We start from the raw sequence: 60530 nt of genomic DNA, 5'->3' as shown, positions 1-60530 counted from the left end.
ATCGCTCAGAAGGCGTTGAGATTACCTTTAAGGAAGAAGTTTTATGACATGCAGTTCAATGAGCTGCAGAAGTTGGTAATTGTGGTCACCAAGTATGAGAAGTTGTTGGTGGAGGAACAATAAGTAAATCATTTGTCTAATGTGCCTTATTTCTATAAAAGCAAAGCTATTATTCACCAAGTGGAGTTTGAAGGAGAACCAGAAGAAAATAATGGCCATGAAGGAGAGAGAATGGATGTGTGCGCGACGGAGATGACTGCCTCCTTCAAACCTTTGACTGTAAAAGGGTTAGTCGAGCTAGTGAAGGACCAGAAAGTAGTCATAAACGATGGTGGATTTGTCCCTATGAATCCCCCAAGTACCAGAGTTATTCCTTTGACTTAACCAACTATGAGGAGTTGGTTGGAGCAAGGGTGATCGTGCCCGACAGGGCCAAAAAGCTGCCCAAGCCTGAAGAGCTGAGAGAGAAAAAGTATTGCAAGTTGCATTACACTTTCAATCACTCCATAACCAAATGTGTCCAGTTCAGGGATTGGATACAAGACCTTATAGCAAAGGGAAAGTTGTTATTGGATAAACGGTAGGCCAACATAATGATTGACACTAACCCCTTCCTAGATGTCCCAATAAACATGATCAACCTTACATGGGCTGAGAATGGGAAAAGAAAAGCTACCTGGGATGTGAAAGCAGAACGGAGGCAAGCTGATAGGCCAACTGAATGAGCCATAAAGGTGCCCGAGAAACCCAAAGCGACCATAATCAAAGGAGTGGTATTGTGCAGTAGATGCCAATGTGAGTGTGAGCTGGAAGTCTCAGCGTCAGGAGCCATTATTGATCAGGAGCTGATCAAGAGAAAAGAGAAAGAAAAGCAGGAAGCCCGTAGAAATGTCATGCAGTCAGCTGAGAAAGAGACTTCTAGAAATGTTTTCCAAAGGTTAGGATGAGACTCCTAACCAAAGGATTTTTCTAAAGTGTTCAGAAATTACTAAGCTTCTGAAGAGGTGAAGGACAAAGAGGTCAATGTGCCAAGATGGGTGGATGTGAGGCCACCCCAACCAAGCTATGCTGGTGGAGATGTCAGAGTTAAGGGGAGAATGTTGAATCCAGTCACAATGAAGAAACCTGCCCAACTTGGGCGAAAATGATATGTGGTCGGAAATGATAAGAAGCCTGTTAAAGAAATGGGAGCCTCTATGATTAGGAGAGTCTAGAGGCAATATAAAACCCACATGAACTCGTTAAAAGTCCCCGCTGCCTCATAAACCTTGGAGATTGGCCAACCATCTCAAGCCCATTTATGTAACTGCTTATCTGGAGGGAGTGCCCTTCAAAAGGGTTTTGATTGATGGAGGAGTCACAGTCAATGTGTTGCTTTTCAAGCAGATGAAGAGGGCATGTAGAAGTAAGGAAGATCTCATCCCTATGGACTTAACTGTTTCCAGTTTCTCTAGAGCCATCACCAAAACTCATGAGATATTGCCTTTTGAGGTTGACTTAGGTTTCAAGCAGATCATGTTAGCTTTCTTCGTTGTGGATAGTACTTCCACATATGGAGCTTTATTGGGTCGAGATTGGATTTATCAAAGTTTCTCAGTGCCATTCACCATGCATCAACAAGTGGCAGTTTACCACGAAGAATGAGATATGAGACCTGGATTTTGGGAAATGGTGGAGGCCGAGTCACAGCCATTCCTTCCCACTGCCAATGTGGCAGAAGCCAATTTTTACAATCCTAGCATTGGGATTCTCCAGTGCTTAGGAGCTGATAAGAACGGCCGCCCGACTAAAGTGACAGCCCAAAAGCTTTTGGAACAGGGGTTGTTCCTTACAAGGGAAGAATGGGACCGACCTTATATTGTCCCAACTCCCCAACACCAGTAATGTTAAAACAAAGAAAAAAGGATCAAGTAGTTGCAGTCAGGTTCTTAATCAAAAGACTGTTGGTGTATGGAAGAGAGAGAAAGCAAGAAAGGGAGAGCTTGGCCAAGAAGCACCAGGAGGAAGCCTCAAGCAGCCAGAGCGGATAAGAGTTTTTTGGAAAGGAGTTGGAAGCGGCCATACAAATAGCTGAATGTATATATGACCTGGACGGGCCAGAAGACTTGCCCGAGAGTCCAAAGTTAGTTGAATTCTTGTGCGCAGAGCCTAACAAGCCATAATCAGAAGTAAAAGACCCATTGGAGACCATTGATTTGGGAACTAAGGAAGATCCAAGGCCTATCCAGATCAGTGGCTTATTAGAAACGGAGGATCGGGCAAATGTAGTTAGCTTTCTGCATGAGTTCAAAGACTGTTTTGCTTGGCATTACATTGAAATGCCAGGTTTAGATTCAACCTTAGTAGAACATAGAATGCCTATTAAGGAGGGGTATAAACCTGTCAAGCAAGCACCACGGAGAATGTCAAAGAAGATCGAGGAAAAGGTCAAGGAAGAGATTGAAAGGCTAGTAAAGGCTGGATTTATTAGGCCTGCCAAATATGTCGAGTGATTGGCCAACATTGTACTTGTATTAAAAGCTATAACTAAGGCGATTCGATGTTGTGTTGACTATAGGAACATTAATGGAGCCACGCCTAAAGATGAATATCCAATGCCTATGGCTGACTTATTCATAAATGCAGTTGCCAAACACAAAGTCTTATCTTTCATGAAAGGAAATGCCGGTTATAATTAGATAAAAATGACTAAAGAAGATATACACAAAATAGCTTTCAGATGCCCAGATCATGTTGGAGCATATGAATATGTAGTGATGCCATTTGGGCTAAAAAATGCTGAAGCGACCTATCAAAGAGCAATGAATGCCATTTTTCATGACTTGATTAGCCATACCATGGAAGTGTACATTGCTAACATCATGGTAAAGTCTAAGACTGAATCCATAAGCTAAAAATGAATCCAAAGAAATGTGCTTTTAGAGTAAGGTCTTGCAACTTCTTGGGATTCCTTGTTCATCAAAGAGGTGTGGAGGTTGACAAGAAAAAGCTCGGGCAATCATAGAATCACCTCCTCCCACCAATAAAGTACAATTACAGAGGCTACTAGGAAAAATCAACTTCTTAAGGAGATTCATCGCTAAGTTGGTGGGCAAGATTCAGCCGCTAACTCCTTTGCTAAAATTGAAAAACAAAGAAGAATTTGAGTAGGGCCCACCACATCAAGAGGCTTTCGACAGTATAAAGGCTTACTTGGCCTCTCCATCAGTGATCATGCCACCTCAGAGGAGGAAACTTTTAAAGCTTTATATTTCTGCTTCTGAGAAATCAATGGGAAGCTTGTTGGCTTAGAAAAATGAAGGCAAAAAAGAACAAGCAATCTACTACCTCAGTGGAATCCTTACTGAAGTAGAGACAAGATATACACCAGTGGAGAAGTTGTGCCTGGCTCTATACTTCACGGCATGCAAGCTAAGGCATTACATGTTACCTTGCCACATCCACATTATTGCTAGGACTGACGTAATCAAATATATGCTGTCAAAACCAATGATAGCTGGGAGGATTGGAAAATGGATTCTAGTGTTTTCAGAGTTTAGCTTTCAGTATGTGCCTCATAGAGCGATCAAGGGGCAAGCAATTGCAAACTTCTTGGTTGAGCACCAAGAATCCCAAGATGAGATTATCAATATCTTGGGAACTCTTGAGGTAGCCAGTGTGTGGATCCTATCAAGCAAAACCTTCTAGGGCAAAGAAAAATGGATCCGGCAAGAGATAAAAAGAATAGCTAGTCTCTAGATCACTCATTGGAAACTGTATTTTGATGGTTCTTGCACCCAAACTGTCGCAGGAGCCGGGATTGTTATCATTGATCCTAAGGGTGCTTACCATTTTTATTCATTCCTCCTAGACTATCAAGAGACTACTAACAACTGGGCAGAATACGAGGCATTGATAATTGGTCTGGAGATCTTGATAGAGTTAGGGGCAACTGAAGTTGAAGTATTTGGTGATTCAGAGTTGGTGATCAATCAACTAAATGAAGAGTACAAGTGCAGACACATTATCATGGCAAGTTACTATTTGGCATCTACATAACTATTAAGCTATTGGGGCACTGAGATATCAGTCAACCATATCCCGAGAAGATCGAATGCAGTTGCTAATGAGATGGCACAATTGGCTTCTGGAGCGTTGATCCAAGAAAGAAAGTATAAAGGGGACATAGAGGTTCAGAAAAGAAATCTCCCTTTTATCTTTGAAAGGGGATTCAACCTAGATGTAATGATTGAAGAGGTGGAGGTTAGAGATTGGAGAACACCTATTATTCAGTATTTAAAAGATCCATCATTCTGCACAAGTAAGAAGAATAGACAACAAGCAACTAAGTACATTTTGTGGGGGGAAATATACTAAGAAAGACTCCAGATGGACTAATGTTGAAATGCTTAGGCTAGGAAGAATCAATGAGGGTAATGGCCAAAGTACATGAAGGGATCTATGAAGCACATCAGGCGGGAACCAATATGAGGTGGCTACTTAGGAATATGGCTATTTCTGGCCAGAGATGGAGAAAGATTGCAAAGTTTATGCCTGAGGGTGCGAAGAATGCCAAAGACATGGACCTCTCTAACATGTGCCTTCAATACCCTTAAACCCCATGGTCAAGCCTTGGCCCTTCAGAAGATGGGCAATGGAGTTCATCGGGCAAATTCATCCAACTTCTAGCAAAGAGCACACGTTCATAATTGTGGCAATAGACTACTTCACCAAATGGGTAGAAGCTTCAACAGTGAAGACCTTAACTGCAACCGCCGTCAAGAACTTCATTGAAACCAAGATCTTACACAGATATGGGGTACCCAAGACAATTGTTATAGAATGCGGACCGTCTTTTATTTCAAAGGAAGTAGAAGAATTTGCAAGTAAGTTCAAGATTAAGATGATCCAATCTAGTCCTTACTACCCCAGTCAAATGGTCAAACAGAAGCCAGTAACAAAGTCTTGGTGAACATTATCAAAATGATGGTGGCAGATAGTCTAGAAAAATGGCATGAGAAGTTGGGAGATACTTTATGGGCTTACAGAACCTCCAAGAGGGCACTGGAACTACTCCTTATGCTTTGACCTTCAGGCAGGATGATGTGCTCCCCATGGAGATAAATGTGGGTTCTGTTAGGATTCAAAATCAATTTAGGTTGCATAATGAAGAATATATTCAGGCTATGTGTCAAGGAATAGAAGATCTAGATGTAGCCCGAATTGAAGCCCTAGGTAAAATTCAAGAAGGGAAGAGAGCTGTTGCCCAAGCATACAATAAAAAGGTGAAATTGAAAAACTTCAAGAAATAAGAGTTAGTATGGAAGGCAATTCGGCCTTTAGAAGCTCAAGTTAGAGGCTTTGGGAAGTGGAGTCCGACTTGGGAGGGTCCTTTCATTATTAACCAAATACTAGACAAAAGGGGATATTACTTGGCAGATTTGGAAGGAAGTTCGCATAAGCATCCAGTTAATGCCAAGTTTTTGAAGAAATATCACCCAACCTTGTGGGATGTTAGGAGTTGCTATATTGAAGAAGTATAAACATTACAAGTGGTTTAAAGTCAGCTTATTTGCCCATCGTAGTTAAGTTTTAAAAGAAGAAATGCAAGCTAAGATGGATTAAGAAAGTCTTTTTTTATTTCATGTTGAAGTTACATAAGGATCAACAATAGTTTTACATCATTGGCTAAGGTAGCTATCCTAGAATGACTAACTGAACTTCGGCATCTTCAACTTCAACATTTACTTTCTTTGCTTCCTCAATTCTTCTTGTAAAGTTGTTTCGTACAGATGGTTGCTCCTCCAAACTCTTAATTGAAGAAGACACTTATGTAATCCTGGCTTCCATAACAGAGCCTTCGTCCACAAGTCTCACCAAAGTCCTTGACATTGTCATGGTAATTGACCCCGAAGCATACACCTATGATGATAAAGTGATCAAGAAACCAAAAGCTATGGGGAAGTTTGGGCTTGTGGATACCAGTGCAAGGAAATATTGCTTTATATTCATAAGAGGAATCTACCGGTGTGATTAAGGCTACCTGGCTATTCACAAAAGCCATATGAGTCTTGAAACAAAAGCTGGACGTAGTGCACCTTTCTGAGGATGTTGCAAAAGCCAATAAATGAGAAGTCTATGCAGGCCCCAAAGAGTGCACTATTTCCTCCTCAAAGAAGATTTCAGTATGCAGGCTCGCTCGAGGGTAATGAAGGTCATCAAAAGAACGGTGCATGGTGGAAATCCCTTCACCAATCTCGCGAAGAGACTGAATTCGGGCAACTATGGGTGCCACTTAGGACTTTGAGAGGAAGATAGAAGAAAATTTGAAATTAAGGGGGGAATGACTGAAGAGCTGCGAAGATAAGAGCGCACTGGAGTTTCTGAGAATTCGAAGGCTCGAAGTGGTTAAAATACTTTGCTGATGAGATTAAGGAGGAATTATATAATAAGTGATTACTTAGCGGAGGAGTTCGTGGGGTAGTGCAAAGGGCTTCAGATAAACCAACGGTTGCTTTAAAAAGGCACAAGTTCCGAGTGGATGCGTGCGACGGTTGTTTAATGAGCGACGACTATTTAATCATTATTAGCTCCTGGGATTGCAACCTTAACAATGATTAAAGGGGGCACTATTTGGGTTAATATTTGAACTTTAGGCTGTAAGTATAAGGAAGCCCAAAAACACCAATTAAAGGAATACCTGCCTGAAGCTCAGTATCAGGCCCATAGACAAGTTGGCGCATTCTGATTAATGTATAGGCGATGTGCCTATGATTTAAGTGTCAAATGATGGGGACTAACTCACAATCAGCCAAAAAACACTTTTCGATGGCAATACAAGTAAAAAGCTGATGACTCGCTACCCTTCAACAACTTTCGAGCAAGAGTAAAGCTACTGCAGTCGGGCTAATCTACCTATAAAAGGAGGAAGAGGCCTCAGAGACAAGGATACTCAACCAATCAAACAAACAAACATACAAACTCTGCTCTCAAGCTAGATTTGCATCTATAAGCTGTAATCAGCCCAGATCTCAATCCTTTTCAGGATCATCCCCCACAAAAGCCATCTTTTGTCTAGTTTAGAAGCTCTGCTATCACCCTTAGTGGCGTAGCATCGATTATCTCGTGTAAACTTGTTTACCATCCATCCATTCTTAGCATATAAACCTTGTAAACTCAAAAGAGAAGTGATTGCAAGAAGTTCAACCTTGCCCGACAAGGTGAAATCTTGCTCAAAGCTCTTTGTTTGTCTTATAAGTTAATAGATCTACTGCTTAATGTATTCTCTAATATGTATTCAAGTTATATCCATCTGTTTTCCTACTTTAAGAGTCTCATTTGTGCCCGGATTTGGTCACCTTAATGAATATGCCTTCATTTAAAACCAATCAAGAATCGAGTAGGTGACTTAAGGGGATATTGACTCCCCTCACTTGAACATACAAGACTATGAACTGAAAGTCCTTGGTCACAAGGCAAGAAAAAGAACTTAATGTGGACTTAACCCATCCACGACAATCCTTTGATAACAAGAAGTCCGAGTAACTTGGGGCGAAAGTAATCGACTAAATACACTTATTATACATCTGTTATACTGAGATAGCAGTGGCACGCCTAGCACTCAATTAGTTTTGATTGCGAGCCTCAATGTATACACCTAAGGCCCTACAAAGGCACCTTTCAAAACTAACTTTATCCTCTTCTTGCAGCACATCAGCAAGCAAGAGCCCGACTATATATCCAAAGTGCCAATCCCTTGGGGAGTTGTGCTAAGAGCCGAGGAGCTCTTTCCGGAGAAATCTTCGCCCGAACAAAGTGTAGGGCTGATAATTGGGTTTGGTGCTTGAGTGTGATAATTGAAGTGGGTGTCTCGAGATTTAGGGGGTTTAATTGAGGTACGTTAATTTCTAGGGTTTTGATAATTCTGCAACTCCTCGAGTGTTAGTATGTTGTTGGGGTTGGCTTAGAGAGACGGGTGTTCTTGGGTTCTCAGGTTTTATTCAATCAACGTTGTTTAGATCTTTGAACTTCGGGTGGCGTCTGTTTATGGTAATGGGGTTTGTGACAATTAGCATCTGGCTTGCTTATATTAGACTCGTTGATTTCGTGGGTTGTTGGATTATGGGTTGTTTTATTTGGTGTTTGTTAATCATTACTTGGCTTAGATGTGGTTCTTGGAGTGCTTTGCTTTTATTTTGGGGTGCCCGAGATTGCTCTTTGTGTATTTTGCATCTGTTGGGTTCCCTATTGTGCGTCTTGAGTGAATTGCTCATCTTTTCTCTTAATCTTCCGATTAGGCCTCCCAATCAGTTTACTAGTTTTGTGCTGATTAGCTGCTTTTGCTCGTTTATTATGTTTTTATCTATTTGTTCTGGAGATTGTATTTTTTTTCTTTGACGGCTGGATTCCCCCACATTTCTTCTATTTAAGTTGGTGGTGGCTTGGGTTTTATTTCATCTGGTCTTCCCACTTCTCTGCATTTCTATTTTCGTTGGTTTGCAGGATAGGTGCATAGAGACGTAAAAATATTTGCGTGAACTTCATAAATTTTTCTAAGGCTCCGAACGTTGAAGGGTAAGTGTTTTTTAGCTAAGTTCAATTTTTAATTCGATTCTCTACTGTTAGCATAGATTGTCATCATTTCTTCCCTTTTGCTGTGAATTATTTCCGGATTTTGTTGTGCTGTTAGGTCAGGAGCTCCAAGTCTTTACAAATGTGAGCTTTTTCAGTAGGTGTCTTTTGTAAAAAGGTTTTAATCTTTCTCATAAATATAGTTTTTTTCAGTTATGCAATACTTTGAATGGGTGTATTTTTCTCTTTCCTGATTGCTGATTTAATTTGGGTTTTATTAAGAGTTTAATTGAAGGTTTAATTCGGGTTTGTAGTTGGGGTTTAATTGAGGGTTTTGCTTTACTTAGCTTGAATTGAGATTCTACTCCCCATAAAGTTAATCAAAGCACTATGAATCTAGTAATGATAAAATGTGGTTGGTATTATTTACCAAAAAGGAAAAATTGTAATTGGCATGCATTTGGTTAAAAGACTAATTTTCTTTACAAGAACTTGAATAAAAAGTAGACCATGAGTGAAAACCAACCAACAACGATTATGGTGATTCAGTAATTTAAACATAAACCAGCTTTGAGAGTCATACTCACCCATTGTCGGTTTTCCTTGCGAGCATATTTCCTACCCAAAGTTTCTCAAACTATGTTCTCAAACCACTGCATCGGCATATCTTTCCAACTTCTAATAGTCTTTGGTCCCCATACTTTCCAGAATTCGTTTTGGATCTTAATAATAGCTGCTATATTTCTTGGAATTGTCAATGATTTCACTTCTTCGTTTTCTTTTCTTTTTGAAAAGCATGAGTGTGAAGTTTGATCACTGAGTTTGACAAACAAATATATTGAACTTTTCAAATAGACTTTACATTTATCCCATAGATTTTTCTCCTTTTCTTTTTCTGATTGTTGTTGGCATGCTGAGGAAAAAAATTATATTAATGGCTGTTCATTTACCTCTGTAGTATTTTATTGTTATTCTGATCTCCACTGGTTCTTTATGGTGTGGTTTTTCAATCAGTTAATAGTTTTTAAAAATTGAAATAACGTTATAGTTCTAAGCGTAATCATTTGATTAGTCTTCCTTTTAGCATAATTCCTGGAGACCAAGGATCTAACCATGTACAAGACCCAGCTATATGGTTTATTTCTATTTGCACTTGGTGGGCTTTTATTTCATTATAGCCTATCATTTCATTTCAGATAGGTGAGGCAGTTGCAAAATGTTACAACGGTGTATTAAGTTTTGGTGTATTCTTAATTGATATTATAAACATTAGGAAAATTTATAGCCATATATCAAATTTTAAGACTTTTAACTTGCAGCCATTTTTATTGATTTCTGTAAAGATTCTAATGGTTTTTTGTTTTTAAATTTGTCTCTGTTAGATTATTGTTTTTCAATTTAAATTTTACTCTTTTCCAACTTAGGGTGCTTCATTGAATAAATGATACAGATTTTTCTTGAAGTCATTTCGTTGTTTGTTTTCCTTTAGGGATTGTTGTGCTTCGGTTAGTACCATTCAGGTCTGTCCATTTGTCAATCGGCACTGCTAATTTTTGTGAATGTGTGGCAAGACATTGGTGATGCAATTTGTCTAGGTAAAATAGAGATCATCTTTTAAAGTTAAACATGGTCCACTTTCTGCAAAAAAAAAAAAATGGCAAAATGGTTAACCATCTGTTGGCAAAAACTAATTAGTGACATCTTGATCAACCTGCACAGATTGCTATCTAGCCACTGAGCATTATGTTTGGGGTATAGGGTGCATTTTCTATGGTATGGGGTGTCCAAGAGAAACGGTTTCAAAATTAGGTCTGTTTGGATTTCAAGGATTACGTTTACTATTTTGTTTGTAAAATTTGCAAAGAGATGGGGGTGTTTTAGTTTTTATGTTTAATGTCTTGAGAATTACCCTTTATTTGGTGCACTTTTACATATTGAGTCCGTTATACCGTCACAATTTAAGTTACTTTTATTGTATCTGTTTGTTTGCATTTCGAATTCTTAATTGCAATCTCACTTCTTTTTTGCAGTTTAGATCGGGCTCACATCATAGAATCATAATCTGCTCTTGTTGTTGCCTTTAATGAAGGGGTTCAAAGCCATTACGTTTCAATCAAGCCTTTGGTATGTCCTGAACTTCAATACGTTGTTTCCCCACTCTTTCCATTTCAAACAATGCGAGTTTATAATTTTTAAAATGACTGTTTGGTTTTTTTTGGCTTATATTATATGTTTGCTCTATGCTTTGTTTCTCATTCTTGGTTAACTTCGTGATCTCTGATTGTCTAGAGGTCCGATAGTTCTTTCCTTTTTTTTGGTTTAAATTTTGTCTATGCAATTCTGTTATTGTTTGAAAGTCTCTTGGTGTCTTTGTGATTCTTATTTAACCCAGTGTTCTTAATTGTTTATCAAATGTTATTAGGCGTTTTATACGTTTTTTGTTGGTTGCTTCCTTTCTTTATTGCGTTCTAAATTTTCCAAATCGTTCTTTGAAGGTCAGTTACTTTGGTTGGTTGGTGTTTTTGTTAGGTTTTTCTGGTAGTCAATTGTCTCATCCTCCCTGAAGTGCTTTAATAAGTGCCGTTAACAACTGCAATCTCTCAACAAACCAGACATATTTCCAAAAAAAATCACAATTTCCATATTTCAATTTTTAAAAATTTTAACTGTGTTATTCTAAGACCTACAAGCTAAACATATTTTTCTAAAAAACATAAATATTGACACTATATTTATTTGTGATTCCGGGTAGATAAAATGGTGAAAGATATTGATTGAAGCGAACAACAAATTCTAGGAGGAGTTTTGGTTAAAAATTTAAAGAAACTGATTGAGGCTCGAAACAATGAAAATAATCGAGGAACCAAAAAGATATATAGAGAAACTGCTCCAGGACCCAATACAAAGAAAACAGTGAAAATAGAAAAAACAAGGATGTGTTTGCATGTTTATGGTAAAGGTGTAAACCGAAACAAATTGGTGGTTCACACTATCCATTCATCTGAAAATCGTAGTAATTTGCCGAAAGAATAAGTTCCGTTGGATGAAGAAGTTTAGCATTTTTTGGGGCGTTTTTCGATGGGATCTAGGCTAGCCTGCAGAACATATATTTTTCCATCTTAACTTCAAGGCCAATATGGGTGCGTTTGTTGCGCCGGACTGTCTCGGACTGGACTAGCTGCCGGGACTAAGCTGGACTGGCTTAGACTGGACTAAGCTGGACTAACTTAGTGAAGCGTTTGGTGCAGTCTCGGACTAAGAAGCAGGATAAGAAAAACAATACTGTTCACCAGATTTGTGTTTGCTTAGACTAGGACTACAAATTTTTGTCATTGTGTAATAGAGTAATGCTACAAATCTCATGATATGGGTTAATTGGAGCATATTTTTGCCATGTATATTATGAATCTTAAAAAAAATTGACAATTGTTTTGTTTCTATTACCTGCTAATAGAATTGGGTTTAATTTGCAAATGTAGCTTGATTTAAACTCTATCACCCAACAGAAGAAAAATAATAGTGGCCAATACATGCAACTTCAACAAATACAAGTACATAAGATCTCCATAATTTAGAAAATCCTAGTTAACATTAGTTAACATTAGCCAAAATAGATCTCCATAATTTACAAAATGGCTAGTAAACATAAGCCAAAATACTAGTGCAAAGCTAAGTTATAAGTCATAACATAAGACTGTATGATTAATAAAATACATCCATGTTAACGTTAATAAAATACATCCATGTTAACATTAGCCAAAATCCTCATCCGCTTGCGTTGTCTCTTAAAAGTCTTTGGACGAACACTTTCTTGAGTTCCGGTTTGATTGCCCTGAACACTCCCACATTTTTTGGTTTATCCAAAATAAGAGACAATGCATCAATTTGATCCATAGGAGAGAGACCCATTGCTTCAAGTTCATTAGCTATGTCAGTATGATCTGCAGTACCTTGAACTAAAGCTTCAGTTACCATTTGCATCCTCTTCCCACTTTCAACATAAAAATCTTTCAGTCCACTGATAATTGCCTCGGTTCCATCACTTGAACTTCCCACAGCTCTTTTCCTCTTTCTTTGGCTATTTTCAGATGGGGTGCTTTGTTGGCTTTGTTGGTTCATTGAAGAAACAAAATTATCACCTCCAATATCACTTTCACCAACATGATCATGACTTTGTTCCTCCACCATTTGAGCAGGGGTTTCGGCTACATTACCCGTAGCCCGATCTTTTCCAAATATATATGCAAATCTATCAAACAGTGGAAAAGGTTTGCTTCTCCATCCATCGGCTTCTTTATTTCTCTAAGATTATATCAACATAGCAAAACTAAAATTTAGCATGCGTAACAAATATAGGAGCAAGAATATAACTAATGCATAAATAAAATAGGATATGAACCTGCACATAAGTTTGCCATGCGTCATCACTGTCAACTTCAACGCACTTTTTGACATCATTCCATGCAAATCCACTTGTGTTTATCATGTCAACGACCATACTATATGTTTTTTTCCATTTCTTCAACTTGGACTCAATATGTGGATTTGCCTTTATATTTGAATGAGGACATAAAACATTGACAGCTTTTGCTATTTCAACCAAAGTACCTTGTTTGAAAGCACCGGTGTCACACCGTTGCTTCCGAGCAACAAAATCCTCAAGAACTCCTAGTAATACTTCTTCCTCAAATGCTTCCCATTTACGCCTTCTTCCTTTTGGCTCTTGAGTAGCATTCAAAATATTTTCGTTATCCATACCTAAACAAAAAATATTTTAATGAAGGAAAATACCATACAAATAATCAATTTGCATAATATCCAATCAACTTGCATAATATCCAATCAACTTGCATAATATCCAATTAATTTGCATACCATCCAATCATTGTGCTAATATCTAACAAATGCATGATAAAAAGGAATACTAAAATAAAATGTTATCATTAAAACATATAGCTAGTTCGGTTGCTGGTTCCTAATTGCTCTCCACTCATTATACATTTCCTCAGCCATATCATTCCTCATTGCAGTCCACTGGTCCGATGATTGAACACTACCAACATATTCACCTTCTTCTGTATTTTGTCCATCTTCTATTATTGGCAAATTCTCCATTGGATCTACTAACATCTCTTGCCTAATAAGATTGTGTAGTAGGCAACAAGCGGTAATTATTCGACCTTGTGTCCTTATCGGATAGAAAGATGGACTCCTTAGTATCGACCACCTTCCTTTTAGCAAGCCAAAACAGCGTTCAATTACATTCCTTGCCTTAGAATGCTTCATGTTAAAATATTCTTCCTTATTAGAAGGTGTTCGTCCCTCCCATTCAGATAAATGATAAGGTATTCCTCTATAGGGTGCAAGGAATCCTTCACCATTTGTATAACCACCATCTACAAGGTAATAACAACCTAATGAAAAAAAAAACAGACCTTATTAGTGTTTTGTAGTTGACAAACAGAACTAAACCTAACTTAGAAAGTTGAGACTAAGTAATAATCTTACCCGCTGGTACCTTAAAACCATTAGGCCTACTAATTGCATCATGTAGCACTCTAGAGTCTGATGCGGAACCCTCCCACCCCGGAAACACATATATGAACTGCATATCTCCTGAACACACACCTAACACATTAGTTGCGACTCGACCCTTTCTTGTTCGGTATCTTGGTTTGTCAATTTCAGGTACATGCACATCAATGTGTGTTCCATCCAATGCTCCCAAGCAATTCTTAAAAATAAAAAATAAAAAACTTTTTGTTAATTTATACAAAGGGAATGAAGAGTTAAAGCTTAAGGAAAATGAAAAATATTTCTCATCATACCTTAAAACATCGCCACCTAGCATCTGTAGAATCAATAGGCACAGGCTGTGGGACTTTTAGTAGGAAACCTTGTAATCGCAAAATTCCTTGCAATACGCTATTGAAATACCTACTTATAGTCTCTCCCGACCTATAAAATCTACCGCCAACACTACGATTCTTAGTATGATGTGCTAATATTTGTAAAGTCATACACACCTGTTCCTCTACAGACACCAAACCATCAGTTTTTACCCTCCCATCTTGACGAAGTAAGTCGCATAATATGCCAAAAGTCCTTCTATCCATTCTCAATTCGTTAACACATTCAGTATCAGTATTCCCTATTATACCATTCAGATAACACAAACTAATCTCTCGTCTAATAAGTGAACGGTTAGTCAATGTGGGTCGTTCAACATGTCTCTGTTTGCCACGTAGCATCATCACCACAAGAATCGTACAAATACAAATTGTTTCCAAATAAGACATCTCTAACAATAAGATCAATAAAAGCTTCCTTCGATCCATATCTATCCAAACAAAAAAAAAACAAAAAACAAATTAACTAAATCATTAACCCGAGGCAACAAATATACATATGGCGTTGAAAAAAAAAAGTTTTCATTAACCCGAGGCATCATATTCAAAATGTTCTACTCTTATACATCTATAAACATGTGTCTAAGAACACTAGTATGAGGATTGCTATCATTGCTAGGCATTGCATGTGAAAAGGGAAATTAAAGGACACCTGTAATGCAGTAGCCTTAGCCTTAGCCTTCCGTTTATGCTCCTCTTCTCTGCAACCAACAACCACAACAAATTGCAATTCAGCATCAACCCCACACAATACAAAACATTCACATTGTATACACAGTACATACATACACACTGCAAACACAGTACATACATACACACACTACATACACTGCATACACTACACACACTACATACACTACACACATACACTGCATACACTACACACACACCCTGCAAGTACACACACAGTGCATACATACATACACACACTGCATACACCCTGCATACACCCTGCATACATACACACTGCATACACAGTACACAAACACACACACACACTACATACACTACACTTACACACACACTGCATACACTACACACACACCCTGCATACACACTGCACACACACACACTCACACTCACACACTGCACACACACACACACTGCATACATACTGCATACACACACACACTGCATATATACACACACACTGCATACATACACACACACTCACACTTACACACACTGCATACATACTGCATACATACACATACACTGCATACATACTACATACATACACACACACACTGCATACATACACACACACTCACACTTACACACACACTGCACACACACACACTCACACTCACACACTGCATATATACACACACACACACTGCGCACACACACACACACTGCACACACTGCATAGACACACACACACTGCACACACTGCATAGACACACACACATTGCATACACACTCACACACAAACTGCACACACACACACAAACTGCATACACACTCACACACACACTGCACACACACACACACACTGCATACACACACACACACTCACACTCACACACTAAACACAGTCACACACACACACACACTGGACACACACATACACACACTGCATATATACACACACACACAAACTGCACACACACACTGCATACACACACAAATTGCACACACACACAAACTGCACACACACACACTGCATACACACACAAACTGCACACACACACAAACTGCACACACACACACACTACATACACACACACACACTGCACACACACTCACACTCACACACACTCACACTCACACACTGAACACAGTGACACACACACACACACGGGGACAGAGTGCAACAAACTCTTACCCTCACACACACACTCTGTTTTTATACTCACACACACACACTGCATACATACTTGCATACACACACACTGCACACACACACACACACTGCACACACACACACACGCACACACACACACACACTGCATACATACTGCATACATACACACACACACACACTGCGCACACACACACACTGCACACACTGCATAGACACACACACACACTGCACACACTACATACACACTCACACACACACTGCACACACACACACAAACTGCATACACACTCACACACACACTGCACACACACACACACACACTGCATACACACACACACTGCACACACACTCACACTCACACACACTCACACTCACACTTACACTCACACTCACACACAAACACACACACACACTGCACACTTACACTCACACTCACACTCACACTCACACTCACACTCACACTTACACACACACTGCATACATACTGCATACATACACACACACACTGCATACATACTACATACATACACACACACACACAAACTGCACACACACACTGCATACACACTGAACACAGTCACACACACACACACACTGGACACACACATACACACACACACAAACTGCACACACACACTGCATACACACACAAATTGCACACACACACAAACTGCACACACACACACTGCATACACACACAAACTGCACACACACACAAACTGCACACACACACACACACACTACATACACACACACACTGCACACACACTCACACTCACACACACTCACACTCACACACTGCATACACACTCACACACACACTGCACACACACACACACAAACTGCATACACACTCACACACACACTGCACACACACACACACTGCATACACACACACACTGCACACACACTCACACTCACACACACTCACACTCACACTTACACTCACACTCACACACAAACACACACACACACACAAACACTTACACTCACACTCACACTCACACACACATTTTACACACACAACTCACACACACATTTTACACACACAACTCACACACATACACACAAAAACAGATTACACACACACACACGGACATATTACACACACATTTTACACACACAACTCACACACACACTGCAAATAACACAGGTTACACACACACACACGGATAGATTACACACACATTTTACACACACAACTCACACACACACAGATATTACACAGGTTACACAGATTACATACACACACACACACACAAACACACTCACACACACACAAACACACAGACAAATTTTTTTTCAGTACACACAAACACACACACAGAGAGCATACACCTGAGACTAATCTCAATTTCATCTTATGAAAACCCCAAATTCTAATCTCAATTTCACCTAAATAACAAAACCCTAATTTGTTCAATTGCAAATCCACTTGTATATTATGAATTTCTCAAACCCAAAACAACAAAATCAAATAAACCTCAGTTAATATCACAAACAAATCCACACAAATCGACGAAAAAAAATCCAAGATTCGAAGCTTACCGACTAGAGGCAGATGACAGCGACCAGATGCAAGGACGACGATGAGCGTGAGGACGATGTGGGAGCACGGCAAGGACGACGACGAGGGCAGACGCAGAGATGAGGACGATGTGGGATGTGAGATGTGGGAAGACGCGGTTTCTCTGGCTTACGAGTCCGCCCGAATTTGGGATCCCTCGTGAAGAACGGCTAAGCCCCCCCTTAGTCCTAGCGAATCCCACCTAAGCTCATTAAAGCTAATCCCGGTACCCACCAAACACTGGACTATAGTCTAGTCCAGTCCAGTCCCAGCGAATCCTGTCAAACAAACGTGCCCTATATGTGTTAAATGCATGTTGCTCCTGTTTGTTAGGAAACAGAGCATTTTTTCCAATCATATCTTTTGTAATCAGCTTGGTTGAATGTATGTAAAAGCGGAACTACTTATCTTACTGATACCGTTCACTCATCTATCTTTTTTTTTTCGTTCATGATTATGTTGAATTTTTTTTCAAGTTACATGTGTTTAATTCATGTGGTTAAGATTCGTGCATTCAAGTCCCGCAGCAACGCGCGAGCATTTTATCTAGTTAAAACTAAAAAGAATATTAGTCAGACTTAAAAAATGGATACAAATTAAAAATAAAATATATGAAAAATATTTTTTAAAAAATATTAAAAATTAATAATATGTTTTCCAATTTTAAAATTACGATATGCTGACATGTAAAATAATTTAATCTTTAAATAATGACGCGGATAAAAGTGAAGGGACGGACAAAAAAAACAAGCGAGCTCGCACCAACTGTTTCCAACTCGAAGACGACGTCGTCTTGTTCTACCCAACATAAATGCTTTGCGTTTAAATCTTTATCGTTGAAAGAGAGAGCGAAGGACTGAGAAAAAACTCGACTGAGAGAAAAGAGGGCGGAGGAGAGGAGGCGAATTGTGGATGACGACGACGGCGACTGCAACCGTTGTATGAACCGACTTTGTTGTGAGTTGAAGAGGATTGAGAAATGGCGGCAACCAAACCCGGCGTTCCGAAATCTGGAGCCATTTCCAAGGGCTACAACTTCGCATCTCACTGGGAACAGGTGCTTCTTCTTCTTTTTCTTTCTCCTCCTCGTTGCCCTAGATTCAGTTTTTCCATTGAAACAACTCCTTTTTCGTCTACATCTGAGTTTTCTGCAATTTTCTCCACTTTATTGCAATTAGCTTGCTTTCGGATCGGATCGGATCCTCTCGATATGAATTTTGATGTATTGCTTTCTTTCCTCTGCAGAAAACTCCGTTATCAGAGCAGCAGCAAGCGGCCATTACAACGCTCTCGCATTGCGTTGCAGAGCGGCCGTTCCCACCCAATTTGGCTCAGGACGGCACCACAGGCCACCAGAATGGCCTAACTGTCTCCACCAAGGACAGCACTTTCGGCTTGGAACACTCCGCTGCCATTGAAGCTGTTCTTGTCAATACGAATCAGGTACATTTTCGCCATCACATTCCGTTATCTATTACAATTCGATGGCTTTCTCACTGAATTAGCTTTTGCTACTTGTAGTTTTACAAATGGTTTACAGATCTTGAAGCAGCATTGAAGTCGGAGGTTGGTAATCGATTCTTGCAGCAAACTTATGTTGTAATTAAGTGTAAATATAAGCTCATTGCACATAAATTTTTCACATTTTAGACAGAGGAGAAGTATCGACACTATGTAGACACTTTGACAGAACGCATTCAGACATGTGATGGCATACTCGGTCAGGTAATGGCGATATGTCTATCGGTATCGTTGAAGCCATCTTTGTTTTAAGTTGTTGTGCTTGTTTGAAATAGTTGGTTCCTTTCTGTGCAGGTGGCTGACACCCTAGAGTTGTTTAATGAACTACAGAACCAGCATCAAGCAGTAGCAACAAAGACTAGAACTCTTCACGATGCTTGCGATAGACTGGTGGGACTTTCTTTCTAATGTTACCCCTTTTATTTCGTCCACTTTCTTGGTGTCAGTTTAATTCATGGTTGTGGGGGCCTGGAAACATATTTAAAACTTGATGTCTCCTCATTTTTCATTTGCAGTTAATAGAGAAACAACGGCTGATTGAGTTTTCAGAAGCACTCCGTAGTAAGCTCAACTACTTTGATGAATTGGAGAATGTAAGGTTTGAATCTACCTTACCTAGAGATATTTTGTTTGCTGACGTTGTGGTTTTGTTAAATATATGTGGTATGCATAGCAGCTTGGATAAACTTTTATTTTTGAACTAACAATTTAATTGATTCTTTTTCCAAAGCTTTTTAAGTTTTAAAAAATCTGCCTGAGTCAGTTTCTCCTTAGTATGAATTCTCCTTATCAGGCATTACTTAGTGTTACATTGAAGTTAATATACTTTGAAGCTTTGTGCCAAGGATGTTACCTTCTTTTTTTTGTTCGGATGCGTGAGAAAATATCACGATGCACAAATTGTGTATGTAATACAAACCACTTAATATATTTATATATTCATCCTATTAGTATGTTATATATAATTCATGTTTAATTTTTCAACTGTGTGCAGATTACTACCAATTTTTATTCTCCAAACATGAATGTTCTGCACGAGAACTTTCTCCCTCTTCTCAAACGCCTTGATGAGTGCATATCGTAAGTTCTCTACCTTCTTTGTTAGTAACTGTGTGCAATTCTATGCTTCAGACACTATTCAGTTAAAATCCTTGGAAGTTTGTAATTCATACTAGGAAGCATTAAGCATTTGATAAAGATATATTTGTTGGATTAGAACTTACTGGTTTCAAACAATTTGTGCATACTTTAGGTACGTCGAAAGCAATCCACAGTATGCAGAATCCAGTGTTTACCTGCTCAAATTTCGACAATTGCAGGTATAATTTGCAAGAGCGTTGATTAGGTGAATAGTATAGAACAGAGATTGTCTTCCAGTAAGATTAATTTGACCTTCAATAATATATAATTTACTTGTTTTGTACAGTCTCGAGCCTTGGGAATGATTCGTTCTCATGTACTTTCAGTTCTCAAAGGTGCTTCTTCTCAGGTAATGTTAACTTGTTGAACTGAATTACCATTAACACGTCGTAGTAGACTTCTGTCTTAATATGCATTAATGTATATTACTTGGCTTTGAATTATGGACACTGTCTTGCATCAGGTACAAGCAGCTATCCGGAGCAGTGGTGGCAATAACACATCTGTTTCTGAGGGTGTAGAAGCATCGGTTATATATGTCCGTTTCAAGGCAGCAGCAAGTGAGGTAACATTAATGATGCTATTAATTTGATTAATGCATTTAACCAGCCAGGGTGTGAAAAGTTGAAAGCAAGATGTGTCTGGAAAACATTTTAAGTTCTACCCTACTTTTTGAATGCTGGTGTGCAACGCTGTTCTTTTGGTTTTTAACTTCACACTTGTTTGTTTTGATGTCTAACAAGTAGAGTCCTTGCAGCTTAAGCCAGTGCTGGAGGAAATTGAAAGCAGAGCATCAAGGAAAGAATATACTCAGATCCTTACAGAATGCCACAAACTATACTGTGAACAGAGACTTTCGTTGGTGAGCTGATGAAATTTTTTTTATTTTGAAAAGGATCATTAGTTGTTTACCGTACTAATTCATTCCTTCATTTTATGACTTGTAATCAATCCACCTTTTTAATGCATTTTCAGGTAAGAGGTATAGTACATCAACGAATATCCGAATTCGCGAAGAAAGAGGCCTTGCCATCACTGACTAGATCTGGATGTGCATATCTAATGCAGGTAAGATATAAATGTTGCAAGGACGTTCATTGAGGAAAGACTCCTTAAAAACAAATACAAGCGAAAGATTTGTCTATCATTGAATATAAGGTGAGGATGGGGTGATTGGCCCTGACCTCTTTAATGATAGCGGGCAGTATCTTTGATGCTTGATGTAATGTGATATGCAACTTATTCTCATGTATGAATTTGAGCTGCATACATTGTGAACATTTATGTTGTAGGACAGCAAAGTTTCCATTGTAATTGAAACCACTATTTATTGCAGGTCTGCCAGCTAGAGCACCAACTTTTTGTTCATTTTTTTCCATCTTCTGCAGAGGACGTTTCAAGTTTGGCTCCATTGATAGATCCTATGTAGGTCCCATTATATTTTTTGTTTTCAGTTCTTTTCTCTCGTTTTCTGCTTTCTTGAGAGGCTGACATGTAATAATGGGTTAGGCAATCTCTTTTAAACTACATGTGCCAAAAGTGAATGAAGCTTGATTGGTTTGGTCCTTTCCACTTCATTCCTTGTTAAGCTGTTACATTGTAGTATGGAGGTTGGCTGGTTGATTGGTTTATGCACACTTTAAACTATATAATAACCTCCTTTTGGTGATAATTCATGCAGGTCTACATATTTATATGATACACTGCGGCCAAAACTTATTCATGAAACAAATGTTGATTTTCTTTGTGAACTTGTTGATATATTGAAAGCTGAAGTCCTAGGTGAACAGTTAAGTCGGAGGACTGAATCATTAGCTGGTCTACGTCCTACATTAGAGAGAATTCTTGCCGATGTTCATGAGCGGTTAACTTTCCGTGCTCGAACACATATTCGTGATGAGGTGACTTCTATTCCTGAGAGTTCTCATTGTTTGTTGAGTTGTTACCTTTTTTTCTTAATTTTCCAGTTAATCTTGTTTTCTTGACTAGCTACCACTTTTTCCTTTTTAAATGTCTTAAAACCTCTCTCTTGTTTTTTTTCCAGATAGCAAATTATTTTCCTCTGGATGAAGACTTGGATTACCCTGCAAAGCTGGAAGGATCTGCGGCACATCAACTTGAAACTACTTCTGTAACTTTTTTCCCATTTCCTTTTTTAACTTCTATGGATTTCTGAGATAAATTTTTGTTTACGTTGCCTGATGCATATAGGCATATAGGACATCCACACATGGTTTAATAATTTTAATTTTCCATTATGTTTCATGACCTTGATGAATTATTGATTCAGTCTGGTGAGATTGATTGTTCACTTAATGGAATATCCACAACCTGGAAACAAACTGTCTCTTTCTTTTTTTTTTCTTTTTTTTTTAATTTTATTTTATTTTGTATTTTTATTTTTATACAAGTGATATTTGGAGTCATACAATGAAGCTCTGGGAGAGAGTCATTGAGCATAGATTGAGGCAAGAGACACGGGTTTCGGACAACCAATTCGGGTTCATGCCAGGGCGCTCAACCATGGAGGCAATCTATCTCTTACGAAGATTGATGGAAAGATATAGAGATGGGAAAAAGGATTTACACATGGTCTTTATAGATTTGGAGAAAGCGTACGATAGGGTCCCAAGAGACATTCTTTGGAGGATTTTAGAGAAGAAAGGAGTACGAGTAGCATATATCCAAGCTATAAAGGATATGTATGAAGGAGCAAAGACTGCCGTAAGAACTCATGAAGGACAAACTGAAAGCTTTCCCATAACTGTAGGATTACATCAAGGCTCATCCTTAAGTCCTTACCTTTTTGCGTTGGTAATGGATGAGTTAACAGGACATATTCAAGATGATATTCCTTGGTGTATGCTTTTCGCAGACGATATAGTGTTGATAGATGAAACTCAGGAAGGGGTAAATGCAAAGCTTAACCTTTGGAAAGAAGTGTTGGAATCTAAAGGTCTTCGCCTAAGCCGATCAAAGACAGAATATATGGAGTGCAAGTTCAGTGCAAATGGAGGCCAAAACGAGTTAGGGGTGAGGATCGGTGATCAAGAAATACCAAAGAGCGATCGTTTTCGTTACCTAGGATCTATCTTGCAAAAGAACGGAGAATTAGATGGAGATCTCAACCATAGAATACAAGCTGGATGGATGAAGTGGAAGAGTGCATCCGGCGTGTTGTGTGACCGCCGTATGCCATTGAAGCTCAAGGGAAAATTTTATAGGACGGCAATAAGGCCGGCGATGCTGTATGGCACAGAATGTTGGGCGGTGAAGCATCAACACGTACACAAAATGGGTGTAGCGGAGATGAGGATGCTTCGTTGGATGTGTGGGCACATGAGAAATGATAAGATTAGGAATGAGGATATCCGGGGTAAAGTAGGAGTAGCAGAAATTGAAGGAAAGATGAGAGAAAATCGGTTACGGTGGTTTGGACATGTGCAAAGAAGGCCTACTGACGCTCCGATTAGAAGATGCGACTATGGGATAGAGGTTCAGGGCCGAAGGGGTAGAGGAAGACCTAGGAAAACTTTGGAAGAGACTCTAAGAAAAGACTTAGAGTACTTGGATCTAACGAAGGACATGACACAGGACCGAGCACAATGGCGTTCTAAGATTCATGTAGCCGATCCCACTCAGTGACTTGGATTTTCCAAGTCTCCAACCGAGAAGTTTTCCTCACTCAGGAAATTAAGGGAACACTACCTCAACCTACATGCTCCACTCACAAAGCTCCAACAAAAGAAAATTCAAAGAACTTAGCGAAGAAGGCTTTGGTGTATTTAACACAATACGTTGAAATGAAGGAAAGCATATTTATTGATATCCCCGATAAGCTACAAATATGTACATATACATGAGTCAAAATAAACAAACAAGAGAGCCTTCACAAAGGTTGCTTAGGAGAAGTCGCAGCAGTCGGTAGAGCCCCAGAAAGAGAAGGCACCGGAGGGGGATCATTCGGAGCCTCAGTACTGGACAGAACCCTAGAAGAAGGAGGCATCAGAGGTTGATCATTTGGAGCTTCATTACGCGGTACAGCCCCAGAAGACGAAGGCAATAAATGCCTTTGGAACAAACCCACAAATCTCTGATGATCAAGTAAAACCTGACCATCAGATTCCTTCATCTGGTCCAGCTTCCTCTTCATGTTTGTAGCATAGTCATGTGCGAGACGGTGCAACTGTTTATTCTCATGCTTGAGCCCTCTAATCTCCTGTTTGAGACTCATCACTTCAGCCGCCAATGATTCAACTTGGCGGGTTCGAGCAAATAGGCGTTGGGCCATATTAGACACAGAACCTGCACACTGAACACTGAGAGCCAGAGAATCCTTAACAGCTAACTCATCAGATCGTTTGGAAAGTAGTCTGTTATCTTTGGGAGTGAGAAGGTTCCTGGCCACCACCGCAGCGGTCATATCATTCTTCATAACGGAATCCCCAACGGTAAGAGGACCAGTAGGGGAGACGAAGGATGGGCGCCATATGTTGTCTGGAGAAGGCGGGGCTGCCTCTTCAACAAGGTTCAAATCAAAACGACGGTCGGAAGGGCCAGACATTTTCAAAGGTGTTGAAGAGAGAAGAGGTCGAACAAATCAAGATCTTAGAAGTGTAAGAATGGAGCTTCTACTGGTGGAGATTCAAGTGTGCTTTGGAACTTAATGCCAGCCCCTATAAAAATCTGCACTCGACGGAGCTTCAGAAATCGAAGAGGCGCCTGCTCAGAAATCGAAGAGGCGTTTGCTTTCTCAAAAGCTGGGCTGCTCAGAGACCACGAGGGTCGATCTCAGAAATCGAAGAGGCGTCTGCTTTCTCAAAAGTTGGGCTGCTCAAAGACCACGAAGGCCGATCTCAGAAATCGAAGAGGCGCTTGCTTTCTCAAAAGTTGGGCTGCTCAGAGACCACGAGGGCCGATCTCAGAAATCGAAGAGGCACCTACTTTTCCAGCCTTGGCAGCACCTGTCACACGCACACTCAGCTTTGCGGAAATTATGGGCATTCTGTCGAAGACTTCTGGTGAAGTAGAAAGCACATGAGTCTTACTGTTCAATCACCCACTTCCCACACGCAATAGTAGCTCATGTGTATCACAGATAACTTTGCCAAAGTTCTCTGCCAAAGTTGAGCACGTGAAGCTTGCAGCTTCCACTACATCGCTCTGACCAAGACGGGTAAAAGAATAGCAAAGAAACAGCACTAACAAAGTTTAGACACATAAATTTTGAAGGTCTAGCTACCCCATATTATTACCCACAAGGGTAAAGGAACAGTATCACTGCTGGATAATTGGAAAGTCCCTGTGTGTCAACCTCTGTGCTTCGTGGCAAGGTAGACTAGCAAACATGCCCAACCTTTACTCACATTCGAGAAAACACTCCCAACAAGATTGCTTGCTCCAAAATCGAAGAGGCACCGTCCTCCGAATCTCGAGAGCCAGACTCCCAACATGACTACTTTCTCAAAAATCGAAGAGAGGGTAAAGGAACAGTACCATTGCTGGATAATTGGAAAGTCCCTGTGTGTCAACCTCTGTGCTTCGTGGCAAGGTAGACTAGCAAACATGCCCAACCTTTACTCACATTCGAGAAAACACTCCCAACAAGATTGCTTGCTCCAAAATCGAAGAGGCACCGCCCTCCGAATCTCGAGAGCCAGACTCCCAACATGATTACTTTCCCAAAAATCGAAGAGACACCGCTCTCCGAATCTCGAGAGCCAGACCCCCAGAATGATTGCTTTCTCAAAAATCGAAGAGACATCGTTCTCCGAATCTCGAGAGCCAGATCCCTGATAGGATTGCTTGTTCGAAAACCGAAGAGGCAACACTTTCCCAACTACAAGAGCCGGATCTCCTTGGATAAAGCTGTCTGTAATCTTCACACGCAACATCAGCTTTCCACATACCACAGACCACTTTTTCAAAGTGCTCTGACAGGGTAAAGGAATAGCATTATTACTTGTTGTTAAGGAGACTCCTATATATGTCAACCTCCATCCCCAACGGACAGACAGACCTGCAAAAATGCTCAACCCTTCCTCATATATGAGAGGGCACTCTCAACGAAGCCTTTCGAAATATTCAGCTTTCTTTCACCCCGATAATACCTCTGCAAACAAGTTATACTAGAGCAAGAATATCTCATATCATCAGTGTTAAAAGCAAGAGTATCCCATATCATGCTTTTTCCCTGTCTTTTCCTTTGGCCTTGTTCTTACCTGCAAGACAAGGAGAAAGAGAGCAATCAGTCAGCACTTGGAATCAAGCTTCCAGCCAGGAACTGACTGCCTGGAACTTACTTACCTGGCATTGCTCTCGAGTACTCATCTTCAACATCTTATGCTTCCAGGGAAGATACCGCATCTGCCTGAGGAACAGATAGGGCAAGTGAGAAGGATACAAGGAAGCATGTGGAGACAAGCGTAACAGCACACGTGCCGATACATCCATTACTCTGTCAAAGCAAAAGTATCCCATATCAGTAGGGTCGAACGTACTCTAGATTTGATGGACTTGTTTTGACCCTCAAATTCTTCAGTCGGCCTTATACTCTGGAGGAAACCAGAAAACCCTCCAGCTCAGTTCAAGAATAAGCCTGTGGAAAGTTACTTCTTCAAAAGCAAAAGTATCCCATATCATCTCTTCTCATTTTTCTTCTCTTTATCCTTCATGCTGCCTGCAAGATAGGGAGAATGTGAACAATCAGCCGGAGCTCTGATTGCTTACCTTGTCTGTCACCTCTTTCAGCAAATCCCCTAGCTCGGCAACTTGAGGGACTCCTACTACATGGTTTGTATCGCGCTTGACCAAGCCTGAAACTACAAGTAAGCTTCGAGTGAAATTGATACATTACCTTGTGCATCTCCACCAGTTAAAGATACCACCCCTGGATGGAGAAAGAGTACTTCCAGAGAAGATGCCACATCTACCTATGAGACAGATAAGGCAAGTCAAGACGATACCACATTCCGATACTTAGAAGTTTCGTGATTACGAGATCATTCTCCCACAATATTTCCTAATGTCATTGGTACTAAATCATTCACCTGTACTCACTAAAGGAAAGCTTGAACCTATGTACTTGTGTAAACCCTTCACAATTAATGAGAACTCCTCTATTCCGTGGACGTAGCCAATCTGGGTGAACCACGTACATCTTGTGTTTGCTTTCCTATCTATATCCATTTATATACTTATCCACACTAATGATCGGAGCAATCTAGCGAAGATCACAAAAAGCGACCGTTTTCGCTACCTAGGATATATCGTGCAAGAGAACGGAGAATTAGAGAGAGATCTCAACCATAGAATAGAAGTTGGATAGATGAAGTGTAAGAGTGCATCCGGCAGGTTGTGTGACCGTCGTAGGCCACTGAAGCTCAAGGGAAAATTTTATAGGACGGCAATAAGGCCAGCGATGTTGTATGACACAGAATGTTGGGCGGTGAAGCATCAACACGTACACAAAATGGGTGTGGCGGAGACGAGGATGCTTCGTGGGATGTGTGGGCACACAAGAAATGATAAGATTGGAAATGAGGATATTCGAGGTAAAGTAGGAGTGGCCGAAATTGAAGGAAAGATGAGAGAAAATCGGTTCCGGTGATTTGGACATGTGCAAAGAAGGCCTACTGACGCTCCGGTTCGAAGATGTGACTACGGGACAGAGGTTCAGGGCCAAAGGGGTAGAGGAAGACCTAGGAAAACTTTGGAAGAGACTCTAAGAAAAGACTTAGAGTACTTGGTTCTAACGGAGGACATGACACAAAACCGAGCGCAATGGCGTTCTAGGATTCATATAGCCGACCCCACTTAGTGGGAAAAGGCTTTGTTGTTGTTGTTGTTGTGTATACAAGTGATATTTGGGAGGTGAGAATAGAACATAGGACCTAAGGTGACATTTAGTGACCTTAGAACTTATTGATCACTTCTTGTATCAAATATATCCTTTAATTTTGCAGTCTACCTCTAGGGACACTAGTATGCCTTTGCCCTTGTAACATGTTTCCAAGCTGGTAATTTCAGATTACTCATGCACGATTGAATATATCTTTTATGGAAGTTGGTGTAAGTGGTTACACTATTGTTGGCTCCAGTTTTGCATCGTTTCTGGTTGATTGAATGTCCTTACCTCCAATTGTTTTATATATATATATATATATATATGGATCGATTTTCTCATCTTTCCTTATCTTTATCCTTTGTCAAACACAGGCTGATGAAAACCTTGTTTTTAAAACATGGTATCCACCTCTAGAGAAAACGATATCTTGCCTTTCAAAGTTGTATCGCTGTTTAGAACCAGAAGTTTTTACTGGTTTAGCACAGGTATTTAAGCCTTTGCTCAGCATTCAAACTTGTCTTGAATAAATGCCCTTCATATAAATTTGTTAAACAATTATTTTTTTGGTATTCAGGAAGTAGTTGAAGTTTGTTCAGAATCTATCCAGGTGAGCTACTGAATATGTACCGTCTTATGCAGTGCATTTTGAGTTTCTGTGTGCATAATTCCACTTAATTTTTTGTGTGTTACCTCTACTGTCATATTATCCCTGTTTATTAAGATGATGGGATTTGTTTAGCATGGGCTTAATATTGTGACTTACTTTTCTGGTGCTATCTTGATTGTTGTTTCTTTTATCTGCCAGAAAGCGGGCAAACTCATCACAAAGAGATCATCCCCAATGGACGGTCAGCTTTTCCTCTTAAAGCATCTTCTTATCTTAAGGGAGCAGGTGATTTTTCCTTCTTTCTTGATTATGTATCATGGATAATTGTTCTTTAAAAATAACTTGTTAATGCATCTATCTTGTCTTCCCAGATTGCGCCTTTTGATATTGAGTTTTCTGTCACACATAAGGAACTTGATTTCTCGCACTTGCTGGTTAGTTTTCTAACTTTAAAGTTCTCCTATTCAATGTATTATATAGTGTTCAGTAAAGTTCTATTAATGTTTGATATATCCTCTCGGTCTTTACTGCAATGATGCAACAATATGTCATTATTTCGATTACAATATGTGGAAATTTTGAATTTTGAAATAAAGCCAATTTTTGTTTTCTTTTCAATCAAGTCAGTTCTCTAGTATGGATAGTATTTCATTGACAAAGATGTCTAGAATGTTTTGTTTCGGGCAATAAGTATTAAAATTTAATTAAATGCCTGAATTTTGATGGAATGAAAATCTTAATATTTTTTAATCTTCTGGCAGGAGCATCTAAGACGAATTCTTAGAGGTCAAGCCTCTCTATCTGATTGGTCCAGGTCAACTTCACTAGCAAGAACACTATCTCCCCGAGTTTTAGAAAGTCAAATAGATGCCAAAAAGGTTTGTCAATCAATGATTTCTTAGTTTATTTTTAGAGCATAACTTTAATTATTAAGTGGCTTTAAGCTGCTTTGGATCATTTTTGTTGTTGTTGTTGTTGTATTCTTTCACCGCGGTGTGTTTCTCTGCTAACCCCGTTTGCCTCCCTTTTCTCCATTAGATAGGATTGCAGAGCAAGATTTCGTTTATACTTTTCACTTTGGTTCATTTTCTGGAGATTCTTCATTGTATTATTCAAAATAATTTGTCGGTAATCCATTGATGTAATGTACTTGCAGGAATTGGAGAAAAGCCTGAAAACCACTGGTGAGGAGTTCATTATGTCTGTGACGAAGCTAGTTGTGGATCCTATGCTTTCATTTATTACCAAGGTTTGTGTTTGTCATTTCCCCCTTTAGTAATATGGAAGCATAGATACAAGTATACAATTAAAAATCAAACAGAACATTAGAATAAATTGCCGAAATCCACATTTGACATGTGAATAGCTCATGTACTTACAGATATGTTGGAAACTTTTCTAACTTTACATCTCCATAAACTCATATCTGAGTGCTTCTTACAGCTTAAAACCCATATCATTAAAAAATGCTAACACAATCTTTATCCGTAGATTCCTATGGCATGTTGTTGAGGTACCTGGACGGATCGATGGATCCATAACTGAGTGCTCGACTGCCCGTTATAACTTAAATTCACAATGTCATTAGGGATCCTGCGTTTACTAAGTTTGGTCACATTTAGATATGATTTCTCATGGTTTTTCTACATCTGTATTTCAAAAGTTCGTTCATGTCTAAAAGGTTTTGATTGTATTTAGGTCACAGCTGTGAAAGCTAGTCAGAATCCAAAGGTAGAGTCGGTTATGTCCAAACCAATAAAAGATCAAGCTTTTGCAACCCCGGATAAGGTGGCAGAACTTGTTCAAAAGGTATGCATAATTGCTCATTTTCTTTGACTACGGTGGAGAGCCGTGTTAGGGAGGGCCATCTACGTATTTGTTTGCTAGGGTTCTTGTTTTGCGGTCTACATACTTGATAACAACAGCTAAGTCTCATAATGTACACTGGAACAGGTAGCTGCTGCAATTCAGCAAGAGTTGCCAATGGTAATGACGAAAATGAAGCTTTATTTGCAGAACCCATATACACGAACTATACTGTTCAAAGCTATAAAGTAAGTACAGAATTCACTCGTACAAGATGAAAATTTAGGGTCCTCAACAGATTAAGTTGATATTTTCACTTGACGACTGATCGGTTTATCTTCCTTTCATAACTCGGTCCTGACAAGCTTTCTTCTTTCCTCTTTTCTGCAGGACAAATATTGTCGAAGCACATGTTCGAGTACAGACCCTGCTGAAGGACGAGTATTCAGCGGAAGAGGTACAAGGCATCATACACATGCCTTCCATACAAGAACTACATGCACAACTTGATAATCTCCTTTAGAGTGCGAAAGCCAATGCCTCGCACCATATAAGTTGTTCTTATTAGCCGCGCGATTTAAAGGTTATTTTTTCATAGATAAGAGAAATCCTGCAATGTCGAACCAGTTTTACGAAACGACGATAATATGTATCATTTTTTGTACCGTATAAAGGGCCTATGGGCGGTCTTATAGGTTTTTTGTAGAACTGCTCGTGAGCTGTTTTTGTTCGATTTCAATTTCCAAGTTTTGGTTCAATGAAGCACAATTTGTATTTTGAAAACGGAATATGTGCTATTTGCAACTGGGAAAGAAATGTTACTTGTTAGTTTGACTGTATAAACTATAAACGAGTAATTATGTTGAATTAGTCCTCGGATTATTATTCAAGTGAAAATAAGCCCCTAACCTTTTTTATTTTTGGAAATATATAGTTCATAAATATATTAAACTGCCCATTTCCATCCTACTAAAAAAAATCAATGTTGTTTACCCAATTTCCAGTCAACTTAAGTTATGCAACTTGTAGGCGATTCTTTTGAGTATAAATTGGCAGTTTATAAGGAGTTTAAAGATTTGTTTTCCCCAAAATAAAAAGTCTAGAGAGGTAATTTAGATTCGATTTTCGCTAAAAGCGAATTTGAATTAATTGTCAGCTTATTGTGAGGCTTAGCGTACCCCTCTCCCCTTAGAATAGATAATATCATTTGTTAAAAAAAAAAATTATTGACAACAAAATTCAAAGCCTATAAGCAAGTTTAAGGGCGAGAAAATGACAGTAGTCATTTTAAAGTGCAAGTCGCATCATTTGACAAACTGTTGGATGTAACAGCTTTGAAACTAACTTTAATAGTTTAACGACTTATTTTTCCAATAGAATAATCTCAGAAACTAATTTTCACTCGGGTAATAATCGAAACGCTATTTACCTCTTATAAATAAAGAAAATGTGAAAAAAGGGAGAGGCATGCTGCTTTATAGCTTTGCATTGGACATTATTCTACTGAGCTCACATCTTCAAATATACAAGTAAAAGTTGTACGGATTATTTTCACATATATACAGGCTAGAAGACATTAATTCAGCTCGGATCTTGCGCAGTTTCTTCACCAAGGTCAGATTGCGACCTGCTCGGAACGATCGTTAGGGGAGACCACTGATCGGGCACCATGAGGAAGTAAGATGTCATAGCTTTCCTGAATCGTTTCTTGTATTGCTGGGGTGAAATCACGGTTGGAGACGTGTTCTTGGGTCCGCCGAGAATCCCGGAGGTCTTCACCCAAGTTTCAAGGTGCTTGTCCCATGTGTACTGTCTCATAAAATCAATGATCCCCAGAACCAGCTCATCCTTTTCCTCGTCCACACCGACCAGTAACGAGTAGTCCATGACATCAATCGACTGTGGCAAAATAGATGACAAGATGTTAGCAAACAACGGATGCCAGGGCAATCAAACACCAAAATCTAATCAATATGCCTCGAAAACAATCACACAGGATTTGGAGGGAGGTGTCGATGAAAAGAATACAAGCATTCTTCTCTGCACACTGCATTGGGTGGCGTGGGGTAGTATGTGTGTGTCATGCCATTCAAGAAATCACGTCAATTCGTAGAATACTATTTGTTAAAATCTTTGTGCACTCAGCGTTTTCCGATTGGAAAAACAATGGGGTTACTGAGGAAACATTAATGCGGCAACAGGGAGTTAAAATCGGACTTACAGCAAGGAATGCAGTATCATTCCAGACAGCTCTCTCTAGTAGCCGCTTTGCCTTGCTCCCCACAAAAATTGGAGAAGTTGGCATTGCTTCAATCAGATTCTGGTCGAGTAGAACTTTATTGCTCCCACTTGTATCTGGATTATAACGTGATCGAGAAGATCCCTTCAGATCATAAAGCCGCGTGACATTCCGTCTAAATAATAAATTCTCCATTACTAAAACATCCATCTTGGACTCTTTCCCTGCTTTACCATGCTTTGACGAAACCTTCCAAGACAAAAGAGAAAAGAAAATTTGGGTCAGACTTGGTGAAAAGTTGTATATAAGGCCACTAAAGAAAAACGTTAAGCATTTTAGTGAGAGCAAGAGAAATGTAGAATACCTGATAAATACCCAGGATCTTTGCCAGGCAAGTCGGGCTTCGAGTACTGATTGACTCAGACAAATACTTGAAATAAGATGGTGCAAACTTGATAAATGATTCCAGCTCTATCTTTGTAACTTGTTTGATGATAAATCGATCATCCAAGGTTTTTGCAAAGAAAACGTTGCTCTTGCCACCCTGGGCGCCCCACTTCTTACAGCGGCTAAGAGATCGCACGAAATCTCTTTCAGAAGGGCAACACGTCCTCCTTAAAGCCTCAAACCGCGTTGCATAGTAACAAGTCACGGTATACTTCACCTTACCAAGGGGGCCATCATCTGTAAAAGAAACTCTAGCATGAATGTCCTTTGACAAAAGTGAGTCCAAAGCTTGAGAGCTCCACGACCGCGACACAGATGACATGCTCTCATCAGAAGAACCAAGATTTCTGTAGGTCTCAGAAAGCGACTCATCAAAAGAGCTAAGTGAGAGAAGATTTGCGGAATCAAAAAGAGGTGCTGAGACTGAACCATCCATAGCATCTCTTGGTCTCTCAGACTCGGAAATCTGCACATGATAATCTGGCGAGACTAGTGCATAGGCAATAACACTAGTGGGTTCATCGTCAAAAACAGGGATGACAGTGTCATTAACACCAATTGGCAGTAACAACCTGGCACCGCTTTGCCTTTCCGATTCCCGGAACATTGGAACATTGACGGGATTGTATTCACCAATAATGATCTTTTGTGCATTCAGGGAATAACTTTTGTCAAATACCTTGAGAGATGATGTAGAGCTAAGAGAATGAGTTGCAGCAGTTGTCTGTACCCCAGCTTGGTCAACGGCACAATTTTGCAGATCTGAATTCGATGCAACTTTTCTCATCATAGTCGGAGAATTTACCAAGGTTGAATCAGGTTTAGAGTAGCCATTCTCTTTAGGAATCGTACTAGTTGGGTGACTTTCACCCGTCCAAGCCGCATCAAGGGTATCAGATAAATTTGCCACTACTAGACTCTCGTTCCCTTCTGAGAGGGCCCTTCGTGCACTTATTCCAGACTCCAATGGATCAGATTTATCAATGGCATTTTCAGAGGACCGTGTGGAAATTTTTGCCTCGTTACTATGATTCAGGTTCTGAACGATTTCATTTTTCTTCTGCTCCCCTTCAGGCTGGCTAAAGCCGCCAACATCTCCTCCTTGATAAATACTTACATCTGGCTTTGTTTCCCGAAGAGAGGAATCACACCTACTAAATCCTTTACCTGGCTTGGAGTTTATATTTGTCTCGACAAGCTTCTCCATAGAACTGATAGGTTTCTCCTTGAGTTTTGGAAGGGAACTTCTCAAACCTTCCTGGAAACTATTTTTACTTAAACTGGCAGCCTGAATTAGGCGTTGATCCCAAATGTAAGAATGAAAGAGCAACTGCCTCCTTAATCTATTGATCTCGAGAATATCAATTGCAGGCCGGCCACACTTCACCTCCCTATGCATCGCTTTTCGTAATGATTCCTAAACAATGTCATGTCACGATTGAGTTACCAAAGGATTAAAATATATAACTTCCCTCTCCAACAAATGAAAAATAAAATAAACAACGCATGTATAAAGGGGGTGTGATACAAGTAAACTACCTCAAAGTCTTCTCTTTCCTTTTGAAGCATCTCTTCAAGTTCTACAATTTGATGACTTGATTCAGGTGCTTTCTTCCCACCATCTGGTGTCCCTGAAATTGGTCTCTTCTCCAAAATCTGATTAAGAGCATTGCACAATTCAGTAAAGAGAAGCTCTGCCCGATGACCCACCTAGTAAAACAAGATCAATAATCTCATAAGCATTGATAAATTTAGAATCATTTGCTACATTAACTAAGATTAAAAATAAAAGATAATAAACTTACCTCCTCCGCTTCTTTTTGTATCCATTCCTGATTATCATAGTTAAATTCGAGTTTTTGTGGAGGAAGATAAACAGAATGAACATGAATGGAGGCATAGCGGAAGCAAGCAACCATTCTTCCAAAACTGTACATGTAAGAACAATAGCATAAGATAAAAACATAGTGATAAAACGGCATAGGCTTTTCTCTGAAATTAAAAAACATGAAGAACGAAGGTAAACTGAGGTTGGTGCAAAAGTTAGCAGTTAATTAGTGAAAATGCATACCCATAAAACCGAAGACAATCTCTGTGAAGGGAATGACCACAAGTTGCAACTCGGTTTGCAGCTGCATGATTTGAAAAGCTTAACTCTAAAAACTTCCCAAACGATAAACCCCAAGCAGCATCTGACATGACCACTCTTCGAGTTGCAGGAGGGAAGCCATTGGCTCGAGGACATTTCAAGCACCTGTGCCACATCCAAATTTTGCCTTCCCTTTCCCCAGGTAGCAAAATCTCTGGGACCTTCTTAACAGATATTGTAAGGCTCCCTTGTCTATGAGTATAACAATGAACATGCGCTTCTGATGGCATCCCACATGAACGACAAAGGTAATTCTGATAGAGAAGTATGACAACTTCATCTTATGAAATTGCTTATGAAAAATATGTCCACAAAATTAGCAATTACAAAAGGTAATGATTGAAAATGAAAAATACCTGATCAAACAGATGATCTCGTAAGAACCTCCCCAAAGGCTTATCAAAACTTCCGTAGTATTTGATTCGAAACAGATGGGACCGTTCACACACAGTTCCCTTCCACACACAACGTGTTGACAGGGAAACCAAAATGCTTTGGTGGTCAGAAGGTGAGGGTGGAAACTCTTCCTTTGAAGATCCTACCTCCTCATTCTGATAATCACTATGATGTTTTATGGATGTCAACTCTGGAGTCTCACCATGATTTGCAGCTAAAGCACCGCCACCATGTCCTAATGACTCTGAGGTGGCAAGAAAATTAGAGATCAAACTACCGTTGACCAAAGCTTCCCCAACCTGAGCTGTATTGTCCAGGCAAGAATCTTTAGAACCCACATCAATTTTATTTTCAGAGGCACATATTGAGGGGAGCTCTTTACGGTAAGATTCTGTGATATCCTCTTCTTGGGGAGACAAGGAAGTAAAGGGAGATCTAGATTCTCTAGAGCTCAAAGCATGTTCTATGAGAAAAGCTTGAGAACAAGCTTTAGATGAGCAAATTGAATCGGCACCTTGCATGTTCAAAATGGGGCCACTAGTGGTAGATGAATTGCTATATGAAATTAACCTTTGATTAGATTTCTGTAGTTCCCTGCTAGCATCGGGACCCTGAGGCTTGCCAGCCGGTGGGACACTAAAACCAGGTATGGTGGAAATAGACCTGTCAATACTTGATGGTTTATCGGGTAATGCAACAGTAATCTGGGACTTCAAAGGAAGTTCCGGAAGTGAAGCACCTTCATCAGCTAGAAATGAAGTCTCCAGAGCCAAGTGATAAGCGGCAAAAACTCCATATTGGACAACATGTTTCACCTTCTTTAACTCATCCCCATTGGCACCATGGAGCAATATCTGTAACAAATTCAATCCATCTTAAAACTTCTGACTTTTTGGTAAACAAAAAACATAGTAAAAGGAATTACTAAAATAGTTAATGCTAAAATGGTAAAACAGTCATGCAAATGCTCCCAATCCACCAGTCCAAGCTAAGAAGAACTCTGAATTAAGATATCCTTGATAGGCAGTCTGGTAACCTGATTACAATTCCTTTGTCTTTGCTATTTTCTTTTGTTCTTTCACTGTGTTAACAAGTGACAATACAAATAACAATAACTCCTAGCCTACAAATTTGACAAGACACCAAAATGTGCCAGTTAATGCCCAACAAAGTCACTGTGTGATGTGTATATATTCGGGACTTACAGTAACACCCAAGGGCTTCGGGCAACCTTCACAGAACATCAGAGTCTTTGTCAATTTCTTCCCACCTTGCCCAGCACTGCCATGCACTTCAAGAAACTTCTCCACATGGAACATGTCACAAAACCCTAGTTTTGGTGATGTGAGATGATCTATTGAAGGGACTATTTGTGCCCCAGTGCAGCGGGCTATTCGCTCTAAAAGTGGCCTCTTAATATTCAAAACAAGTGAGATGTCTTTCGCAAGAAGGTAATCTTGAGCATACCGAGATACAGACTTCTCCACCAAAAGAACACTTGGGTGATGTGAATCTATCTTTGCTACTGCCATCTTCAGATGATCCATTTCCTAATAAAGGGATAGTCCATAAGAAGGAGAAACATCCAAGATTACTAAATGAATAGGAAAGATAAGTGTGTGATAGAAAACATATGCAGGGTTTGATCGCTAATCAAAATCCTACAAATGCAAAGCTTTAACGTACAACACAAATAAACGGAAAAGGTAAAAAGAACCTGCTGCAACAAAGTATCGAAACTTGACAAGAGGTTTGAAACACGCTGATATTCCAAAGCTCCTCCAAGGATTAAAAAGCGCGGTTTTTCTATTTTTGATGTCATTCGCCGATGAGCCACATTTTTCTTACAAACAACTCCTTTAACTACCGTACTGAACAAAATGAAATGAAAACCCATCAACAACTAATGGATTGAATAATTTTCGCATGTAACAGGACATAGATATACTATAAAAGTTTAGGAACCATTATAAATTTGGTCTAATGAAATAATACTGCACAGGAATATGCCTCACACTGCTCAGAATGGTGAAAGAATAAACTTTAGATCAAAAAGATTTACCTATCAGTTCGACGCCCACAAGCTATGCATTTAACCTTCACATATCCCCCAGGGTCCATTCCTCCACCCTTGCTTGTATCTGGCTTGAGAAGTGTGGCAGCTTCCCACGACAACGAAGTAATTATGTCCAACCAGCTCTCATTGTTGCCTTCATCACCCAGTGGTAGATTTTCAACCTGCAAAAGCTGAGATACCAAAGCTCTAAAATGACCTTCCACCACATTCTTCATCGCCTTCCTGTGCTCCTCAATTGACTTCTCCCTCGTACGACACTCCCCATTACCAAAGCTATGTGAAGAACCCAGGTAACCCCACTCCCCTACACCACCACCAGAACCACCACCATCATAATCGTCGTCATCAAATAAGACAGCTTCTCTCTCATCTTCTTCGTCCTCAGGCTCCGGAGGGAGCCAAAGTAGCCCATTGTTCTCGAAATCCACAGGTTCTGTATTCGTGCTTTGCAGGTCATATGGAGAAGTTCCACATTCATCGCCATTATCGTGTGCGTATGGTTCTTCCTCAATCTTCTGAATTCCTACTGCATCCTCTGTATCAAAATTCCCAGGTAATAAGGAACTCGTGTTATCTCCATCAAGATGCACATTCTGGGGTCCATAGACGCTAGCAAATTCCTCGATAGTGACTGCACCATAATAGTCATTGCCATGAGAGAGATGACTTGGTTCTGAATCTAGACGATAAACTCCATAGTCATCATCCTCATCATCACTCCTGGTATCAGACGATAAGTAAAAACAAGCAATGGATTACCTTATAAAGAGCCAAATATAAGGATATGAGATATGAGGACAAGAATGAATAATCATGGTTAGAAACTTAAACGTAAAATTCATTTATATGACCTGACACATACATGTATCACATACTCGCAGGCAACATTAACATTAAATGGAGACAGAATGACGGGAAAGATATTTCACAAAAACAGAAACTCTATTCACATACCAATCCATGATTGGTATTCTTTTTTCAGACGTAAACAAATGCCTTACACGGACACTTGAAAACTCATTTGAAACTAATGAATTTGTGAAGTACACGGAAAAGCTATTCAGTGATAGCAGGAGATACCTGTTCAAGCAAAAGCCATATTGATTTGGAGAAGGCTCGGCCATGGCTACATCAGAACTAATGCTCGTCTGCGATGTCACATTGTCTTGCTGTACTGGAACTGAATCAATTTGGGAAGATGATTGACTAGGGCTACGACCAGAACTATATGGCACGTGCTGGTAAGGTCCGGTCGAATAAGGGGTAGAACCAATAGTGCTGCTGCTGCTGTGGCAGGTGCAGCTGGACTTGGTGCTTGCCAAACTTGTCGCAGACGGTGATGGACTGAGACCAGGGCTGGCTGCAGGGGCGGCCCCATTATCGGGTGCCGCTACCCCTTGCTCCCATTGCTTGAAGCAATAATAACAGACCCTAATCCGCTCCCAATCTTCTCTTCCAGCCCTTGGCTCATCAGACGCCGCAGGAATAGAGTTTGCAGTACACTTAGCACAGAAAACTCGGCCACAAAGTCGACAATGATGCCTTCGGTTAAATATTGTGAATTGAGAGTCACAGTCATAACATACCCTACAGCTTTGATCAGGCATCCAAAAGTCCCTGGACACATTGGGCGGCTCGGACCTCCTGGGGATCCAAGACCTGAATATGTCAACTAACTCGGATAGTTTGTTGTCGGGAGTGCCCATCAACAACTACCCCACCCGAGCCCTCTCATGATGGCAGGATCATCTTTGTAAGCTCTCCCTAAACAGAATTGCAACTAAATCACCTGATAACTAATAGAATCCAAATAAGCATAACAATTGAAAACTTCAGATATTCGGAACTCAAGAGCTCATCGAAATTGAAATGTACACATACAAAACGCCATCTGAAATCATAATATCAATCACAATCACAGAATTCAATCCAAAACACAAATTTAAGCTGAGAGTTAAAAAAAAAGCATCAATCTTTGCAGCTAGCAAAAGGGTTGCATGCAAAAAAGCATAACTTTTAAGCTTCATTTCTCATGGTATAAAAGAAAAGCAGCAAAGATTTACCAGAACCAGAAGTTGGAAGCAGTAAATTCAAAACCCCATTTGGCTAAAGTCCCCAAATTCAAGTGCTTTTGCAAACTGAGATTCTGAGAAATCACCAGAAATTCCAAAAGCTCAATCCTTCAACCCAAAAGTACTTTCCTTTCTTCTTCAATTGCAACACGTCTCTGCAAAAATACCCCAAAAACCAAAACCCTAATCAATCAAACAAGAAGGCACAAAATCTCCGATAGACCCCACCAGAAACTATAAGCCCGTCTTATGTGCAGAATATTTATAATTTTATATGGGTTTTATTTTCGGGATAAAATCGTTCATACAACAGCAAACCTGTTGTTTTGTATTATCCGTAACAATAATATTATATAAAACAAAATTACAAAAGCCACAGAAAAAATATAAATTAAAAAGGAAGAAAGATATTGACTTTAAAAAAAAATGGAAGAAAGATACAGAAAGGTGAAGTGTCAACCGCCACTTGTAACTGTAATTCCCGCATTTTGGAGCTCCTACTTAACGTTACTCTATAAAATTTAATTTTTCACCTTCTTTCTCAATTTTTTTTTTTTTATAATTTTGATTACAAGCGAGATTATTCATAATATACAGGCTAGTTAGGGGTTGATCATTTTTCTTTAAAATTGTTTCTGCTCTGTTGTAAGAATAAACAGTTGCAAAAAAATCATCTTTCTGACAAGTATGTGTAGAACTGTTTTAACTTTCTACTACTTTTTCAAGATGTTTATTTTAAAATAATTTAAGCAATCTTAAACCAGCTCCAAATTTAAAATCCAATATGTTGGAGAGAAAAACAATATCCACTATGACAATTTGTAAAAGAAATATTGTCAATTTTTTTTTGTAATTTTTCCTCTCGATGTTGATTTTTGAGTGGCTACCTTTTTCTTTTTTAAAAAAAATAATAATTATCATGAGTCATGATAATTCATGGAAATTATTTAGTAGTAGAAGTGCATGTGAAGAGAAAAGGATAATGTCGAATTAAATTTAAAGGAAACAAATAAAGATTTAACCAATGGAGCTTTGAGTTCAAATATCAAATCATAGAAGTGTTCAAACTTATGTGAATAGCTTCAATTATTAGAGTTTGATTTTTCCAGAAAGGAAAATGGAACAGTAAAGGATTAAGGATTGGAAACCATACATACAGATCAAATTTCTGTTTGGTCAGTTGCTCCAACTATTTACGAATTAGCTTACATATGTGAGTTAAGTCAGTTGATTAAAATAGTGTATCAGCTCGTATTTTTGCAATTAAATTCGAATACCCCCACATAAATTAGTTCAAAACATATACCATCTTGTAAAAATACTTTGTTTAGAACTAATATGTATATCACAAAAGTAGAAAAACCTTCAACCATATAACAACGTGACTCAAAACTCATCTCACAAACATTGTTAGTTTTAGATTATTGTTTTTGTGTTTGTTACAACTATTACTCAGAGATTTTAATGTAACAGGTCAGAGGGGACAATGGTCAAATCACACGTGAGCAAGGGCACGTGATTCAACTGATCCAACTGCATGTTTACAAGCCAAGTACTTCCTTGCCATGAAAGTACTTGATCTCATGGATGTAACATGCAAGTCTCTAACTACCATGTTCCCACAAAACAAAACAAGAACCTCAGAAATTGTTTTATTTTATTTTATTTTATTTTTAATTTAAAAACAAAGGTCATGGAAACAGAAAAATTCAATTAAATTAAATTCATGAAGTAGTAACTAATCCAATTTGTTGTTGACTTCTCGTTTTATCTGATCAGGTGAGCTGCTGCTGTTACTGCTACTGCGGCTGTTATTCTGAACAACGCCGATATCAGTGAAACAGGTTTCCTTCTTCTTCCAATCATCAGGAACGGGAGCTGACGGCCACGACGATGATGATTCCTTTGCTGCAGAAATGGCATCAGCAAGAGCAACCGGCATGAGGCAGAAACCTTTGCTTTGGAGATGCTGCATTGCCTTGTCCGCATCTGATTCCATCAGCCTCACCAGCTGTTCTAAAGCAATTTCGTCAAAAGAAACGTCACCAGCTGTCCTAAACTGCGGCAAACCATTCCCGACCTGACATAGGTTCACTTGTCATCAATAATAGTTGACTTTTGTATTCTTATTTCTTAGCGCACAAGAAAATATGGGGGCTATTTCTTTTTTAGTATGTATGAGGCCTTTTTTCAGTTTCTTAGTAATAATGGATGACGATATATATTCTGCCTAAGAGTAGAATAAGACTCGAGCCATAAAATTTCTCGATTCTGAAACAAGGTAGTAAATTGGACCTCAGCACCTTGTCCATAGAGAGAGAGAGAGAGAGAGAGAGAGAGAGAGAGAGAGAGAGAGGGCTTAGCACCTTAGCTTGACTGTCTGTGGTGAGAGGGACAACTGCCCCAGCTGCCCCAACTTTGCACATGCTTAGTTCCTGCAAATCGTTATGTCAAGCACCAAATTATGTTTCAGTTTTTCTTACAGTGATTCGTGCAAATTTGCTCACCAAATTTAAGTAAATCGCTATCTTGTTTAAGGAAAAAAATGTATAGCATTAGCATTAAATATTTTGGAAAACTGATGAACAGTGTGTTTTATGACAACCCTATTTATGAAGCACGGGGTCGAAACTGTGAGTGAAGTTCTCCATCATACCTTGACTTGGAGCTGAAGAAATCTGACATACTCAATGATTTCATCAAGCATAGATGCCTTGTCGGTCTGCAAAATCATGAATGATATCAGTACTTCTCTAAGACCCAGCCGGAACTGATTACACAGGATGTATTTCAGCGTGAAACAGAAGAGCTTACCCTGTTAGACTTTGGCACTAGTTCTTGCAGATTCTTCATCCTATCAGAAATTTTTTCCCTCCGAAGCTGCAAACAAAGTGGACTTCAAAAATCTAACGGTTCAAAAAATAATGCATCGAAGAATCAAAACATTAAGTGAACTGCACAAGTAACCCTTTCAGCAATACTGTGTGGATCAGTAGCCTGGCCTCGACGTGCCCTCATTCGAAGCTTTCTATTTCCATTACATTCACCAACAGGGTTAGTTGACGTATTCTGCAAGTGAAAATTGTAAGTTTCTGTAATGCTTTCTGTTACGACTCAACAATCGACATGAAACACCTACCTTCAATAAAAATCCAAGAGGACAGTGGATTTAGGATAGGTACCTGTGGTAAAGACTGCAAACCAGACATCCGAGGAGCAGAAGCGAAGGAAGGCAAAGGATAATTTTGTACGTCCTGCATCCCCTTCTATATTACACAAGCGACAAGAGGAAAAGCATTTCAATTACCAAAAATATAAATAGCTAGATATTTCATCCAACCAGATATAAGTGAGCTAACTATGATTAAAGCTTGTGATAAACGTTAAACGTGTCGGTAATCACAGATTGATACCTCTGTGGAGACAAAAACAGCCAGGTTGTTGGGATCGCTTGGCATGACATAATCCCCATAATCTCCATTTATTCCAAAGCTGCACATTTTGCGTTGTCCCATGCCAGAAGCGGGAGCAGGAGAAACACCCTCATAAGATTGAAGAGGCCACGGTTGAGAAATTGGAGAAAGGGTTTCAAAATCTCCGTTGAATCCCTGGTAGAGGGGTGGTTCGAAGCTATCGCATCCCGCATTTTCCGGTGCAATGGAGCGAAGAGGTATTCTCACCATGTTCCCATCCACACCATAGTGCATGCCAATATTTTGAACCCGGCAATTTTTTCCACCATCTTGTGCATCTGGTGCAAAATCTTGAAGAATAGATGAAACATCTTGAGCAACCAAGCTCTCCAAACTGTTCGAATTAGTCAGATATGTAGGTGCACTATTGTTCTCATGTTCATCCACGGCAACTACTGAACCAAGAAGCGCTGCATTCGGTTGCTCAGATTCACAACATGCCCAAGATGGTATTTCCTTCGCATCGACATCTGACCACGATGAGGAACTGAAAATTTGATTAATGTACTTGTCCATCGTCAACAAGAACTGATCTTCTTCTTCTGTTCTGTTTTTTTCCTTATGTAAGTCAATGTTGAGCATACATACATACATACATACACACGCGCAAGAGAAAATCAGTAACCAGAAGTGTGATCCCTCATTGGCACTCAACTCAATAGAGAGACTACCGCATAAGAGAAGTCGCAAGGAACTCGTAGCTCATATGATGAAAAGTGTTTACCTTAACCGAAGTCCCGTGTTCAAATCCCCTTTCTCCAATAACGCTTATGTAAAAAAGAACATAGAAAAGAAGGCAAGAGAGTAGAACCAGCAGTTACAAGCAGTAATGTGCACCGAAAAGAAGAAAATTAATTTTAAGACTCACAAACTAAAACAGAAACCGCCCTTGTAGGCTTACAAATCAAGAGTATATTACCCTTTTGTGCACTGGTGTCAACCAGTGATTGGTCCATGATTTCAAAAAATTTCCTGTTGACTGTAGAACGTTACAGATATTTCAATAAGCTTTCAAAATTGCCGCAAAGTTAGCTCCGAAATCTCTCCAACTGATGCATGCATGCAGATGCAGTGCAGCAAATATAGGGCGTTCTGGTAATTTTGGCGGTGACAAGTGACTATCCGCCCCTGATAAAGCGGAGGGGTTTCGGCTCCTCTGGTTGTAGTGGGAGGTTCTTCCTTCACCACTTCCTTGTTGACCTTGTTGACCAACACAAACCTTCCCCACTGTTGGTCAAGGATATTTCAGTAATTCGATTACTAGCTCAAAATATTTGTGTACATATATTGCTGGTTGAGGTCGATTTTGTTGGGCTTCAATCAAAATAAAAAATTGGAGAAGACTTTGAGTGTCACAATGAGTAGACGGCTAGACATAGAGCTCGTTTGGATGTATTTTTAAAATGACTAAAAGCGCTTTCAATCATTTAAAAAGCACATTCAAACGAGCCCGTAATCTCGTAGACTATAGTATTGAAACAGAAGCACTAGAAATATCTTTGATCATTTTGTATGTTTTTGGCACGATTTGCCGTTGAAAACGAGATTGAGTCTTGATGGGGAACAAAACCAAATGGAGGGTTACCTGGAGAGTTGATTGCATTTGGTTTTGTTTTCCATCGCTCGCTGAATACTGAAGGATTAGTGAACATGACATTCTTACATGCAACCGTGGAAATATCCCCCATCACCCTATTTCACTCTTCGTGTGGCTTGATAGGGTGACGGGGAGAGGATGGAAGCCATTGGAAACACCTGAAAGTAAACCTTACAACTGCTTAGAAGTCAAAATTGAATCGAAGATATATCCGAATCGAAAACTCACAGGAACTATGAGAACTGAGAAGTACAAGAAAATTGAGAAAATTGAGATATCGAGATATCGACAATTTTAAGTTAAATTTTCTTGAAAAGCATTCTAATAAGAAAGCAAATATGTAAAGTACTTTCAAGTCACTTGTTGATTTATCAACAAATGTCTGCAATCCAGATTTGTGTTGGTTTAAACCACCGTTTGGCGCTCTAAAACTTTCTTCGACATTCATTGATAAATTACAATATTTGAAGTACCATCCTAACCTAGATTGTAGAGCACTTCATCTACCCCCACAACTAGGACAATAGTGATCACGAATGTTCTCTAAAACGTCTCCACATCTGTAGCAGAAAGCAGTTCTGCACCTGTAATCAACGCAAAGAAACAGAAATTCAAAGAAAATTCAAGAATTTACCGAACAAAACAGGCTGAAATAGTGTTGAGTAATTTGTACATATCTAGTTCAATGTCAAACAGTCACGCTTCCAATGAAGCTGAGCTGAAGCTGAGGGGAGCAACTATGCCAGTTATTATGTCAATCTATCATCACAGTTCTGCTCCCTATTATTACAAATCTAGTTAAATGTATCAAGGCATGGCAGCCGTATTTCTACATCTCCCTCATCAGAACTCCAGATTGCTCCTCATTTCGCCATCCAATTTGAAGAACAAAGCCAAAGGATTCTAAAGATAGGAAATTTAGCTCAAACTCATTTCCTATTTGAGATCATAACCTTAATGGAAGTGCCAGAAAGCCATCAATTCCTCCAAAAGGTACTCAAGGGTAGATGGTTTCCAATCATGTGACTTTCGGGGAGTCAGCAATTGCTGTTTTTAGAGGTTGAATGAGAGATCGAAGTGAGGAATCTATTTTGTATTGTTGGTGCTTGGTATATAAAATTTTGCGGAAATGGTATATGGCAAAGCAATCCAATTCCAAGTGATTCAATTATATCAGCAATAATCAACGTCAGGAGATTTACACAACAAACAATGAAATTTTTATAGCACATGAATAATCAAGTAGTAATTTCAACAAACAATTGAAGAAGCATAGCAGGTAAAAAACTGACCTGCACATCATGAACATGCAACCCATCGATTTTTCCACATAGAACCTACATTTGGGGCATCTTCTCCATTGTTGCTTCTGCGCAAGGTTCTTCAACATGATATCCTCCCTTTCCCTCTCATCCTTATTCAACTTTAGAAACTCCTCGCATTCGATCCCCTCGTGCCAAGGAGCCTTACACTGAGCACAGAACATTCTCCAACAATTTGGACACGCTGATTGCCTCACAACCTCTTTCCCATCATCAATCAACATTGCAGAGCACTCCTTATAGGGGCAGTAGAATTTCTCTGACCCAAGAATCACAGCCTCACACAATGCGGTTCCCCACTGGTCAAACACCTCCGGAGGTAGAATCGGCCGGCAATACTCCGGCTCCAGCAACCCTATACAATCAGGAACAGGGCACCTAATGCTGGTAATGTTCTCTTGAAGCTTGGAGGCCACGTACTTAACCATACACTCAGTACAATAACCATGGCTGCAGTTTTCGATCCGAAACGACTCGATTCCCGACTTGGGTTCGACGCAGATTTCACAAACGAAATCCGGGTCATTTTTGGAATTTGAAGATTGCCCTGATTCGGTCACGGAAAAATCCGAAAATAACCCTTTTCCTCTCTTTCCGAAGGGAGTTTTCGAGGGTTTAAACCTAAGAATTCTGAGCTCCTCGTCACCGTCGTAGAAGTCTAGGGTTTCTTCAGAAAGGTCGATAAAGTTATCGGCTTCGGCGGGAGTAGGCACCGATTTGAGCAAAGAAGCCGTGATCGATCGGAGGCCTCGGTCTTCGTCGTCGACGTTGATGGGGTTGGTTGAAGGATTCCGCGAAGTGGGTGTGAAGCTGAAGGTGTCGTCTTCAATGTCGATAAAGTTGATGCGAGAGTGAGAGTGAGACGATAGTGGGTTCTCCATCTTAGCTTCCTTTCTTCTTCTCATCGGCTGCCACTGACACAGATTGTGAGGCTTTTGGATGCTCTCTGTCTCTCTGTCTCTCTGTCTCCGTCAATTGGAGCTTTCCGTATTTATTCTATGCATAATTAATTAGATTATTATCCTTAAAAAAGTAAATGTCTCATTAAATCCTGGTGTAAGATTGAGGAAAACGACCTTTTCCTCGTCGGATCCTTTTCTTGGAGAGGCAAAGGATTCGGGTGGTTCATTATACATTATGCAATTAGAAATTATATAAAATTTAAAATTTAAATATAAATAATACTTAATAAAAATTGATCGTATTGTACATAAAATGATATGATTACGGAATTTTTGTGATTCCTTTTATATAAAATTTAAATATAAATAATACTTAATAAAAATTGATTGTACTGTACGATAAAATGATACGATTACGGAATCCCTGTGATTCCTAAAAAAAGAATTGATATTTTTCCTAAGATTGAATATTGACTTGAGTCCTTTTGAATTAAATATTATTTTCCTATGTTTTGGCTGATAATTATTAACTTTTATTTCATTTGGATAAGAAGTGATTTTCAATTTATAGCCTAATTGGTGCTTGATAAATTTTAAACTTTCTTATAATCTGAGTTTTGGCTTATGTTTTCTATATTTATGTACCTCTACGTATGGACCTAAATTATGGTACCTACATGTGTGTATTTACAATATGGTACCTATATGTGTGAACTGATAAGTTTATCTTTTGTACATATGTGCCTAAATTTTACTTATAAGTTTTTGTATGTGATTTTCATCTTTTTCTCATTCTTTGAGATCATCACTAACATGTCAATGGCTCGAAATGGTAAGTGATTATTTTGTGTGTTTATGAAATGTTTCTACTTTTATTATAATATATTTTTCTACACCAATGATGATTGCTTATGGTAACAATTTGAATTTAAAATCAATTGGTAAAGCTACTTATGGACGTGTTTAAATTTTATTAAGACAACATTTGTAAATAGGGAAATTGGTGAAGCTAATTAATATGATGTGCAATTAAGAATTAAAATAGGGATTAAATTAGATTTATAAAATCATCCAATCTAATCTAAACATTATTTTATTTAGGTTCTCAAGTCTGCATGTCCTTTTCCTTTATAAAAATAAAAAAAATAAAAAAAACCTTCACGGATTGTTGAGAAATTGAAACAAGAAGGTTTGTTTGGTTTGGTTTGGTGTTTTTCTTTTTTTCTTTTTTTTTTCTTTTTTTTTCAGGCAAAACGATAGCAGGGGTATTTTAATATAACACAAATTGTATTTGTTTTGGAATGTTCATATATTATAACACAATTGTATGAGTATTGGAATCATGGTGCCCCCAATTAAATAGGAGTCTCCCGATAAGAAAGATTTTTTTTTTTAACAAACGATATTATCTACAAGTAAAAGGTCTTAAGCATGAGTTTTTTCAAGCGAAAATGTTTGGCTTTAAAACCTTGATTATTTTTTTGTTCAAAAAAAAAAAAACTTTGATTGTTTTGCAAGCGGTGGATTTGTGTTAAGGTGTTTCTTTTCAATGTACTGTGTTTGAGTCTAAACACTCCTCCATCCCATCTTATGATAGAATATTGTTTGTAATTAAGAAAATCTTGATGGTTGAAGGAGAATCTCATGTTTTACTCAAGCTTTTGTAGGATAAAAAAAACCCTCATTGGAAAATTTTGACATTCTATAATATACTGAGAGGATTATGTCAAATTTACAAATTGTTCAACCTCAACATGTGTTTTGAGAAGCAAATTTGGTGGCAAATTAGCAGGGTTAGCCTTGAGAATTTGGGGCCCTAGCAAGTCTTCGAAGCAGAGCCCTAGAGTTCTCTGATTCCTGATCCTTTATACTTTGATATGTATAAAAAAAGAATTCGCTAAATACATGAAAAGTGTTATAAACTTCTTATTTAAGTGTGATTGTGTAAATCATAGATTAGATTTGATTCTAGTTATTCTTCCCTATTAGGACTTGTATTCCTTGAGGGGAATGATTTCTTCCCTCCCTTACTACTATAATAAAGACATTGCATAGGGAGAAATAATATATCCTCTACACAACCCTACAAACACATCTCTCTCTATATTTTCCCTGTGTCGCCGGCCCCTCTCCCTATTAGTTAAATATAGGCCACAACAAAAAGATATATTTTCTAGATCAAATATCATTAAAATCAATATCAAAAGAAGAATGATATATAAACATTAGTTAAATATTACATGTCTCGCTTTTTAGACGCAATAAGTTTACATAATCTAAATTTTCAACCACTTCTTTTCAATTGATTACATAGCTAACTCATTCAATCTTTCTTGTGACATAATTGATCGAAAATAAGATTTGATCAACTTTAATTTTGAATTTTTTTTCTGCAGATGCAACTGTAACTGATATTTGTAAACTATTTGAACAGACACAAATAGACATGATACAATCACCTGTGAAGTTTAAGAAAAAAGGCAAAAATTTGTTTTATGAATTCACATTATTGTCCTTGACTTTTTATTGTGGTAGACGACAAAAATGTATTTTCATCCTCTTTTAATTGACAAATACGATTTCATTAAGTATTGTGTGTGTGTGTGTCTATATATATATATATATATAGGAAGCCTTTAAGGGAAGGGATTCCCAATTTTTTTATAAAAATAGGGATTAGTTGTGGGGTCCACACGATATCGAATTTTAACAATACGAACCGTCTATTTTTCAAGTTGCACCTCATAAATCATCCTTACAAAATATTAGCCAAATTAGAAATATTTAAGACATCTAATTAGATTTGAAAAAAAATAACGAATACTTTGTTATATAAGAAAAGCGATTGCCGGGCATCATCGTCAAACTAATATGTATAGTTGGTTTTGTAATTAGCCACTTTTGTTGCTTTAAGGCTTGTTATTATATAACGTTTTTAGGAATTGTAATTGTTTTTTTCAGGTGGTTATAGTGGTTTCATTATTATATTAAGATTATACGAACATTAAAAAAAAGACATTATGAATCAAATTCAAGAGGTCATCTTCTCAAAATTACTTTAACACGATATTTAAGGCCAACTTGATCCAAAAGACTACTACTTAATATATAAGATCAATGTTTACCCAAAAAAAAAAAAAAAGATAAGGTCAACTTGACTAAATTGCCATTTAGTACTACGATTTAGTGTATTCATAAGTGAGAAGTTTTATATTTGATTCTTTTCAAATGTGAAATTGAATCACATTATTGTTAACTCATTGTGAGGCTTAACCACTCTCAGCGGTGAAGCCAGAAAATTAGATTAGGAGGGGCCTTTAAAGCCGTACAAAAAAAAAAAGACAAATTAATGAGAGAAAAATTAAAGTTTTTATTTTTATTTTTGTATTGGCATGAAAAATTTTAATCAAATGAGAATGGTGGAGCCTTACTTTTGTATGAAAACTTAGTATTGAAATGATATATCATAAGAACAAAACTTGTTTATGAGTTTTGATATAAAAAAAATTAACACATTAACTTTGAATTAAATTTACGGTTATAACTTAAAATAAGACATTGCTCTCGACTATATGGTTTTTATTGTTTAAACATAAGGCCAATTATAACATAAAAATAGGGCTTAGTTTTAATATGGTAAAAAATAAGATAAATTATAAGGATTTTTTTTTTCTTTCAGTTAAAAAAAAAAAAATTTAAATGTTAGCATACCAAAAATTATCGAACCATGGACACTTGTTAAACACCACTAACCAATGGGACACACTGGTTTTTGTAAGTCCTTGCAGACAATAGGTATAAAAGGTTGTGATTCTAGGATAGGCTTGGGCCAATCCTAAGCTCTGTGTGGCTCTGCTATTGATCACGCTCTTATTTCTTTAATGTAGATAATATCAATTGTTTAAAATATAAAAAAAATAAAAAAATAAAAAACTTGACCAAATTAATTTTCACTTGCTTGTGGATTTGAGGGCAAGACCTCTTAATTTGACAATAGAGAAAACTGCCTCCATAACAAAATAAAGAAAAATAAGAATAATACTCAATTGGTGTCGAGTGTTTATTTCATGCATCTAAAGCTCTCATCTACACCTATAAGATAATGTTAGGGAGACCTAAACCAAATTTTGTAAATAATATGATAATTTTGTTAATAATGAAATTATTACTTAAACATTGATTAATGTACTTAATTTTTATAATGACAATCATATATTTTAAAATTTTAGTTTATCTAGCATTACAAACATATATACCAATACAAATAAAAATGAAAGATAAACAGAAAGCAATCCTAGCGACGGGTAGTGCTAGTGGAGTGTTTAAGACATTGGAGGTTTTAGATGGTATTTTTCTCTATTTGTCAAAGAGGAATCTTAGGTTCAACTCCTCTTAGTGAAAAGTTCGATAACAATTCATAGTTGGTACATTGTGTGTGGCTTAGTCCAAATGGCCCGATATCACTATACCAAGAAAAATAGTAAGATGCAGATGCAGAAGTATCTGACCTGCAGTTTATGACGTCGCACCCCCCAGATTTTTCAACATAGTTTTTGCAACCTGGACACCTCCTCCACTTGTTTTTCATGGCGAGCTCCTCCAACATCTTATCCTCATCACCAGATTCACGACCACCCTTGGTCTTGCTTAGTTTTTGAAACTCGGCGCAACCATATCCTGTATGCCAAGGACGTAAGACATATTCAACACAGTCCATAGATCACAGATATGCTATTGAATCACGAAACACAAGAACAATATCACAGTACAAGAACAGAGAGGAAACATACCTGCAGAACTCGATGCAGAAGAAGCCATTGCAGCCTTGGAACTATTAGCCTTCTCCTCTTTAGCAAAACACAATTGCTCTCCAAATAATAGGTCTTTGGTACAAAATAAGCAGATAGATTGCAAGAGCAGTGGCCAATGTTCATACACACACACACACACACACACACACACATATCGAATGTCTTCCAAACTTATTTTCCTATTAGAATCAGTATGGGAAACAATCTCCCAAAAGATATCAACACAAGCGAGGACTCCAAACCAAATACAAGGTTAAGTCTGAATCTTGCGATAATTCTCAATACCAGGAATCCCAAAAAGAATAGGATTACTTCAAGCTTATCAATAAGACTTTTCCATATTGAATTCATACACTATAACCGGTTCAATATGTCAAACTCATACTCATATTCCAACAAAAGAACCTTAAAACTAGCGCAGATCTCTCCTTTGCAACGAGAACACAGCCACCAACTCGGTTTCATGTCATTCTTATATATTAACATGGCCGAGCAATCCTTGAAGGGACAGTAGAAGTACTTGTGAGTCTTAGATTCCATAATCCTTTTCCTATACACAGCATTGCGCCACCGATCAAAGACGTTGTTTGGCAGAATTTTCCGACAGTACTCAAGGTCTAGCATGCCCATGCAGCCTGGTACGGTGCACTTAATGTTTGTGGCATTGTCTTGGAGCTTGGACACTATGAATTTAACAACGCATTCACGACAGTAAAAATGGTTGCAACCCTTTATCTTGAATAAGTCTTTCACATCCGTTGGCTCAACACAGAAATCACATATAAAAGAACTTTGACTAATATGTTCATGTCGGTAATTAGGAGCCCAACCTGACGTCCAGTCTATGCGAATTTTTTTTCTCTTTCATGATTCTGTTGTGAAGCTGACCCCACTTGGTGGGAAAAAGCTTTGTCATCGTTATTGTTGTATGATTCTGTTGTGACAGAGTGTGTTAGTAAGTGCCTGAGTTTTTGTTTCACATATCATCGCCCCTTAGTATTGTTGCCAAAAACTAGACCAAAAATGTAAGATCATGTTGATGCCAAAAACTAGAACAAAAACTTAAGGTCATGAAACACAAAAGAAGAGCTGATCATATGCATGGTGGGGAGATTCCATTATCAAAGAGAAATAATAAGTGTAGGAAATCCTCCTCTAGTGACCTAAGAGAACGAATAAGGAGAAGTTTGTGAGACCTTAGACTCATGCGACGTTTATGTAAGCAAATAACATAAGATTTGGATACTTGCGTTTAATTGTTGAATTTATCATATAGGTAGCTTCTTTTGTCAAAAAGGATTCTAAAGTTTGTGAAAAAAAGTTGAACTTACATCATAAAATTAATTTATAATCTGAGAAAAAGTCTATTTCTTATAAGCACATCAAACATTCATTCTTTTCTCGAGGTGAGATTGATATTATTTTTAATACTCGTGGAAAAAAAAATTCATAATATTTTTAAATTAACCAAATATAAAAATTAAAAATCAAAACTAGTCTTTAATTGTGGCGCTAATCATTCATTTGAACTCGCTCCACAAAGTAATCTCATGATCCTATCCATTTAGGGTGTGTTTGTTGCATCGGACTGTCTCAGACTGGACTAGCTTCATGGACTAAGCTGGACTGGCTTAGACTAGACTAAGCTGGACTAGCTTAGTGAAACGTTTGGTGCAGTGTCGGACTAAAAACCAGGATAACGAAAAATAGTGAAATTACAAATTTTAACGATATAATTACATCCAACTCAACTGCAAAATACCCACAGTCAAATCAAATGATAATTACATTAAAATATTGAGTTTTTGTGCATTGTAGCATTGCAATTTGCAAAAACAAACAACACTTTCCTACAACATAGGAATTCAAAATCAGTACATCAAACTTTCTCACTTTTTGGTCTAAAATCCTTCTAAGCCTCTAAAATTGAGAAATCTATAAACATTCAGCAACCCATATGTCCCAAAATTGTTAAAAACTCAAACTTATCATACCACAAATTTGGAGGAAGAAAATTTCGATTTCTTCTCCACAGCCTCCCAAAATCCATGAATAATACCATATTCATTCATCCCAATTTTAACATACAATTGTAACATCACTATCTGACTTTGCTAAATTTGATAGAGAGACATCCTTTGCACTTTGAGCGTAGCTTTCCATACAAAACAATTGAATTTTACAACTCCTGTTTAACGATTTCGTCCAAAGAATAACTTACAACAATTGAATCAAACAATGACTATGATACAACATGAACGATACATTCATGGCACAACCAACACAACAATTACCCCAAAGAAGCAACTCCAAGAATTGTGCTTCTTTGTACACTTACTGAGAATGCTGATTAAAACATCACCAATGCTGCTGCTTTTCTCTAACTTGGTGTATTAGTATAGTCCGCAGACTCCGCACTTCATTCTGGTGCATTTCCTCATCAACGGCAACAAAACATCAACCCAAGACAGAAGCTAATAAAGGTGCATACCTTCCATTTCTTCGTTGTGGTTCAGCAGGAAGTGTATCTTTCACACGAGTCGATCAAATTCATCAGCAAGAAAAGTTGGTAAGGAAGAAAAAAAACTGATTCAAACTTACGACCAGAACCTGTACAAAGAGTTTTTTAAATTTTGTTCAAACAACATATACTGGTCATTCTTCAAATATATATAAGCAGTTAATGCACAACCCCTATCACCCTAAAACAAACTCAAAATTATATAATACTTGAATGCCGTGAAAGAGAAAACCAATATGTCAAGAGGCCTTGCAAATTCATTAACTTTTTTTTCTTTCACATGTAAGGTTAGAACAGTGATCATATGTGATATAAGAGTTACCTGAAGAACCATATGTAAGAGTTACCTGAAGAACCAATTTCAGAAGTTCTTGAAACATTCCTATTGCAAGATATACAGAACCATATGAGTATGATACTGATCCCCACCAAAGTCACGGCTCCTGCAACACCTCCTAGTATTGCTGCAAGAGACGCTGACATTTGGTATGGGAACCACTTCAACTATGGGTAGTATTGTTGTAAAACGAATTATCATGCATTGGAACCTGGAATCCAGAGGATACAAAACGCTGAAGATGATAATCTACGAAGGTGTGCAGGAAAGCAAGGGAATTTAAATCCATCACATGTAACTATTTCTTTTCAATTCTTTATTTCCTTATTATTGGTCTTCCATCAGATAACTAGAAAACATATTAGACAGCAAGTTGATTAACAAAATTTGAATGATTACAACGGCAACCGCAAAGCAATGGTTTTTGGAATCAAATTCGAAGCCTTTAAAATCAAGTAAAATGTCATGCCAACGGAGTAGTAGTGATATACATTCAAAATGAAATAGAATAGAAGAAATGCAGAGTAATAGAAACAAAGCATCATTGTATCATGGGGTTTAGGCAGCTACAAACCTCTAGTCCTTGTCCCAGAAAAGTAAGGCAGCCAAATGTCTAAATACTCGAGCTTCATTTGCCAATGGCAACACGAACGAACAGCCTCCCAATACAACAACAACAACAACAACAACAACGAGAAGAAGAAAGGAAATTGCCACCCAAATCCAAATGAAATTTCATGACATGGAAAGTTGCAAGCAGGAGATATAATTATAGAAAGAAAAGAGGCATGTTTGAATGAAGGAAGGAATGAATGGAAGAATATGTAGGTGGAAATCAAAATGTAAAGACAAGAGGAGAAGAGAGGAGAATCGGAGAAGCATCAATCCGGATTGTAATTTGGATTAAATTAAATTGAAGGGAAATGCAATCAAATATTCAAATATCAATATCATCGTTGGATTGGATACAGACCATGCCGATAGAAAGTGACATTGCGCCGAAAACACTTGTACTACTACTTCTCTCTCTCGCACTCTCTACCAAACCACCCAAATTCAACTTGATCAATACAAACGCATCATATACTAATAATATAACGGACCAAATTAAATACAAATTATATCCTCTATCTCTCTTGAATTTTGACGATGGATATATAGTTCTAGTTCAATCAATCAAAGGGACAGACAGAAAACCCACCCCCCACCTCACCCCATGCAAAATCAATTTCAATTGCGAAGCAATCAACCCACCAAAAGTTTATGCTCAAGCACCAAAACAAAACATCAAATATGAGTCAAGTGTGAACCAGAATAACTGAATAAGAGAGACAGCGAGACAGAGGGAGTGCATGTCTGTCATGCAGGAGGTTAAAAGCCACCTAAACAATGTATCAGGAGTCAAAGACTGAATCAAGAGACACAGATGAATTAACTTATAGTGGTAGCAAATGGAATTTGCAATTTCACAGAAGCAGAAATCAAATTCGTACAACTACATCATAGAATACCCAGAAGCAGCAATCATTGAAGAACAAACAATTTCGCAGCATAAGACCAACCCAGATTTCACAGAATCAAAGCAATCCAGATTTCACATAATCAAAACAACAAATGGAATTTGTAAATGATGAGTCAGAGAGAGACTGACGATTTCTTGGCCTGCTCGAGCGAGCGAGCGAGCGTGGCCGATGTGGTTAGTCCAACGATCAGGAAGAGATCGATCAGGATGATCAAGACGAGCATGACAAGTAGGGCGAGCAGGACGAACATGAAGAGGCGAGTGAGCAGGAGGACGACGACGATCTTAGCTAGTCCGCTCATATTTGGGGGTCTCGCTGGACCACCTAACGAAAGAGTTAGTGAAAGCGAGTCCCACTTTGTTTGCCCTCACTAAGTGGGACTGGACTGGACTGGACTGGACTAGCTGTTAGTCCAATACTGTATTTGTTCCATGCTGGGACTAACATTAATGAGACTAAAGGGGACTAGCATGGACAAAACCCTTCACTAAGAGGTCTTAGCGAGACCCCCTAATAATCATGGGACTAGCTAAGATTATCCTCTCTCGTCCTCGTCATGCTCAACAACCACTCCGATAGACTCCTCGTCATCTCCGGTCACCTAGATCATAATAAAATATTAATAATTTATATATTAAATAATATAATATTAGAATTTGTTATTATCCAGCTTCTTAGTCCAACACTGCATCAAACGCTTCACTAAGTTAGTCCAGCTTAGTCTAGTCTAAGCCAGTCCAGCTTAGTCCTTGAAGCTAGTCCAGTCCGAGATAGTCCGGTGCAACAAACGCCCCCTTAAACTTAGTCCTGGGAGCCAACAAACAGAGGATTACACTAAAAACTAGTCCAGTCCAGTCCAAGTTAGTGAAGGCAAACAAACGTGTTGTTTTAGGTCATACTTGCAAATTTTCACTCAAATCCGAAAACCTTCAATTCTTTAAATTAGTATTAAGAACATTTTATGGTTTATCACCAACCACTTATTTATCTATATATCATATCACATAAAATAACTAAACCTTTCGAACTAAGTGAAATTTTGCACAGGTTAGATAGCCGTATTAAGTTACTAACTGACCACTCCCCTATATCATTAAAGTGTTCAACCTATGTCAAATTTTCTATTAACTAATTTAACAGCAGAAGTGTGTATATATAGCTGACCTGCATCTCATGTTATCGCACCCATCAGATTTTTCGACGTTGTAATTGCAACTTGCGCACCTCTTCCAGTTACTTTTCTTCCCAAGCTCCTCCACCATCCACTCTTCATAGCTATTGGTACAATCAAATCCTGTATGCCAAGGAACCTTACAAGTAGCGCAGAAGTCTCTCTTGCAATAAAAACATACATAACAAGACAATCTGGTGCCATCATAATTCTTATGAAGCAACGACAGGGCTGAGCAATCCTCGTAGGGGCAGTACAAGAACTTGTAGTCAGTCCTGTAAGAGTAAATTATAGCAATGATCCCTGAACTTTAATTAAATTGGAGCAATGATCCCTCAACTAAAAATCCATTACCATTGATCCCTCAACTTATCAAAATGTGTAGCTATAATCATTTTCATCAATTTCTTCAAAATTTTGTCAAATTATGTTATGTTGGAATAACCATTTATATAATTAAGGTCCCTCAATTCATCAAAGTGTGTAATTATGATCCTTTTCGTCAACTACGTAAAAATTTTTGTCAAAACGAGTTATGTTGGAATGACCATTGCTACAATTGGGTTAAAGTTAAGGGACCATTTCTCCAGTTGAATTAAAGTTGAGGGACCATAGCTGCACGTTTTGATGAGTTGAAGGACCAATGGTAATAAATTTTTAGTTGAAGGACCATTGCTCCAATTGAGTTAAAGTTAAGGAACCATAGTTACAATTTACTCGTCCATGTAATAATCTTCTTTCTTCTCAAGGCATTGCACCACCTGTCAATGACGGCGCGTGGGAGAATTGGACGGCAATACTCAAGGTCTAACATGCCGAGGCAGCCCGGTAAGGGGCACATAATGTTTGTGACATTGTATTCGAGGTTGGACTCAACAAATTTAACAATACATTTTTCACAGTAAAAATGGGTGCAACCCTTGATCTTGAATAAGAGGAGTACCTTATGCATTTGCTCAACACATAAATCACATGTAAAAGTTTGATTGCGGTTATGAGCCAAACCAGGCTGCCGGCTTCGTTTCTTAACTTCGAATGTTCTCGCCTATCCCTTTGAAGCATTCATGATCCAATAACGACGGAGGAATGGAGAACTCCTTTATCCATTAGTAAACACATGATTAGTGAGGAACCAAAATGATTATCCAAGACTTTATGTGTTAAGTTAGGAATGCGAATTATTTCAAGGGAGATTATAAAATGGGAACTTTAACGAAAAGCACCCGGTACTGTTCACTTTAACGAAAAACCATATTTTTACACTAAAAAGTCAATCCTGGTACTATTCACTTTACCCTTTATTTTGTCCTTATCATTAAAACTCAAAGTTTTCAAGACCTTTTCATTAGTTTCCTTTATAAAATACATACATATTTTAGCCTCACACAATCATGTTCGTTACTCTTGATTGATTTATTCAATCTGATGCTATAAATAAAAAAATGTGTGTGAAAAGTTCAAAGAAAGTATGTTAAAATTACCTACTTTATTAATTTCAATGCACGATCATGTTGGACGAAATTCTACTTTTGCCACAAATAGAATGAAAATTGAAATGCGTATATAGATTATTAAAATTCTAAACTTCTGACCCGATTTAAAAAAATAAAATAAAATAAAATTTGCCAACTTATTCCAATCAATTTTTTGTTGACATATTCCAAATTTAATAGATAAAAAAAATTAGCAATACAATTATACAACATATTATATTTTTTTGGTAATCCTTGAAGGGACAATACAAGCACGCACTGCCTGTCATCATCGGTCTTGGACACCGTAACTGGGATGACAATTTAATTCATCAAATCAGATACCTGCAAGTAATCGGTCCGAACAATTAGATTTCGGGAAGCAAATTTCGGATTTTTTACGATTATGGGTAACCGTTGGGTAAAATTTTTTGTTTCGGATTCAGTTATGGTTATAGGGCTATTCGCTCCAAACCCATACCCAAACCCGCCCCGTTTTCATTCTTTAATAAAAAATATAAATATTTATTATATTTAAAACCTTTGAGTTCTTTTAACACTACATGGGAGAATATAAAAGTCTTGAGCACCACACATAAATATTTATTATATTTAAAACCTTTGAGTTCTTTAATACGACTACAAAAGTCTTGAGCACCACACGTACACGCGTACCCACACATGCAAAAGTCTTGAGACAACAAAAGTCCCATTTTTGTGCTCTGTGCTTCTCCCTTCCCCGAGCACCATACACGCACGCGTACACACATGCAAAACAAGGACCACACCACCATCTTCTCTCCCTCATCCCTCACCTTTCTCTTCTTCCCGTGCTCTCTCCCTCACCTCACTTCTCTGCAAGTTCTCTCTCTCTCTCTCTCTCCTTCTCCCGAGCTACGCACACACAGCACCACTACCCACACCACCCCACCGTCTCTGGCGAGCCCTTAAACCACACCCTCCAGACGCCCATCATCTCTGCAACCTCTCACTCTCTCTCTCCTCGTCCCTCTCGCACCATCACCTCGAACTCCCCCGAGAACCAGCCACCGAAACACCACCGGCCTCCTCATCCCTTTCACTGTTTAATTAGTTAAATTTTACGGTTATGGGAAAACCGTTATCTGATGGGGAATCCATTACCCGACGGATTCGGTTACAGGGAATACCCGTTCGGGTTTTTTACGGTTTCAGGTACGGAGAAAACAAACGGGTACGATTATGGGGATGGCACATCCGAACCCAATCCGCTCCGTTGCCATCCCTAG

At 38.5% G+C, this 60530-nt stretch overlaps 7 protein-coding genes and 2 long non-coding RNA genes across 13 annotated transcripts; 3 read left to right on the top strand and 6 right to left on the bottom strand.

Annotated features, from left to right (window-relative positions):
* The first annotated feature begins 3489 nt into the window (after positions 1-3489).
* Positions 3490-4595, top strand: LOC108172411 (uncharacterized). Its single transcript, XM_017329939.2, has 4 exons — positions 3490-3655; positions 3791-3959; positions 4047-4242; positions 4398-4595. Exons 1-4 carry the CDS (start codon positions 3490-3492, stop codon positions 4593-4595), a joined length of 729 nt encoding a protein of 242 aa, XP_017185428.2.
* Positions 4596-4633: 38 nt separating this feature from the next.
* Positions 4634-5291, top strand: LOC114822719 (uncharacterized). Its single transcript, XM_029097742.1, has 2 exons — positions 4634-4933; positions 5028-5291. The coding sequence occupies exons 1-2, from the start codon at positions 4634-4636 to the stop codon at positions 5289-5291; spliced, it is 564 nt and encodes a 187-aa protein (XP_028953575.1).
* Positions 5292-12096: 6805 nt separating this feature from the next.
* Positions 12097-18123, bottom strand: LOC139189164 (protein ANTAGONIST OF LIKE HETEROCHROMATIN PROTEIN 1-like). 2 transcript variants are annotated; one of them, XM_070807508.1, is made up of 5 exons: positions 17815-18123; positions 15112-15160; positions 14379-14890; positions 14059-14284; positions 13357-13964 (listed from the first exon to the last, which is right to left on the bottom strand). In XM_070807508.1, the coding sequence occupies exons 3-5, from the start codon at positions 14886-14888 to the stop codon at positions 13507-13509; spliced, it is 1194 nt and encodes a 397-aa protein (XP_070663609.1). In that variant the 5' UTR covers positions 14889-14890; positions 15112-15160; positions 17815-18123; the 3' UTR covers positions 13357-13506. The 2 variants fall into 2 exon arrangements, with proteins under 2 accessions (XP_070663617.1, XP_070663609.1); XM_070807516.1 differs by lacking the exons at positions 13357-13964; positions 14059-14284; positions 14379-14890 and adding exons at positions 12097-12852; positions 12950-13308.
* A 531-nt stretch (positions 18124-18654) lies between these two features.
* Positions 18655-31581, top strand: LOC103408630 (conserved oligomeric Golgi complex subunit 3-like). Of its 2 annotated transcripts, XM_029089500.2 has the most exons (24): positions 18655-18890; positions 19079-19276; positions 19355-19399; positions 19484-19558; positions 19649-19744; positions 19870-19947; positions 20349-20434; positions 20607-20673; positions 20781-20843; positions 20958-21059; positions 21252-21356; positions 21470-21562; positions 21831-21919; positions 22176-22395; positions 22539-22625; positions 28712-28825; positions 28915-28947; positions 29146-29232; positions 29319-29381; positions 29709-29825; positions 30104-30196; positions 30646-30756; positions 30901-31001; positions 31144-31581. In XM_029089500.2, the coding sequence occupies exons 1-24, from the start codon at positions 18813-18815 to the stop codon at positions 31274-31276; spliced, it is 2334 nt and encodes a 777-aa protein (XP_028945333.1). In that variant the 5' UTR covers positions 18655-18812; the 3' UTR covers positions 31277-31581. The 2 variants fall into 2 exon arrangements, with proteins under 2 accessions (XP_028945333.1, XP_070663606.1); XM_070807505.1 differs by lacking the exons at positions 18655-18890; positions 19079-19276; positions 19355-19399; ... (1 more) ...; positions 19649-19744; positions 19870-19947 and adding an exon at positions 20085-20258.
* Positions 31582-32163: 582 nt separating this feature from the next.
* On the bottom strand, positions 32164-40510 carry LOC103454048 (1-phosphatidylinositol-3-phosphate 5-kinase FAB1A). 3 transcript variants are annotated; one of them, XM_008393637.4, is made up of 12 exons: positions 40125-40510; positions 39142-39857; positions 38047-38781; positions 37702-37855; positions 37190-37534; positions 35945-36838; positions 35511-35842; positions 35245-35368; positions 34979-35149; positions 33357-34856; positions 32975-33241; positions 32164-32652 (listed from the first exon to the last, which is right to left on the bottom strand). In XM_008393637.4, exons 2-12 carry the CDS (start codon positions 39765-39767, stop codon positions 32335-32337), a joined length of 5466 nt encoding a protein of 1821 aa, XP_008391859.2. In that variant the 5' UTR covers positions 39768-39857; positions 40125-40510; the 3' UTR covers positions 32164-32334. The 3 variants fall into 3 exon arrangements, with proteins under 3 accessions (XP_008391859.2, XP_008391869.2, XP_008391864.2); XM_008393647.4 differs by having other exon boundaries at positions 39142-39825; positions 40125-40461; XM_008393642.4 differs by having other exon boundaries at positions 39142-39850; positions 40125-40456.
* A 1258-nt stretch (positions 40511-41768) lies between these two features.
* Positions 41769-44314, bottom strand: LOC103454930 (transcription factor LRL3-like). The gene is made up of 7 exons (XM_008394524.4): positions 43547-44314; positions 43316-43399; positions 43101-43202; positions 42948-43013; positions 42790-42855; positions 42500-42568; positions 41769-42213 (listed from the first exon to the last, which is right to left on the bottom strand). The coding sequence occupies exons 1-7, from the start codon at positions 44198-44200 to the stop codon at positions 41872-41874; spliced, it is 1383 nt and encodes a 460-aa protein (XP_008392746.2). The 5' UTR covers positions 44201-44314; the 3' UTR covers positions 41769-41871.
* A 391-nt stretch (positions 44315-44705) lies between these two features.
* LOC139192547 (uncharacterized) lies at positions 44706-45328 on the bottom strand. The gene is made up of 2 exons (XR_011576750.1): positions 45192-45328; positions 44706-44833 (listed from the first exon to the last, which is right to left on the bottom strand). It is a non-coding gene; the product is annotated as an uncharacterized lncRNA (long non-coding RNA).
* A 137-nt stretch (positions 45329-45465) lies between these two features.
* LOC103454039 (E3 ubiquitin-protein ligase RSL1-like) lies at positions 45466-47525 on the bottom strand. The gene is made up of 2 exons (XM_029089486.2): positions 46496-47525; positions 45466-45787 (listed from the first exon to the last, which is right to left on the bottom strand). Exons 1-2 carry the CDS (start codon positions 47428-47430, stop codon positions 45703-45705), a joined length of 1020 nt encoding a protein of 339 aa, XP_028945319.1. The 5' UTR covers positions 47431-47525; the 3' UTR covers positions 45466-45702.
* A 6850-nt stretch (positions 47526-54375) lies between these two features.
* Positions 54376-56923, bottom strand: LOC139192543 (uncharacterized). The gene is made up of 2 exons (XR_011576748.1): positions 56748-56923; positions 54376-55307 (listed from the first exon to the last, which is right to left on the bottom strand). It is a non-coding gene; the product is annotated as an uncharacterized lncRNA (long non-coding RNA).
* Between the last annotated feature and the right edge of the window lie 3607 nt (positions 56924-60530).

This window comes from Malus domestica, chromosome 02 (genome assembly GCF_042453785.1).
Source record: "Malus domestica chromosome 02, GDT2T_hap1".
Taxonomy (NCBI): domain Eukaryota; kingdom Viridiplantae; phylum Streptophyta; class Magnoliopsida; order Rosales; family Rosaceae; genus Malus; species Malus domestica.
The sequence above is the reverse complement of the archived record's forward strand: the minus strand, read 5'-3'. Positions and strand labels throughout refer to the sequence as shown.

Coding starts and splice junctions, on each gene's coding strand:
- LOC103408630 (XM_029089500.2), top strand. CDS start 18,813: ATGGCGGCAACCAAACCCGGCGTTCCGAAATCTGGAGCCATTTCCAAG. Junction 28,948..29,145: donor TTTGTTCAGAATCTATCCAG/GTGAGCTACTGA, acceptor TTTATCTGCCAG/AAAGCGGGCAAACTCATCAC. Junction 29,233..29,318: donor TTCTTATCTTAAGGGAGCAG/GTGATTTTTCCT, acceptor TTGTCTTCCCAG/ATTGCGCCTTTTGATATTGA.
- LOC139189164 (XM_070807508.1), bottom strand. CDS start 14,888: ATGGATCGAAGGAAGCTTTTATTGATCTTATTGTTAGAGATGTCTTAT. Junction 14,285..14,378: donor CTAGGTGGCGATGTTTTAAG/GTATGATGAGAA, acceptor TTTATTTTTAAG/AATTGCTTGGGAGCATTGGA. Junction 13,965..14,058: donor TGGTTTTAAGGTACCAGCGG/GTAAGATTATTA, acceptor TTTTTTCATTAG/GTTGTTATTACCTTGTAGAT.
- LOC108172411 (XM_017329939.2), top strand. CDS start 3,490: ATGATAGCTGGGAGGATTGGAAAATGGATTCTAGTGTTTTCAGAGTTT. Junction 3,656..3,790: donor GGGAACTCTTGAGGTAGCCA/GTGTGTGGATCC, acceptor AAACTGTCGCAG/GAGCCGGGATTGTTATCATT. Junction 4,243..4,397: donor TAATGATTGAAGAGGTGGAG/GTTAGAGATTGG, acceptor TGCTTAGGCTAG/GAAGAATCAATGAGGGTAAT.
- LOC103454039 (XM_029089486.2), bottom strand. CDS start 47,430: ATGAGAAGAAGAAAGGAAGCTAAGATGGAGAACCCACTATCGTCTCAC. Junction 45,788..46,495: donor TGCATGTTCATGATGTGCAG/GTCAGTTTTTTA, acceptor CGTTGATTACAG/GTGCAGAACTGCTTTCTGCT.
- LOC114822719 (XM_029097742.1), top strand. CDS start 4,634: ATGGAGTTCATCGGGCAAATTCATCCAACTTCTAGCAAAGAGCACACG. Junction 4,934..5,027: donor AAATGGTCAAACAGAAGCCA/GTAACAAAGTCT, acceptor ATGGGCTTACAG/AACCTCCAAGAGGGCACTGG.
- LOC103454048 (XM_008393637.4), bottom strand. CDS start 39,767: ATGGGCACTCCCGACAACAAACTATCCGAGTTAGTTGACATATTCAGG. Junction 38,782..39,141: donor TATGGCTTTTGCTTGAACAG/GTATCTCCTGCT, acceptor GTCTGATACCAG/GAGTGATGATGAGGATGATG. Junction 37,856..38,046: donor TGTGGGCGTCGAACTGATAG/GTAAATCTTTTT, acceptor CATTTTGTTCAG/TACGGTAGTTAAAGGAGTTG.
- LOC103454930 (XM_008394524.4), bottom strand. CDS start 44,200: ATGTATGTATGTATGCTCAACATTGACTTACATAAGGAAAAAAACAGA. Junction 42,569..42,789: donor TTCTTCAGCTCCAAGTCAAG/GTATGATGGAGA, acceptor AACGATTTGCAG/GAACTAAGCATGTGCAAAGT. Junction 42,214..42,499: donor CCACAGACAGTCAAGCTAAG/GTGCTAAGCCCT, acceptor AACCTATGTCAG/GTCGGGAATGGTTTGCCGCA.